Genomic DNA, 72,089 nt, shown 5'->3' with positions numbered 1-72,089 from the left:
GAAAACGCCAGAATTCAGGGACTAGGATGATGACCAGCATTTTTTTTTCTAATAAAATGTCTAAGGTGGGTTTGTGTGGTTTTTTTTCTTCTTTTTTGTAATACATTTTGTTTTCATTCTTTAGATTTTTTTTTTGTACTTTAATTAACAGGCTTATTGGCAGAAGCCTCCTTATGGACGGTTTCCGTAAATAAGCCAGGGCATAGCGGTAACCTCCAAAATCGCTAACAATTGGATGGCTCCTGACTGTGTACAGGATAGAGTATACTGGCTGTATAATGTATAAGGCAGGAGGGGTTAACTAGCAATGCTCAGCTTAGCTAGTTAACCCTACAGTGCTGGGAAGCGCAGGGCCCTCAGCTTAGCAGTGGGGGACACTATCCTGCGATATATATAGACATCACTGGATAGTGTCCCCAAATCGTTAAGGAGCAACAGCATCACTCCCAATGGGGTTATGCAGGTGTAGAAAAAGAGAGACAGTTTCTTCCAAAAACACCACCACACCTGTCCCCAGGTTGTGTGTGGTATTACAACTTAGCTCCATATACGTCAATAACAACTGAGCTGCAAAACCCCACCCAACCGGAGGACACCAGAGTACCTGGAAGAAGCCCACGCAAACACATACAAACTCATTGCAGATGTTGTCCTTGGTTGGATTTGAACCTACGACCTCGGCGCTGCAAGGCAAGAGCACTAACCACTCAGCCATCTTGCCGTATGGAAGCCGGCAACCACCAAAGATCTGGGATATGTGTTGTGCCCTGATCTCACAGTCAGCGCTTCATTCTCTGCCCGGGACATGTCAACATCACATTCATCATCGCTATTACCTGGTTTCAACTGGAGAACAGCACACAACCGCCACCATACGGGTGCCAGCCGGTAAGGTAGTCCTATACAAGTGCTCAGGACTCTACCTAATAGTCTGCACATACAATGTGCTCAGGGTCAGTTATTCACAGTCCTAGCTACCAGAAAGTGTAAAGACTCCTCTAGCCAAACTCTGACTGGACACAGGACACTTTGTCTGCGCTTGCCTTATAGACTCTGCGTATCAGCTGCTACAAGCAGCCATGGCTCACCGCTTATGGCAGACATCAGACATTGCACTGCCATCACACAGACTGTGTGTGCGGTGTCCAGTGGGGCACCGTGTCTCTATCATGGCAGCCTGGAGCCAGGTAAGCGTGACTGTGCATTGCGCAATCTCTGTACGCAGGCCCCTGTCTCCTCCTCTCACCCAGATCAATGTCTATGCCCCTCAGGGTACTATCAGGCCTCCTGCCACATATTAGATTGGATAACACTAAGATGGGTCCAAGATGTGGTTGTGTTAGGCGCTGTCAATCCTACCAGCGAAGCCCAAACTGATAGCACGTAGATGTAATCCCAAAGGGCTGTGCCCTGGTATTTTGTAAACTACCCCCCCCCCCTCCCTCCCTCAACCTGTTGGGTTCCGAAAGCAATAATAATTTTGGTAAGAATTAGGGTGCGAATCCTAAGCTTAAAAAGGTAGGCAACCAATGAGAGTGCAGCTCAGTTTGCCCACAAGGGATGTGAGCATTGTTTGTCCACCAGCAAAGAGGCTCTGTGGCTCATAGATGACTGTCAGCATCTCACCTACCGTACTATACTATAACCGCCACTCTATTTATGGGCCCATGGGGGTGAGACCTTGAACTTGGGGAGAGGTGTATATGACAAGTGAATGGAAAAGGACCTGGCAAAAGAATGACCCCCTCTGCCCGCCCCTTCTCCGCCCTCTCCCGGACTAAACATCTTCCCTCTTTTGAAAAACAGGACAGAAAGGGGGCGGTTACGTCACCTGTGGCAGCTCATTTGCATATTGCACTGGCCCAGCACTCTGATTGGCTGATGCTTTAGTCAGTTAATGCAGTCTGCTATGTGCTTGGTGCATATGTGAGACAGGGAAAGTAGTGTACACAGAGAGCGCCCCCTATGGATACCAACTGATGAAGGGAATTCAGTCTATAGACAGCGCTGCAGAGCAGACAAACAATGGCTAAAAGGCTTGGAGAGGGGAATCAGTCTCTGTACATTGTCCTCTACATGAGGGGAAGGGGGGGTGGTGACATTATTTTTTGGGGGTTACTGAAGAAGCTGTTAGATGCGGACAGTGCTGTATGGACAATGTCCTCTACTGGGGAACTGAGAGGAATTGCAGTTTAAAACTGACAAACTGATGGCAACCCAATATGGGAATGGTCTCTCTCACTGTCAGCTCTACATGAAGTGGCCCCAAGCGGGCACAGACATCTACGTCTTGGCTCCTGCAGCCGTGTTACTACTAGCCCTGCAGGACCTACCTGGGTATGCAGATTAAAATGTTACAGATCCAGAAGTTTACAGTATATGGCTGGTCCACAAGTATAAAGTCCCATAAACAGTGTGACTGCTTACAGCAGCATTCAGCTGTGCGGGCATGCTGGGAGTTGTAGTTTTGCAACAGTTGAAGGCACCATGGTTGGGAAACCCTGACTTATAGACTAGATAGGCAGCTAAAAGGGCTTAGGGTCTCCTCACTGTAGGTAAGTACAGTGATAGGTTTATAAGGCCCCATTCACCTCTTGGCTTTGGTCTGTGTCCCGGTGTACACTGTATACTGGGCCACGTATACTGCGGTGGGATCATCCGCCTTTACTGGCTGCACGTGACCCACTAATGTCTCCATTCAGTAGATATCCTAAGCAGTGAACACCTTTCCCAGGGGCCCGGACTCCAGGCTGTCCGGAGCCCCCGCTCTGAGCTGGAGGCGGGCCGGTTTACAGCAGTGGCTTTGGCTCTGTGTTCCAAAAAGAAAACCCTTTCCTCTGTCGTATACAGACCCTAAAAAGTACTGGAAAGATTAAGATTTTTCTGGCACCAGTTGATTTAAACAAATCTGTTTAACTTTCTGGCACCAGTTGATTGAAAAGAAAAAAAAGTTTTCCACGGGAGTACCCCTTTAAGGACCAAGGTTAATTTTTCAATTCTGACCTGTCCCACTTTATGTTGTAATAACTGCGGGGCACGTTAAATTATCAAAGTGAATCTGAGATTGTTTTTCCGTGACATATTGTACCTAATGTTAATGGTAAATTTTGGTCCATAAATTCTGCATTTTTATGTGAAAAACACCAAAATTTCATAAAAAATTGAACATTTAGCATTTTTTTTGAATTCCAGATTCTCTACTTGTAAAGTAGATCGCCACCCCCGCTGCTGATCACCGCTCGCACACCCGTGGCGCTGTGATTGTGACTGGACGTGATTGTACGTCCATTTGCGGGAACGCACAGAAAAAAATGAACGTACAATTACGTCCATTTGTGGGAAGGGGTTAAGGAGCGATGATTGCTCCTTCACTCTTTGGGAAACTATCCTGAGATGTCGGTAGATTGCTGGGTAGCGGCCAACCACTGCTGGGCCGAGGTTTTTGGGTTAGGCAACCATTGAAGAGGTTAACTTGCAATGCTGCGCATCACTAGTTAATCCCTCCTGGGATATACAGTATACGGCCATCTATATAGATGGCTGCGTAGTGTAAGGAGTTGTGCGTTTACTTATCTGGGTTCCTGTACAGCGTCTTGTTTCTACTCTAGCTCCGCCTCTAATGACATCATGTCACTAGAGGCAGAACTACAGAGGGAAGAAGACTGTACACAAGACTTGATCTGTTAGTGATGCAGTGTTCACGCATAGCTTTAGCAACAATCTTTTTTTTTATTTACGTAGTTTAAAAAGGCATGTTAAAAAAAGTTGCCCCTATTTGGGAAAAATGTACTAACCATCTGTTTAGTCCTCTATTCATTGTTTTAGATACGTGTTTGCTGAAGAAAACGCCAGAATTCAGGGACTAGGATGATGACCAGCATTTTTTTTTCTAATAAAATGTCTAAGGTGGGTTTGTGTGGTTTTTTTTCTTCTTTTCTGTAATACATTTTGTTTTCATTCTTTAGATTTTTTTTTTGTACTTTAATTAACAGGCTTATTGGCAGAAGCCTCCTTATGGACGGTATCCGTAAATAAGCCAGGGCATAGCAGTAACCTCCAAAATCGCTAACAATTGGATGGCTCCTGACTGTGTACAGGATAGAGTATACTGGCTGTATAATGTATAAGGCAGGAGGGGTTAACTAGCAATGCTCAGCTTAGCTAGTTAACCCTACAGTGCTGGGAAGCGCAGGGCCCTCAGCTTAGCAGTGGGGGACACTATCCTGCGATATATATAGACATCACTGGATAGTGTCCCCAAATCGTTAAGGAGCAACAGCATCACTCCCAATGGGGTTATGCAGGTGTAGAAAAAGAGAGACGGTTTCTTCCAAAAACACCACCACACCTGTCCCCAGGTTGTGTGTGGTATTACAACTTAGCTCCATATACGTCAATAACAACTGAGCTGCAAAACCCCACCCAACCGGAGGACACCAGAGTACCTGGAAGAAGCCCACGCAAACACATACAAACTCATTGCAGATGTTGTCCTTGGTTGGATTTGAACCTACGACCTCGGCGCTGCAAGGCAAGAGCACTAACCACTCAGCCATCTTGCCGTATGGAAGCCGGCAACCACCAAAGATCTGGGATATGTGTTGTGCCCTGATCTCACAGTCAGCGCTTCATTCTCTGCCCGGGACATGTCAACATCACATTCATCATCGCTATTACCTGGTTTCAACTGGAGAACTGCACGCAACCGCCACCATACGGGTGCCAGCCGGTAAGGTAGTCCTATACAAGTGCTCAGGACTCTACCTAATAGTCTGCACATAAAATGTGCTCAGGGTCAGTTATTCACAGTCCTAGCTACCAGAAAGTGTAAAGACTCCTCTAGCCAAACTCTGACTGGACACCGGACACTTTGTCTGCGCTTGCCTTATAGACTCTGCGTATCAGCTGCTACAAGCAGCCATGGCTCACCGCTTATGGCAGACATCAGACATTGCACTGCCATCACACAGACTGTGTGTGCGGTGTCCAGTGGGGCACCGTGTCTCTATCATGGCAGCCTGGAGCCAGGTAAGCGTGACTGTGCATTGCGCAATCTCTGTACGCAGGCCCCTGTCTCCTCCTCTCACCCAGATCAATGTCTATGCCCCTCAGGGTACTATCAGGCCTCCTGCCACATATTAGATTGGATAACACTAAGATGGGTCCAAGATGTGGTTGTGTTAGGCGCTGTCAATCCTACCAGCGAAGCCCAAACTGATAGCACGTAGATGTAATCCCAAAGGGCTGTGCCCTGGTATTTTGTAAACTAGCCCCCCCCCCCCCCCTCCCTCAACCTGTTGGGTTCCGAAAGCAATAATAATTTTGGTAAGAATTAGGGTGCGAATCCTAAGCTTAAAAAGGTAGGCAACCAATGAGAGTGCAGCTCAGTTTGCCCACAAGGGATGTGAGCATTGTTTGTCCACCAGCAAAGAGGCTCTGTGGCTCATAGATGACTGTCAGCATCTCACCTACCGTACTATACTATAACCGCCACTCTATTTATGGGCCCATGGGGGTGAGACCTTGAACTTGGGGAGAGGTGTATATGACAAGTGAATGGAAAAGGACCTGGCAAAAGAATGACCCCCTCTGCCCGCCCCTTCTCCGTCCTCTCCCGAACTAAACATCTTCCCTCTTTTGAAAAACAGGACAGAAAGGGGGCGGTTACGTCACCTGTGGCAGCTCATTTGCATATTACACTGGCCCAGCACTCTGATTGGCTGATGCTTTAGTCAGTTAATGCAGTCTGCTATGTGCTTGGTGCATATGTGAGACAGGGAAAGTAGTGTACACAGAGAGTGCCCCCTATGGATACCAACTGATGAAGGGAATTCAGTCTATAGACAGCGCTGCAGAGCAGACAAACAATGGCTAAAAGGCTTGGAGAGGGGAATCCGTCTCTGTACATTGTCCTCTACATGAGGGGAAGGGGGGGGGGTGACATTATTTTTTGGGGGTTACTGAAGAAGCTGTTAGATGCGGACAGTGCTGTATGGACAATGTCCTCTACTGGGGAACTGAGAGGAATTGCAGTTTAAAACTGGCAAACTGATGGCAACCCAATATGGGAATGGTCTCTCTCACTGTCAGCTCTACATGAAGTGGCCCCAAGCGGGCACAGACATCTACGTCTTGGCTCCTGCAGCAGTGTTACTACTAGCCCTGCAGGACCTACCTGGGTATGCAGATTAAAATGTTACAGATCCAGAAGTTTACAGTATATGGCTGGTCCACAAGTATAAAGTCCCATAAACAGTGTGACTGCTTACAGCAGCATTCAGCTGTGCGGGCATGCTGGGAGTTGTAGTTTTGCAACAGTTGAAGGCACCATGGTTGGGAAACCCTGACTTATAGACTAGATAGGCAGCTAAAAGGGCTTAGGGTCTCCTCACTGTAGGTAAGTACAGTGATAGGTTTATAAGGCCCCATTCACCTCTTGGCTTTGGTCTGTGTCCCGGTGTACACTGTATACTGGGCCACGTATACTGCGGTGGGATCATCCGCCTTTACTGGCTGCACGTGACCCACTAATGTCTCCATTCAGTAGATATCCTAAGCAGTGAACACCTTTCCCAGGGGCCCGGACTCCAGGCTGTCCGGAGCCCCCGCTCTGAGCTGGAGGCGGGCCGGTTTACAGCAGTGGCTTTGGCTCTGTGTTCCAAAAAGAAAACCCTTTCCTCTGTCGTATACAGACCCTAAAAAGTACTGGAAAGATTAAGATTTTTCTGGCACCAGTTGATTTAAACAAATCTGTTTAACTTTCTGGCACCAGTTGATTGAAAAGAAAAAAAAGTTTTCCACGGGAGTACCCCTTTAAGGACCAAGGTTAATTTTTCAATTCTGACCTGTCCCACTTTATGTTGTAATAACTGCGGGGCACGTTAAATTATCAAAGTGAATCTGAGATTGTTTTTCCGTGACATATTGTACCTAATGTTAATGGTAAATTTTGGTCCATAAATTCTGCATTTTTATGTGAAAAACACCAAAATTTCATAAAAAATTGAACATTTAGCATTTTTTTTGAATTCCAGATTCTCTACTTGTAAAGTAGATCGCCACCCCCGCTGATCACCGCTCGCACACCCGTGGCGCTGTGATTGTGACTGGACGTGATTGTACGTCCATTTGCGGGAACGCACAGAAAAAAATGAACGTACAATTACGTCCATTTGTGGGAAGGGGTTAAGGAGCGATGATTGCTCCTTCACTCTTTGGGAAACTATCCTGAGATGTCGGTAGATTGCTGGGTAGCGGCCAACCACTGCTGGGCCGAGGTTTTTGGGTTAGGCAACCATTGAAGAGGTTAACTTGCAATGCTGCGCATCACTAGTTAATCCCTCCTGGGATATACAGTATACGGCCATCTATATAGATGGCTGCGTAGTGTAAGGAGTTGTGCGTTTACTTATCTGGGTTCCTGTACAGCGTCTTGTTTCTACTCTAGCTCCGCCTCTAATGACATCATGTCACTAGAGGCAGAACTACAGAGGGAAGAAGACTGTACACAAGACTTGATCTGTTAGTGATGCAGTGTTCACGCATAGCTTTAGCAACAATCTTTTTTTTTATTTACGTAGTTTAAAAAGGCATGTTAAAAAAAGTTGCCCCTATTTGGGAAAAATGTACTAACCATCTGTTTAGTCCTCTATTCATTGTTTTAGATACGTGTTTGCTGAAGAAAACGCCAGAATTCAGGGACTAGGATGATGGCCAGCATTTTTTTTTCTAATAAAATGTCTAAGGTGGGTTTGTGTGGTTTTTTTTCTTCTTTTTTGTAATAAATTTTTTTTTCATTCTTTAGATTTTTTTTTTGTACTTTAATTAACAGGCTTATTGGCAGAAGCCTCCTTATGGACGGTTTCCGTAAATAAGCCAGGGCATAGCAGTAACCTCCAAAATCGCTAACAATTGGATGGCTCCTGACTGTGTACAGGATAGAGTATACTGGCTGTATAATGTATAAGGCAGGAGGGGTTAACTAGCAATGCTCAGCTTAGCTAGTTAACCCTACAGTGCTGGGAAGCGCAGGGCCCTCAGCTTAGCAGTGGGGGACACTATCCTGCGATATATATAGACATCACTGGATAGTGTCCCCAAATCGTTAAGGAGCAACAGCATCACTCCCAATGGGGTTATGCAGGTGTAGAAAAAGAGAGACGGTTTCTTCCAAAAACACCACCACACCTGTCCCCAGGTTGTGTGTGGTATTACAACTTAGCTCCATATAAGTCAATAACAACTGAGCTGCAAAACCCCACCCAACCGGAGGACACCAGAGTACCTGGAAGAAGCCCACGCAAACACATACAAACTCATTGCAGATGTTGTCCTTGGTTGGATTTGAACCTACGACCTCGGCGCTGCAAGGCAAGAGCACTAACCACTCAGCCATCTTGCCGTATGGAAGCCGGCAACCACCAAAGATCTGGGATATGTGTTGTGCCCTGATCTCACAGTCAGCGCTTCATTCTCTGCCCGGGACATGTCAACATCACATTCATCATCGCTATTACCTGGTTTCAACTGGAGAACTGCACGCAACCGCCACCATACGGGTGCCAGCCGGTAAGGTAGTCCTATACAAGTGCTCAGGACTCTACCTAATAGTCTGCACATAAAATGTGCTCAGGGTCAGTTATTCACAGTCCTAGCTACCAGAAAGTGTAAAGACTCCTCTAGCCAAACTCTGACTGGACACCGGACACTTTGTCTGCGCTTGCCTTATAGACTCTGCGTATCAGCTGCTACAAGCAGCCGTGGCTCACCGCTTATGGCAGACATCAGACATTGCACTGCCATCACACAGACTGTGTGTGCGGTGTCCAGTGGGGCACCGTGTCTCTATCATGGCAGCCTGGAGCCAGGTAAGCGTGACTGTGCATTGCGCAATCTCTGTACGCAGGCCCCTGTCTCCTCCTCTCACCCAGATCAATGTCTATGCCCCTCAGGGTACTATCAGGCCTCCTGCCACATATTAGATTGGATAACACTAAGATGGGTCCAAGATGTGGTTGTGTTAGGCGCTGTCAATCCTACCAGCGAAGCCCAAACTGATAGCACGTAGATGTAATCCCAAAGGGCTGTGCCCTGGTATTTTGTAAACTAGCCCCCCCCCCCCCTCCCTCAACCTGTTGGGTTCCGAAAGCAATAATAATTTTGGTAAGAATTAGGGTGCGAATCCTAAGCTTAAAAAGGTAGGCAACCAATGAGAGTGCAGCTCAGTTTGCCCACAAGGGATGTGAGCATTGTTTGTCCACCAGCAAAGAGGCTCTGTGGCTCATAGATGACTGTCAGCATCTCACCTACCGTACTATACTATAACCGCCACTCTATTTATGGGCCCATGGGGGTGAGACCTTGAACTTGGGGAGAGGTGTATATGACAAGTGAATGGAAAAGGACCTGGCAAAAGAATGACCCCCTCTGCCCGCCCCTTCTCCGTCCTCTCCCGAACTAAACATCTTCCCTCTTTTGAAAAACAGGACAGAAAGGGGGCGGTTACGTCACCTGTGGCAGCTCATTTGCATATTACACTGGCCCAGCACTCTGATTGGCTGATGCTTTAGTCAGTTAATGCAGTCTGCTATGTGCTTGGTGCATATGTGAGACAGGGAAAGTAGTGTACACAGAGAGTGCCCCCTATGGATACCAACTGATGAAGGGAATTCAGTCTATAGACAGCGCTGCAGAGCAGACAAACAATGGCTAAAAGGCTTGGAGAGGGGAATCCGTCTCTGTACATTGTCCTCTACATGAGGGGAAGGGGGGGGGGTGACATTATTTTTTGGGGGTTACTGAAGAAGCTGTTAGATGCGGACAGTGCTGTATGGACAATGTCCTCTACTGGGGAACTGAGAGGAATTGCAGTTTAAAACTGGCAAACTGATGGCAACCCAATATGGGAATGGTCTCTCTCACTGTCAGCTCTACATGAAGTGGCCCCAAGCGGGCACAGACATCTACGTCTTGGCTCCTGCAGCAGTGTTACTACTAGCCCTGCAGGACCTACCTGGGTATGCAGATTAAAATGTTACAGATCCAGAAGTTTACAGTATATGGCTGGTCCACAAGTATAAAGTCCCATAAACAGTGTGACTGCTTACAGCAGCATTCAGCTGTGCGGGCATGCTGGGAGTTGTAGTTTTGCAACAGTTGAAGGCACCATGGTTGGGAAACCCTGACTTATAGACTAGATAGGCAGCTAAAAGGGCTTAGGGTCTCCTCACTGTAGGTAAGTACAGTGATAGGTTTATAAGGCCCCATTCACCTCTTGGCTTTGGTCTGTGTCCCGGTGTACACTGTATACTGGGCCACGTATACTGCGGTGGGATCATCCGCCTTTACTGGCTGCACGTGACCCACTAATGTCTCCATTCAGTAGATATCCTAAGCAGTGAACACCTTTCCCAGGGGCCCGGACTCCAGGCTGTCCGGAGCCCCCGCTCTGAGCTGGAGGCGGGCCGGTTTACAGCAGTGGCTTTGGCTCTGTGTTCCAAAAAGAAAACCCTTTCCTCTGTCGTATACAGACCCTAAAAAGTACTGGAAAGATTAAGATTTTTCTGGCACCAGTTGATTTAAACAAATCTGTTTAACTTTCTGGCACCAGTTGATTGAAAAGAAAAAAAAGTTTTCCACGGGAGTACCCCTTTAAGGACCAAGGTTAATTTTTCAATTCTGACCTGTCCCACTTTATGTTGTAATAACTGCGGGGCACGTTAAATTATCAAAGTGAATCTGAGATTGTTTTTCCGTGACATATTGTACCTAATGTTAATGGTAAATTTTGGTCCATAAATTCTGCATTTTTATGTGAAAAACACCAAAATTTCATAAAAAATTGAACATTTAGCATTTTTTTTGAATTCCAGATTCTCTACTTGTAAAGTAGATCGCCACCCCCGCTGCTGATCACCGCTCGCACACCCGTGGCGCTGTGATTGTGACTGGACGTGATTGTACGTCCATTTGCGGGAACGCACAGAAAAAAATGAATGTACAATTACGTCCATTTGTGGGAAGGGGTTAAGGAGCGATGATTGCTCCTTCACTCTTTGGGAAACTATCCTGAGATGTCGGTAGATTGCTGGGTAGCGGCCAACCACTGCTGGGCCGAGGTTTTTGGGTTAGGCAACCATTGAAGAGGTTAACGTGCAATGCTGCGCATCACTAGTTAATCCCTCCTGGGATATACAGTATACGGCCATTTATATAGATGGCTGCGTAGTGTAAGGAGTTGTGCGTTTACTTATCTGGGTTCCTGTACAGCGTCTTGTTTCTACTCTAGCTCCGCCTCTAATGACATCATGTCACTAGAGGCAGAACTACAGAGGGAAGAAGACTGTACACAAGACTTGATCTGTTAGTGATGCAGTGTTCACGCATAGCTTTAGCAACAATCTTTTTTTTTATTTACGTAGTTTAAAAAGGCATGTTAAAAAAAGTTGCCCCTTTTTGGGAAAAATGTACTAACCATCTGTTTAGTCCTCTATTCATTGTTTTAGATACGTGTTTGCTGAAGAAAACGCCAGAATTCAGGGACTAGGATGATGACCAGCATTTTTTTTTCTAATAAAATGTCTAAGGTGGGTTTGTGTGGTTTTTTTTCTTCTTTTTTGTAATACATTTTGTTTTCATTCTTTAGATTTTTTTTTGTACTTTAATTAACAGGCTTATTGGCAGAAGCCTCCTTATGGACGGTTTCCGTAAATAAGCCAGGGCATAGCGGTAACCTCCAAAATCGCTAACAATTGGATGGCTCCTGACTGTGTACAGGATAGAGTATACTGGCTGTAGAATGTATAAGGCAGGAGGGGTTAACTAGCAATGCTCAGCTTAGCTAGTTAACCCTACAGTGCTGGGAAGCGCAGGGCCCTCAGCTTAGCAGTGGGGGACACTATCCTGCGATATATATAGACATCACTGGATAGTGTCCCCAAATCGTTAAGGAGCAACAGCATCACTCCCAATGGGGTTATGCAGGTGTAGAAAAAGAGAGACAGTTTCTTCCAAAAACACCACCACACCTGTCCCCAGGTTGTGTGTGGTATTACAACTTAGCTCCATATACGTCAATAACAACTGAGCTGCAAAACCCCACCCAACCGGAGGACACCAGAGTACCTGGAAGAAGCCCACGCAAACACATACAAACTCATTGCAGATGTTGTCCTTGGTTGGATTTGAACCTACGACCTCGGCGCTGCAAGGCAAGAGCACTAACCACTCAGCCATCTTGCCGTATGGAAGCCGGCAACCACCAAAGATCTGGGATATGTGTTGTGCCCTGATCTCATAGTCAGCGCTTCATTCTCTGCCCGGGACATGTCAACATCACATTCATCATCGCTATTACCTGGTTTCAACTGGAGAACAGCACACAACCGCCACCATACGGGTGCCAGCCGGTAAGGTAGTCCTATACAAGTGCTCAGGACTCTACCTAATAGTCTGCACATACAATGTGCTCAGGGTCAGTTATTCACAGTCCTAGCTACCAGAAAGTGTAAAGACTCCTCTAGCCAAACTCTGACTGGACACTGGACACTTTGTCTGCGCTTGCCTTATAGACTCTGCGTATCAGCTGCTACAAGCAGCCATGGCTCACCGCTTATGGCAGACATCAGACATTGCACTGCCATCACACAGACTGTGTGTGCGGTGTCCAGTGGGGCACCGTGTCTCTATCATGGCAGCCTGGAGCCAGGTAAGCGTGACTGTGCATTGCGCAATCTCTGTACGCAGGCCCCTGTCTCCTCCTCTCACCCAGATCAATGTCTATGCCCCTCAGGGTACTATCAGGCCTCCTGCCACATATTAGATTGGATAACACTAAGATGGGTCCAAGATGTGGTTGTGTTAGGCGCTGTCAATCCTACCAGCGAAGCACAAACTGATAGCACGTAGATGTAATCCCAAAGGGCTGTGCCCTGGTATTTTGTAAACTAGCCCCCCCCCCCCCCCCCCTCAACCTGTTGGGTTCCGAAAGCAATAATAATTTTGGTAAGAATTAGGGTGCGAATCCTAAGCTTAAAAAGGTAGGCAACCAATGAGAGTGCAGCTCAGTTTGCCCACAAGGGATGTGAGCATTGTTTGTCCACCAGCAAAGAGGCTCTGTGGCTCATAGATGACTGTCAGCATCTCACCTACCGTACTATACTATAACCGCCACTCTATTTATGGGCCCATGGGGGTGAGACCTTGAACTTGGGGAGAGGTGTATATGACAAGTGAATGGAAAAGGACCTGGCAAAAGAATGACCCCCTCTGCCCGCCCCTTCTCCGTCCTCTCCCGAACTAAACATCTTCCCTCTTTTGAAAAACAGGACAGAAAGGGGCGGTTACGTCACCTGTGGCAGCTCATTTGCATATTACACTGGCCCAGCACTCTGATTGGCTGATGCTTTAGTCAGTTAATGCAGTCTGCTATGTGCTTGGTGCATATGTGAGACAGGGAAAGTAGTGTACACAGAGAGTGCCCCCTATGGATACCAACTGATGAAGGGAATTCAGTCTATAGACAGCGCTGCAGAGCAGACAAACAATGGCTAAAAGGCTTGGAGAGGGGAATCCGTCTCTGTACATTGTCCTCTACATGAGGGGAAGGGGGGGGGGGGTGACATTATTTTTTGGGGGTTACTGAAGAAGCTGTTAGATGCGGACAGTGCTGTATGGACAATGTCCTCTACTGGGGAACTGAGAGGAATTGCAGTTTAAAACTGGCAAACTGATGGCAACCCAATATGGGAATGGTCTCTCTCACTGTCAGCTCTACATGAAGTGGCCCCAAGCGGGCACAGACATCTACGTCTTGGCTCCTGCAGCCGTGTTACTACTAGCCCTGCAGGACCTACCTGGGTATGCAGATTAAAATGTTACAGATCCAGAAGTTTACAGTATATGGCTGGTCCACAAGTATAAAGTCCCATAAACAGTGTGACTGCTTACAGCAGCATTCAGCTGTGCGGGCATGCTGGGAGTTGTAGTTTTGCAACAGTTGAAGGCACCATGGTTGGGAAACCCTGACTTATAGACTAGATAGGCAGCTAAAAGGGCTTAGGGTCTCCTCACTGTAGGTAAGTACAGTGATAGGTTTATAAGGCCCCATTCACCTCTTGGCTTTGGTCTGTGTCCCGGTGTACACTGTATACTGGGCCACGTATACTGCGGTGGGATCATCCGCCTTTACTGGCTGCACGTGACCCACTAATGTCTCCATTCAGTAGATATCCTAAGCAGTGAACACCTTTCCCAGGGGCCCGGACTCCAGGCTGTCCGGAGCCCCCGCTCTGAGCTGGAGGCGGGCCGGTTTACAGCAGTGGCTTTGGCTCTGTGTTCCAAAAAGAAAACCCTTTCCTCTGTCGTATACAGACCCTAAAAAGTACTGGAAAGATTAAGATTTTTCTGGCACCAGTTGATTTAAACAAATCTGTTTAACTTTCTGGCACCAGTTGATTGAAAAGAAAAAAAAGTTTTCCACGGGAGTACCCCTTTAAGGACCAAGGTTAATTTTTCAATTCTGACCTGTCCCACTTTATGTTGTAATAACTGCGGGGCACGTTAAATTATCAAAGTGAATCTGAGATTGTTTTTCCGTGACATATTGTACCTAATGTTAATGGTAAATTTTGGTCCATAAATTCTGCATTTTTATGTGAAAAACACCAAAATTTCATAAAAAATTGAACATTTAGCATTTTTTTTGAATTCCAGATTCTCTACTTGTAAAGTAGATCGCCACCCCCGCTGCTGATCACCGCTCGCACACCCGTGGCGCTGTGATTGTGACTGGACTTGATTGTACGTCCATTTGCGGGAACGCACAGAAAAAAATGAACGTACAATTACGTCCATTTGTGGGAAGGGGTTAAGGAGCGATGATTGCTCCTTCACTCTTTGGGAAACTATCCTGAGATGTCGGTAGATTGCTGGGTAGCGGCCAACCACTGCTGGGCCGAGGTTTTTGGGTTAGGCAACCATTGAAGAGGTTAACTTGCAATGCTGCGCATCACTAGTTAATCCCTCCTGGGATATACAGTATACGGCCATCTATATAGATGGCTGCGTAGTGTAAGGAGTTGTGCGTTTACTTATCTGGGTTCCTGTACAGCGTCTTGTTTCTACTCTAGCTCCGCCTCTAATGACATCATGTCACTAGAGGCAGAACTACAGAGGGAAGAAGACTGTACACAAGACTTGATCTGTTAGTGATGCAGTGTTCACGCATAGCTTTAGCAACAATCTTTTTTTTTATTTACGTAGTTTAAAAAGGCATGTTAAAAAAAGTTGCCCCTATTTGGGAAAAATGTACTAACCATCTGTTTAGTCCTCTATTCATTGTTTTAGATACGTGTTTGCTGAAGAAAACGCCAGAATTCAGGGACTAGGATGATGACCAGCATTTTTTTTTCTAATAAAATGTCTAAGGTGGGTTTGTGTGGTTTTTTTCTTCTTTTTTGTAATACATTTTGTTTTCATTCTTTAGATTTTTTTTTTGTACTTTAATTAACAGGCTTATTGGCAGAAGCCTCCTTATGGACGGTATCCGTAAATAAGCCAGGGCATAGCGGTAACCTCCAAAATCGCTAACAATTGGATGGCTCCTGACTGTGTACAGGATAGAGTATACTGGCTGTATAATGTATAAGGCAGGAGGGGTTAACTAGCAATGCTCAGCTTAGCTAGTTAACCCTACAGTGCTGGGAAGCGCAGGGCCCTCAGCTTAGCAGTGGGGGACACTATCCTGCGATATATATAGACATCACTGGATAGTGTCCCCAAATCGTTAAGGAGCAACAGCATCACTCCCAATGGGGTTATGCAGGTGTAGAAAAAGAGAGACGGTTTCTTCCAAAAACACCACCACACCTGTCCCCAGCTTGTGTGTGGTATTACAACTTAGCTCCATATACGTCAATAACAACTGAGCTGCAAAACCCCACCCAACCGGAGGACACCAGAGTACCTGGAAGAAGCCCACGCAAACACATACAAACTCATTGCAGATGTTGTCCTTGGTTGGATTTGAACCTACGACCTCGGCGCTGCAAGGCAAGAGCACTAACCACTCAGCCATCTTGCCGTACGGAAGCCGGCAACCACCAAAGATCTGGGATATGTGTTGTGCCCTGATCTCACAGTCAGCGCTTCATTCTCTGCCCGGGACATGTCAACATCACATTCATCATCGCTATTACCTGGTTTCAACTGGAGAACAGCACACAACCGCCACCATACGGGTGCCAGCCGGTAAGGTAGTCCTATACAAGTGCTCAGGACTCTACCTAATAGTCTGCACATACAATGTGCTCAGGGTCAGTTATTCACAGTCCTAGCTACCAGAAAGTGTAAAGACTCCTCTAGCCAAACTCTGACTGGACACTGGACACTTTGTCTGCGCTTGCCTTATAGACTCTGCGTATCAGCTGCTACAAGCAGCCATGGCTCACCGCTTATGGCAGACATCAGACATTGCACTGCCATCACACAGACTGTGTGTGCGGTGTCCAGTGGGGCACCGTGTCTCTATCATGGCAGCCTGGAGCCAGGTAAGCGTGACTGTGCATTGCGCAATCTCTGTACGCAGGCCCCTGTCTCCTCCTCTCACCCAGATCAATGTCTATGCCCCTCAGGGTACTATCAGGCCCCCTGCCACATATTAGATTGGATAACACTAAGATGGGTCCAAGATGTGGTTGTGTTAGGCGCTGTCAATCCTACCAGCGAAGCCCAAACTGATAGCACGTAGATGTAATCCCAAAGGGCTGTGCCCTGGTATTTTGTAAACTAGCCCCCCCCCCCCCCCCCCTCAACCTGTTGGGTTCCGAAAGCAATAATAATTTTGGTAAGAATTAGGGTGCGAATCCTAAGCTTAAAAAGGTAGGCAACCAATGAGAGTGCAGCTCAGTTTGCCCACAAGGGATGTGAGCATTGTTTGTCCACCAGCAAAGAGGCTCTGTGGCTCATAGATGACTGTCAGCATCTCACCTACCGTACTATACTATAACCGCCACTCTATTTATGGGCCCATGGGGGTGAGACCTTGAACTTGGGGAGAGTTGTATATGACAAGTGAATGGAAAAGGACCTGGCAAAAGAATGACCCCCTCTGCCCGCCCCTTCTCCGTCCTCTCCCGAACTAAACATCTTCCCTCTTTTGAAAAACAGGACAGAAAGGGGCGGTTACGTCACCTGTGGCAGCTCATTTGCATATTACACTGGCCCAGCACTCTGATTGGCTGATGCTTTAGTCAGTTAATGCAGTCTGCTATGTGCTTGGTGCATATGTGAGACAGGGAAAGTAGTGTACACAGAGAGCACCCCCTATGGATACCAACTGATGAAGGGAATTCAGTCTATAGACAGCGCTGCAGAGCAGACAAACAATGGCTAAAAGGCTTGGAGAGGGGAATCAGTCTCTGTACATTGTCCTCTACATGAGGGGAAGGGGGGGGTGACATTATTTTTTGGGGGTTACTGAAGAAGCTGTTAGATGCGGACAGTGCTGTATGGACAATGTCCTCTACTGGGGAACTGAGAGGAATTGCAGTTTAAAACTGACAAACTGATGGCAACCCAATATGGGAATGGTCTCTCTCACTGTCAGCTCTACATGAAGTGGCCCCAAGCGGGCACAGACATCTACGTCTTGGCTCCTGCAGCCGTGTTACTACTAGCCCTGCAGGACCTACCTGGGTATGCAGATTAAAATGTTACAGATCCAGAAGTTTACAGTATATGGCTGGTCCACAAGTATAAAGTCCCATAAACAGTGTGACTGCTTACAGCAGCATTCAGCTGTGCGGGCATGCTGGGAGTTGTAGTTTTGCAACAGTTGAAGGCACCATGGTTGGGAAACCCTGACTTATAGACTAGATAGGCAGCTAAAAGGGCTTAGGGTCTCCTCACTGTAGGTAAGTACAGTGATAGGTTTATAAGGCCCCATTCACCTCTTGGCTTTGGTCTGTGTCCCGGTGTACACTGTATACTGGGCCACGTATACTGCGGTGGGATCATCCGCCTTTACTGGCTGCACGTGACCCACTAATGTCTCCATTCAGTAGATATCCTAAGCAGTGAACACCTTTCCCAGGGGCCCGGACTCCAGGCTGTCCGGAGTCCCCGCTCTGAGCTGGAGGCGGGCCATCTCACACCAGTGGCTTTGGCACTCGGCTGGCAGGCATGGAGATATACAAAGTATACCTCCTGTCCAGCAAGGAAAGCATTAATTCCTTCAGGACCGGGCCAATTTTGGCCTCAAAGGGGTATTCCCGTGGAAAACTTATTGGCAGAAGCCTCCTTATGGACGGTATCCGTAAATAAGCCAGGGCATAGCGGTAACCTCTAAAATCACTAACAATTGGATGGCTCCTGACTGTGTACAGGATACAGTATACTGACTGTATAATGTATAGGGCAGGAGGGGTTAACTAGCAATGCTCAGCTTAGCTAGTTAACCCTACAGTGTTGTGAAGCGCAGGGCACTCAGCTTAGCAGTGGGGGACACTGTCCTGCGATATATATAGACATCACTGGATAGTGTCCCCAAATGGTTAAGGAGCAACAGCATCACTCCCAATGGGGTAATGCAGGAATAGAAAAAGAGAGACGAAGTCGGCACCCACCAAAGATCTGGGATTTGTGTTTTGCCCTGATCTCACAGTCAGCGCTTCATTCTCTGCCCGGGACATGTCAACATCACATTCATCATCGCTATTACCTGGATTCAACTGGAGAACTGCACACATTCGCCACCATACGGGTGCCAGCCGGTAAGGTAGTCATATACAAGTGTTCAGGACTCTACCTAATAGTCTGCACATACAATGTGCTCAGGGTCAGTTATTCACAGTCCTAGCTACCAGAAATATGAGATAGATATGAGAGAGAGAGAGAGAGATAGATATGAGAGAGAGAGAGAGAGAGATATAGATATGAGAGAGAGAGAGAGAGAGATATAGATATGAGAGAGAGAGAGAGAGATATAGATATGAGCGAGAGAGAGAGAGAGAGATGAGCGAGAGAGAGAGAGATATGAGCGATATGAGAGAGAGAGAGCGATATGAGAGAGAGAGAGCGATATGAGAGAGAGAGAGCGATATGAGAGAGAGAGAGCGATATGAGAGAGAGAGAGCGAGAGCGAGAGAGCGATATGAGAGAGAGAGAGCGAGAGAGAGAGAGCGATATGAGAGAGAGAGAGCGAGAGAGAGAGAGCGATATGAGAGAGAGAGAGCGAGAGAGAGAGAGCGATATGAGAGAGAGAGAGCGAGAGAGAGAGAGCGATATGAGAGAGAGAGAGCGAGAGAGAGAGAGCGATATGAGAGAGAGAGAGCGAGAGAGAGAGAGCGATATGAGAGAGAGAGAGCGAGAGAGAGAGAGAGAGCGATATGAGAGAGAGAGAGAGAGAGCGAGAGCGAGCGAGAGAGCGAGAGCGAGCGAGAGAGCGAGAGAGCGAGAGAGAGCGAGAGAGCGAGAGAGAGAGAGAGAGCGAGCGAGAGCGAGAGAGCGAGCGAGAGAGAGAGCGAGCGAGCGAGAGAGCGAGCGAGAGAGCGAGCGAGAGAGAGAGCGAGCGCGCGAGCGCGCGAGCGCGAGAGCGCGAGAGCGCGAGAGCGCGAGAGAGCGAGAGCGCGAGAGAGCGAGAGCGCGAGAGCGCGAGAGCGCGAGAGCGCGAGAGCGCGAGAGCGCGAGAGCGCGAGAGCGCGAGAGCGCGAGAGCGCGAGAGAGCGAGAGCGCGAGAGAGCGAGAGAGCGAGAGCGCGAGAGACCGAGAGAGAGAGAGATATGAGAGAGAGCGATAGAGAGAGATGAGAGAGAGATATGAGAGATATGAAAAGAGAGATATGAATTATGAGAGATATAGATATGAGATATAAGAGAGCTAGAGATATGAGAGATATAGATATGAGAGAGAGATATGAGATAAAGATATGAGATAGATAGATATAAGATATGAGATAGATAGATATAAGATATGAGATAGATAGATATAAGATATGAGATAGATAGATATAAGATATGAGATAGATAGATATGAGATAGATAGATAGATAGATATGAGATAGATAGATAGATAGATATGAGATAGATAGATAGATAGATATGAGATAGATAGATAGATATGAGATAGATAGATAGATATGAGATAGATAGATAGATATGAGATAGATAGATAGATATGAGATAGATAGATAGATATGAGATAGATAGATAGATATGAGATAGATAGATAGATATGAGATAGATAGATAGATATGAGATAGATAGATAGATATGAGATAGATAGATAGATATGAGATAGATAGATAGATATGAGATAGATAGATAGATATGAGATAGATAGATAGATATGAGATAGATAGATAGATATGAGATAGATAGATAGATATGAGATAGATAGATAGATATGAGATAGATAGATAGATATGAGATAGATAGATATGAGATAGATAGATATGAGATAGATAGATATGAGATAGATAGATATCCCCAGCAATGGTGCAGCACTCCAATATGGCAAACAAGTGAATACTTTATTCTCTTATGACAAAATACAAATAGCAAAGTTTTAGCTCCTCCATGGAGTCTTTTTCAAGCATAGTGATACACAAGGGGGAGGGGGGTTCATACCCAGTCATGTGATTAATAATAATTAAATGATATTGCCAAATAAGTACACAATTGTGTCATAAAATCTGAAAAAGTGCAAATCAAGTGCTCATATATCAGTGCATACAGTACATTATAAAATGCATAGCTAGTGTTTATATATCAATAAAACATATAAGGCTTAAACTGTATCTCCATATCAATTATCAATAATGAATTATAAATTACAGCAATAAACATCAGTCATAATACAAGAGGACACTCACCCCTCTGTACTGAAGATGGCGCTGCCTGTTTGTATATAATGTTACTGCACATGTGCAGGACTAAACCATCACCTGATCTTAACAGAGCAGATCACATGGTAGATCACGTGACAGACCACATGACCTGAAAATGATCATATGGTCCATCATCCTGGGAACCATAGATGCCTGTAACAAGTGAACATGAACCCAGGGAGGCTGAGCAATATCTATCACATTCTACCGCACTACACCGGCATGTTAGAAAAAGCAACAGAAATACTTACAATATAATCTCAGTATCTTTAATGTACTAGATCTGATCATACTCATTGAATCACTCTATTAACCCCTTGGGGACGGAGCCCATTATGACCCTAAGGACGGGAGCATTTTTTGCAAATCTGACCACTGTCACTTTAAGCATTAATAACTCTGGGATGCTTTTACTTATAAATTTGATTCCGAGATAGTTTTTTCGTGACATATTCTACTTTATGTTAGTGGTAAATTTTCGTCGATACTTGCAAAAATTTCATGAAAAATGTGAAAATTTAGCATTTTTCGAACTTTTAAGCTCTCTGCTTATAAGGAATATGGATATTCCAAATAAATTATATATTGATTCACATATACAATATGTCTACTTTATGTTTGCATCATAAAATTGATGAGTTTTTACTTTTGGAAGACACCAGAGGGCTTCAAAGTTCCGCAGCAATTTTACAATTTTTTGCAAAATTTTCAAAATCAGAATTTTTCAGGGACCAGTTCAGATTTGAAGTGGATTTGAAGGGTCTTCTGGTTAGAAATACCCCATAAATGACCCCATTATAAAAACTGCACCCCTCAAAGTATTCAAAATGACATTCAGTAAGTGTGTTAACCCTTTAGGTGTTTCACAGGAATAGCAGCAAAGTGAAGGAGAAAATTCTAAATCTTAATTTTTTACACTCGCATGTTCTTGTAGACCCAGTTTTTGAATTTTTACAAGGGGTAAAAGGAAAAAAAATCCTTTATATTTCTCTCGAGTAAGAAAATACCTCATATGTGTATGTCAAGTGTTCGGCGGGCGCAGTAGAGGGCTCAGAAGCGAAGGAGCAACAATGGGATTTAGGAGAGTGAGTTTTTCTGAAATGGTTTTTGGGGGGCATGTCCTATTTAGGAAGCCCCTATGGTGCCAGGACAGCAAAAAAAAACACATCGCACACTATTATGGAAACGACACCCCTCAAGGAACGTAACAAGGGGTACGGTGAGCCTTAACACCCCACAGGTGTTTGACAACTTTTTGTTAAAGTCGGATGTGTAAATGAAAAAAAAAGGGTAATAGGAGAAAATGCCCCCCAAAATTTGTAACCCCATTTCTTCTGAGTATGGAAATACCCCATATTTGGACGTCAAGTGCACTGTGAGCGAACTACAATGCTCAGAAGAGAAGGAGCACCATTGAGCTTTTAGAGAGATCATTTGTTTGGAATGGAAGTCGGGGGCCATGTGCATTTACAAAGCCCCCCGTGGTGCCAGAACAGTGGACCCCCCCACATGTGACCCCATTTTGGAAACTACACCCCTCACGGAACGTAATAAGGGGTACAGTGAGCATTTACACCCTACTGGCGTAGGATCTTTGGAACAGTGGGCTGTGCAAACAAAAAAATTAAATTTTTCATTTTCACGGATCACTGTTCCAAAAATCTGCCAGACCCCTGTGGGGCGTAAATGCTCACTATACCCCTTATTACATTACGTGAGGGGTGTAGTTTACAAAATGAGGTCACATGTGGGTATTTTTTTTTTTTTGCGTTTATGGCAGAACCGCTGTAAAATCAGCCACCCCTGTGCAAATAACAATTTCGGCCTCAAATGTACATAGTGCGCTCTCACTCCTGAGCCTTGTTGTGCGCCCGCAGAGCATTTTACGCCCACATATGAGGTATTTCCGTACTCAGGAGAAATTGCGTTACAAATTTTGGGGGTCTTTTTTTGCATTTGCCTCTTGTGAAAATAAAAAGTAAAGGGCAACACCAGCATGTTAGTGTAAAAAAATTTTTTTTTACACTAACAGGCTGGTGTAGACCCCAACTTTTCCTTTTCATAAGGGGTAAAAGGAGAAAAAGCCCCCAAAATTAGTAGTGCAATTTCTCCTGAGTACGGTGATACCCCAAATGTGGCCCTAAACTGTTTCCTTGAAATACGACAGGGCTCCGAAGTGAGAGAGCGCCATGCGCATTTGAGGACTAAATTAGGGATTACATAGGGGTATTCTATGCCAGTGATTCCCAAACAGGGTGCCTCCAGCTGTTGCTAAACTCCCAGCATGCCTGGACAGTCAGTGGCTGTCCGGAAATGCAGGGAGTTGTTTGTTTGCAACAGCTGGAGGCTCAGTTTTGGAAACACTGCCGTACAATATGTTTTTCATTTTTATTGGGGGGGGGGGGGGGGGCAGTGTAAGGGGGTGTATATGTAGTGTTTTACTCTTTATTAGGTGTTAGTGTAGTGTAGTGTTTTTAGGGTACATTCACACTGGCGGGTTACGGTGAGTTTCCCGCTAGGAATTTGAGCTGCGGCAAAAAATTTGCTGCAGCTCATACTTGAAGCAGGAAACTTGCTGTAAACCCGCCCGTGTGAATGTACCCTGTACGTTCACATGGGGGGGGGGCAAACCTCCAGCTGTTTCAAAACTACAACTCCCAGCCTGTACTGACAGACCGTGCATGCTGGGAGTTGTAGTTTTGCAACAGCTGGAGGCACACTGGTTGGAAAACCTTCAGTTGGGTTCTGTTGCCTAACTCAGTATTTTCCAACCAGTGAGCCTCCAGCTGTTGCAAAACTACAACTCCCAGCATGCACGGTCTGTCAGTACATGTTGGGAGTTGTAGTTTTGCAACAGCTGGAGGCACACTGGTTGGAAAACCTTCAGTTAAGTTCTGTTACCTAACTCAGTATTTTCCAACCAGTGTGCCTCCAGTTGTTGCAAAACTACAATTCCCAGCATGTACTGATCACAGAAGGGCATGCTGGGAGATGTAGTTATGCAACAGCTGGAGGTACGCAACTACAACTCCCAGCATGCCGAGACAGCTGTTTTCTGTGTGGGCATGCTGGAATTTGTAGTTTTGCAACAGCTGGAGGTCTACAATTTAGAGACCACTGAACAGTGATCTCCAAACTGTGGACCTCCAGATGTTGCAAAACTACAACTCCCAGCATGCCCAGACAGCAAACAGCTGTGTGGGCATGCTAGGAGTTGTAGTTTTGCAAGATCTAGAGGGCAGTATAGAGATCACTGTGCAGTGGTCTCTAAACTGTAGACCTCCAGCTGTTGCAAAACTACAAATTCCAGCATGCCCACACAGCAAACATACAGTACAGACCAAAAGTTTGGACACCTTCTCATTCAGAGTTTTCTTTATTTTCATGACTATGAATATTGTAGATTCACACTGAAGGCATCAAAACTATGAATTAAAGGGGTACTCCGGTGAAAACCTTTTTTCTTTTAAATCAACTGGTGGCAGAAAGTTAAACATATTTGTAAATTACTTCTATTAAAAAATCTTAATCCTTCCAGTACTTATTAGCTGCTGAATGCTACAGAGGAAATTCCTTTCTTTTTGGAACACTGATGACATCACAAGCACAGTGCTCTCTGCTGACATCTCTGTCCATTTTAGCAACCATGCATAGCAGATGTATGCTAAGGGTAGCGTGGTGGCTCAGTGGTTAGCACTGCTGCCTTGCAGTGCTGGGGACTTGGGTGCAAATCCCACTAAGGACAACAATAAATAAAGTGTTATTATTATTATAATAACGTCAGCAGAGAGAATTGTGCTCGTGATGTCATCAGAGAGCATTCCAAAAAGAAAAGAATTTCCTCTGTAGTATTCAGCAGCTAATAAGTACAGGAAGGATTAAGATTTTTTAATAGAAGTAATTTACAAATATGTTTAACTTTCTGCCACCAGTTGATTTAAAAGAGAAAAGGTTTTCACCGGAGTACCCCTTTAACACATGTGGAATTATATACATAACAAAAAAGTGTGAAACAACTGAAAATATATTCTAGGTTCTTCAAAGTAGCCACCTTTTGCTTTGATTACTGCTTTGCACACTCTTGGCATTCTCTTGTTGAGCTTCAAGAGGTAGTCACCTGAAATGGTTTTCACTTCACAGGTGTGATGGTGTGGAGGAGGAGGTGTGATGGTGTGGGGGGTGCTTTGCTGGTGACACTGTTGGGGATTTATTCAAAATTGAAGGCATACTGAACCAGCATGGCTACCACAGCATCTTGCAGCGGCTGCTATTCCATCCGGTTTGCGTTTAGCTGGACCATCATTTATTTTTCACCAGGACAATGACCCCAAACACACCTCCAGGCTGTATAAGGGCTATTTGACCAAGAAGGCCTCCACTGTCACCGGACCTGAACCCATTCGAGATGGTTTGGGGTGAGCTGGACCGCAGAGTGAAGGAAAAAAGGGCCAACAAGTGCTAAGCATCTCTGGGAACTCCTTCAAGACTGTTGGAAGACCATTTCAGGTGACTACAGCTCATCAAGAGAATGCCAAGAGTGTGCAAAGCAGTAATCAAAGCAAAAGGTGGCTAGAACCTAAATATGACAGATTTTCACACTTTTTTGTTATGTATATAATTCCACGTGTGTTAATTCATAGTTTTGATGCCTTCAGTGTGAATCTACAATTTTCATAGTCATGAAAATAAAGAAAATAAAGAAGGTGTGTCCAAACTTTTGGTCTGTACTGTATATATATATATATATATATATATATATATATCAAATAATGCCAAAGAGAATACCGTATTTATCGGCGTATAACACGCACTTTTTAGGCTAAAATTTTTAGCCTAAAGTCTGTGTGCGTGTTATACGCCGATACACCCCCAGGAAAGGCAGGGGGAGAGAGGCCGTCGCTGCCCGCTTCTCTCCCCCTGCCTTTCCTGGGGTCTAGAGCGCTGCTGTCGGCCCTTTTCACCCCCTGGTTATCGGCGCCGCTGCCTGTTCTGTTCCCCTGACTATCGGTGCCGGCGCCGATATCCAGGGGGAGAGAAGCGGCGCCAACAGCCAGGGGGAGAGAAGGGGCAGCGGCACCCATTGCCGGCGCCGCTGCCCCGTTGCCTCCCCCCATCCCCGGTGGCATAATTACCTGAGGCGCTGCTCCAGGCCTCCGTCGTGCGTCCCCGGCGTCATTGCTATGCGCTGAACGCCGCGGCGCATGACGTCAGAGCGCCGCGCCGTGCATAGCAACAACGCTGGGGACGCACGACGGAGGCCTGGAGCAGCGCGGACCGGACTCAGGTAATTATGCCACCGGGGATGGGGGGAGGCAACGGGGCAGCGGCGCCGGCAATGGGTGCCGCTGCCCCTTCTCTCCCCCTGGCTGTCGGCGCCGCTTCTCTCCCCCTGGCTATCGGCGCCGGCACCGATAGTCAGGGGGACAGAACGGGCAGCGGCGCCGATAACCAGGGGGTGAGAAGGGCCGACAGCAGCGCTCTAGACCCCAGGAAAGGAAGGGGGAGAGAAGCGGGCAGCGACGCCCTCTCTCCCTCTGCCTTTCCTGGGGGTATATCGGGGTATACACGCGCACACACGCACCCTCATTTTTTCATGGATATTTGGGTAAAAAACTTTTTTTACCCAAATATCCGTGGTAAAATGAGGGTGCGTGTTATAGGCCGGTGCGTGGTATACCCCGATAAATACGGTATATATATATATATATATATATATATATATATATATATATATATATATTTATCTCACAACAAATTAAAATCCAGTATAAAGGGTCAAACCACCAGTATAGTAACCATCTGAAAAACCTTTAGGGAGATGTATCAAATCCTGTTCAGAGGAAAAGTTGCTGAGTTGCTCATAGCAACCAATCCGATTCTTTCATTTTTGAAAAGGCCTCTAAAAAATGAAAGAAGCGATCTGATTGGTTGCTATTGGCAACTCAGAAACTTTTCCTCTGGACAGGATTTGATAAATCTCCCCCTATATATATATTTTCTGTAGCTAAATCAACTGATACTGATCAGGCTATTCACAGAAGAGATAGGGTCCGCAGTCAACGGGGGGACTCTGACCCTAGGAACAGTTACGTCCCGCAGAACAGAAAGGGGTATTCGGGGAATTTTTTTATTTGACTATGCTACAGTGGCTGTAAAGTTAGTGTAGTTCATAATATAGTGTCTGTACCTGTGTGTGTGTGTGACGGTTTTCTCACAATTCTTCTGTGATTTTCACCCCACTATTTATTTTTACCAGCATACAAAATGACTGTTGTCTCAGATTTTTCCCAGCTTGCAATGTGGCCGAGACCTGACATCACTAGTCAGCTGATGACAGGGAGCCTGTCTGCTTCAATGGGTGGAGGGATCAATGTGCAACTAATGCAACAGCTGGAGGCACCCTGATTGAAAACCACAGGTCTGCAGCTCATTAATGTTTCAATGGGTGGGGTGGCTGATGTGTGGGAAGGAGGAAAATTGAATTGTGGGATTTGTAGTCAAAAAAAGAAAAATCAAACAGGAAATACAAGTTCGCAAAAAATCTAGCCACAGTGTTATGGTAATCTCACAACATAGCCATTTAGCCCCAAGACAAGCGCAGATCCTTCCTAATCATGTCCATTACTGTCTGCCAGGTACGTACTAAAATCACCTTATGGTGGAGAACCCCTTTAAAATCCACCACATTTTATGTGTAAACCTTAGCAAATATGTTGGGATTTTTTGAGAATGTCAGGAACACAACCCCTTTTCCCGGCGGCAAATAAGTAAAATGGAGAGTTGATCGGGATTTTGGAATTATGGCGCAAATTCTGGTGCAGACACAATGTGTGGCGTAATGACACACTTTTTGGCGCACAACCCCCACAAAACAGGTCGGATTTACAATAATAAATCAGGGCCATTGTGTAAGCTTTAACATATAGCACTGCGTAGAAACGAACCCCCCCCCCTAGAGTTGCAAAATTTAGTTTTTCTTCCAATTTTACCTCAAAAATAGGGTTTCATCATAGATTTTGTCACGCATAAAACGACTCCTTATATGGATCTGTAGGTAAAAAAATTTAAATTAAGGACTTAAAAATGTTTACATAGTGAAGATAAATTTTAAAGTAAATTTTAAAGTACCCCTTTAATGTGGTAACCCCTCCCAATTCTGATTGGCCCCGAGGCGGTTTTTACCGCCATTTCTGTCATAAATCCCTGCCATTTGTTACGTCCTGTTAGACCTATATCCATTTGAGGTAGATGCCACATTGCCGCGTAACACCTGATAATATTTTGTTTTACAATAAAGTTGGATTCATTTTACACCCCTCTACAGAATGGTCTGCCCCGACTATCCATGTTTTGTTTCGCTATGGCGCTCAGTTCTCATCACGTGACTTTCTGGGGATTTCCCATTGCTCACCAGCAGGAGGGGGCGCAGGGCTGTTTCATACCTAATAAAGGTATTTTTTTTAAAGCGTTGAGATAGTAATGTGTATAGTATGTTGAAAGATTTCTACTATAGAAACATTGTATGAGATGGGCACTAGAGTATTTAAAATTTAAATTAATCTGTTTAGAAATAACAAAGTAACAAGTTCACCCCTCTTTCTTTCGTGTATTCGCTGGTAGCGGATAATAGTGGTACGGTCCGTTGCTATAGCAGCGAGTGTTGGTGCTGAGGACTCTCCAGGACTTGCAGGTCTGTGCCGGCTCCATAGATCCGTAGTATAAATGAATACAGGAGATTTCCTTTACTGAAACCAGTGTTTCCCAACTAGGGTGCCTCCAGCTGTTGCAAAACTACAACTCCCAGCATGCCCGGACAGCCTTTGGCTGTCCGGGCATGCTGGGAGTTGTAGTTTTGCAACAGCTGGAGGCACCTTGGTTGGGAAACACTGACTTACACATAGGGAATGATGGAGCTGAGGGTGATATATTAAAAGTGGGGTAGACATGCTGAGGCTTGTAGTTCCTCAGGTGTGGGGTAGGTTTGCTGAGACTTGTAGTTCCTCATCAGGTGTGGAGTAGGTTTGCTGAGGCTTGTAGTTCCTCATCAGGTGTGGAATAGGCATGCTGAGGCTTGTAGTTCCTCCTCAGGTGTGGAGTAGGTATGCTGAGGCTTGTAGTTCCTCATCAGGTGTGGAGTAGGTATGCTGAGGCTTGTAGTTCCTCATCAGGTGTGGAATAGATTTGCTGAGACTTGTAGTTCCTCCTGAGGTGTGGGGTAGGTATGCTGAGGCTTGTAGTTCCTCATCAGGTGTGGAGTAGGTATGCTGAGGCTTGTAGTTCCTCCTCAGGTGTGGAGTAGGTTTGCTGAGGCTTGTAGTTCCTCCTCAGGTGTGGAGTAGGTTTGCTGAGGCTTGTAGTTCCTCATCAGGTGTGGAGTAGGTTTGCTGAGGCTTGTAGTTCCTCATCAGGTGTGGAATAGGTATGCTTAGGCTTGTAGTTCCTCATCAGGTGTGGGGTAGGTTTGCTGTGCTGAGGCTTGTAGTTCCGCATCAGGTGTGGGGTAGACATGCTGAGACTTGTAGTTCCTCATTAGGTGTGGGGTAGACATGCTGAGACTTGTAGTTCCTCATCAGGTGTGGGGTAGGTTTGCTGAGGCTTGTGGTTACACATTGTTTAACCCCTTCCCCTGGCATGCCTTTTAAGCTTAAAGGAGTAGTCCATTATTGAAATAAGTTTCAGATCACTGGGGGTCTGACCGCTAGCACCCCCGCAATTTCTCGTAGGGGGCGCCGGCTCTCGGGCCACTTACCGCGCGTGTCGACCACAGCACGAAGTGGCGGCCAACACGCCCCCTCAATACAGCGCTATGGCAAAGCTGGAGATTGCCAAAGGCAGCGCTCCGGCTCTCCCACAGAATTGTATTGAGGGGGGGGGGGGGGTGTCGGCCGCCGCTTCGTGCAGTGGTCGACATGTGCTAACTGGCCGGAGAGCTGGGGCCCCGTACGGGAGATCGCGGGGTCCCAGCAGTCGGACCCCCAGCGATCTGAAACTTATCCCCTATAGTTTGGATGGGGGATACGTTTTCTAATACTGAAGATCTCATTTAATGCCCAACCAAGTTTTTTAAAGTTTTTATATTGTCGCCTTCCAAGTGCCGTAACAATTTTTTTACTGTTTTTTTATTTTTCCATTGACAATGCCATATGAGGGCTTGTTTTTTGCAGGACAATTGTCCTTTTTCGTGCTACTACCATTTTTTCTATTACATTTTATTTTATGTACACATTTTATTTTACTTCACTAGTTCTCTATTGCAGTGTATTCAGCATAATGCACATCAGGGCCGCGTACACAAACATCCATGGCAAGCCTGGGGGGCCTTCACAAGACCCCCGGCTGCCATGGAAATATAGGAAAAGGATCGCAGGAGTCGGGGCCAATGCCGTAGGTAAGTGGCATTCTTCATATGCTGCAGTCATAATTTGACCACAGCATGTGATGGGTTAAACGACCCCTAGCGGAGTTCTATCTACAGGGTGGGCCATTTAAATGGATCCACCTTAATAAAATGGGAATGGTTGGTGATATTACCTTCCTGTTTGTGACACATTAGTATATGTCAGGGGGGAAACTTTTCAAGATGGGTGGTGACCATGGCGGCCATTTTGAAGTCGGCCATTTTGAATCCAACTTTTGTTTTTCCAATAGGAAGAGGGTCATGTGACACATCAAACTTATTGGGAATTTCACAAGAAAAACAATGATGTGCTTGGTTTTAACGTAACTTTATTCTTTCATGAGTTATTTACAAGTTTATGACCACTTATAAAATGTGTTCAATGTGCTGCCCATTGTGTTGGATTGTCAATGCAACCCTCTTCTCTATATACTGCTATATACTACTATATACACCGCAGGAGAAATGCTCGCACAGGCTTCCAGTATCCGTATACACTGCTATATACTACTATATACACCACAGGAGAAATGCTAGCACAGGCTTCCAGTATCCGTATATACTACTATATACACCGCATGAGAAATGCTCGCACAGGCTTCCAGTATCCGTATACACTGCTATAAACTACTATATACACCGCAGGAGAAATGCTAGCACAGGCTTCCAGTATCCGTATATACTGCTATATACTACTATATACACCGCAGGAGAAATGCTAGCACAGGCTTCCAGTATCCATATACACTGCTATATACTACTATATACACCACAGGAGAAATGCTAGCACAGGCTTCCAGTATCTGTATACACTGCTATATACTACTATATACACCACAGGAGAAATGCTAGCACAGGCTTCCAGTATCCGTATACACTGCTATATACTACTATATACACCGCAGGAGAAATGCTAGCACAGGCTTCCAGTATCCGTATATACTACTATATACTACTATATACACCGCAGGAGAAATGCTAGCACAGGCTTCCAGTATCTGTATAACCTGCTATATACTACTAAATACACCACAGGAGAAATGCTAGCACAGGCTTCCAGTATCCGTATACACTGCTATATACTACTATATACACTGTAGGAGAAATGCTAGCACAGGCTTCCAGTATCCGTATATACTACTATATACTACTATATACACCGCAGGAGAAATGCTAGCACAGGCTTCCAGTATCCGTATACACTGCTATATACTACTATATACACCGCAGGAGAAATGCTAGCACAGGCTTCCAGTATCCGTAGTTTCAGGTGCTGCACATCTCGTATCTTCACAGCATAGACAATTGCCTTCAGATGACCCCAAAGATAAAAGTCTAAGGGGGTCAGATCGGGAGACCTTGGGGGCCATTAAACTGGCCCAGGACGACCAATCCACTTTCCAGGAAACTGTTCATCTAGGAATGCTCGGACCTGACACCCATAATGTGGTGATCACCATCTTGCTGGAAAAACTCAGGGAACGTTCCAGCTTCAGTGCATAAAGAGGGAAACGCATCATCATGTAGTAATTTTGCATATATCCAGTGGCCTTGAGGTTTCCATTGATGAAGAATGGCCCCACTATCTTTGTACCCCATATACCACACCCTACCATCAATTGTTGTGTTCCAACAGTCTTGGAGGGATCTATCCAATGTGGGTTAGTGTCAGACCAATAGCGCTGGTTTTGTTAACTTCACCATTCACATAAAAGTTTCCTCATCACTGAACAAAATCTTCTGCGTAAACTGAGGGTCCTGTTCACATTTTTGTTTTGCCCATTCTGCAGCCCCTGAAACTATGGATACTGGAAGCCTGTGCTAGCATTTCTCCTGCGGTGTATATAGTAGTATATAGCAGTGTATACGGATACTGGAAGCCTGTGCTAGCATTTCTCCTGCAGTGTATATAGTAGTATATAGCAGTGTATACGGATACTGGAAGCCTGTGCTAGCATTTCTCCTGCGTTGTATATAGTAGTATATAGCAGTGTATACGGATACTGGAAGCCTGTGCTAGCATTTCTCCTGCGGTGTATATAGTAGTATATAGAAGTATATACAGATACTTGAAGCCTGTGCTAGCATTTCTCCTGTGGTGTATATAGTAGTATATAGCAGTGTATACGGATACTGGAAGCCTGTGCTACCATTTCTCCTGCGGTGTATATAGTAGTATATAGCAGTGTATACAGATACTGGAAGCCTGTGCTAGCATTTCTCCTGCAGTGTATATAGTAGTATATAGCAGTGTATATGGATACTGGAAGCCTGTGCTACCATTTCTCCTGCGGTGTATATAGTAGTATATAGCAGTGTATACAGATACTGGAAGCCTGTGCTAGCATTTCTCCTTCGGTGTATATAGTAGTATATAGCAGTGTATATGGATACTGGAAGCCTGTGCTAGCATTTCTCCTGTGGTGTATATAGTAGTATATAGCAGTGTATACGGATACTGGAAGCCTGTGCTAGCATTTCTCCTGTGGTGTATATAGTAGTATATAGCAGTATATACGGATACTGGAAGCCTGTGCTAGCATTTCTCCTGCAGTGTATATAGTAGTATATAGCAGTGTATATGGATACTGGAAGCCTGTGCTAGCATTTCTCCTGTGGTGTATATAGTAGTATATAGCAGTGTATACGGATACTGGAAGCCTGTGCTAGCATTTCTCCTGTGGTGTATATAGTAGTATATAGCAGTATATACGGATACTGGAAGCCTGTGCTAGCATTTCTCCTGCGGTGTATATAGTAGTATATAGCAGTGTATATGGATACTGGAAGCCTGTGCTGGCATTTCTCCTGTGGTGTATATAGCAGTGTATACAGATACTGGAAGCCTGTGCTAGCATTTCTCCTGCGGTGTATATAGTAGTATATAGCAGTATATAGAGAAGAGGGTTGCATTGACAATCCAACACAATGGGCAGCACATTGAACACATTTTATAAGTGGTCAGAAACTTGTAAATAACTCATGAAAGAATAAAGTTATGTTAAAACCAAGCACATCATTGTTTTTCTTGTGAAATTCCCAATAAGTTTGATGTGTCACATGACCCTCTTCCTATTGAAAAAACAAAAGTTGGATCCAAAATGGCCGACTTCAAAATGGCCGCCATGGTCCCCACTCATCTTGAAAAGTTTCCCCCCTCACATATACTAATGGGCCACAAATAGGAAGTTAATATCACCAACCATTCCCATTTTATTAGGTGGATCCATATAAATGGCGCACCCTGTACTCGTGGTAGTTATAACAGGAGCCCAGATATAATACGGACGCTGAGCTCCCATGATCCCTGCACTGGCGAGCCGCGCTGCCTTATTCTAGCACCTCCGTAAAAACACTGCCGGCTAGACTAAGCCATAATAAGGTGTAACATATCTTATATTATTATGTTATGTCATCTCTTATAACTGCTGTAATGTTTTCTGCAGCCATGTATAAGCTGGACCTCCCCATAGATCCCAAAGAAGTCGCTGCTATTGAAAGGCGAAGAAACAGAGAGCAACAAAGACAGAGCCAAATCTTCAATGCCAAGGCTCGGACAATTGGGGTGAGTGTGGAATGTACGGCGGCTCCTGGCTAGTCCTCCGGTCACTGTGCGCCATTTTATAACAATGTCCTCCTTGTGTAGGTGGATGTGGCCGTACTGGAGAAGCAAGTGGAAGAAAGGAGGATGATGGAGAGAACGGAGAAGGCTCGGGAGGAGGCATTTGGTAAATATCACTGAGCCTAAAGCTATAGGAGCGATACAGGACCCGCCGCATCAGGGGGCTCGGCTACCTAGTCCTGCAATGACCTTCACCCTGACACTGGGGTGGGCTCAGCGCACCGACAATGAGACTCATTTGTAATACTTATATTTGTTCTCTACGGCTATTTTAATCTATATGCAGGAGAAGCGAGCATGTATTGTAGCATTGTGGTAATATCACACTTTATATTTTAATCTTTTTGACATTTCTGCCTGAGGCAATAATAAAAGCATAGATAATTTTTTTGTTTTAAATATGGGAAAAGGGGGTGTTTTGAATTTTTAATATAGAGCATTTAAAAAAAAAATAAAAAAATAAAATAAAATGATATATAACCAAAAATATACTTCAGCACTCACTACTCAGTCTTAAAGGGGTACTCCGGTGGAAATTTTTATTTATTTATTTATTTTCATTTTTTAATCAACTGGTGCCAGAAAGTTAAACATATTTGTAAATAACTTCTATTGAAAAAAAAATCTTAATCCTTCCAGTACTTATTAGCTGCTGAATACTACAGAGGAGATTTATTTTCTTTTTGGAACACAGAGCTCTCTGCTGACATCATGACCACAGTGCTCTCTGCGGACATCTCTGTCCATTTTAAGAACTGTCCAGAGTAGGAGAAAATCCCCATAGCAAACATATGCTGCTCTGGACAGTTCCTAAAATGGACAGAGATGTCAGCAGAGAGCTCTGTGTTCCAAAAAGAAAATAATTTCCTATGTAGTATTCAGCAGCTAATAAGTACTAGAAGGATTAAGATTTTTTAATAGAAGTAATTTACAAATCTGTTTAACTTTCTGGCAACCAGTTCATTTAAAAAAAAAAAAAAAAAAAAAAGTCATTGTGATGGACCTCTGCATCCACTGCTTGGTCTTGTATGAGAAAATATGGCAGCTTATAGTTCAGAAACAGTGCCACTCTCGTCTGTAGGCTGTGTGAAGTATTGCAGCTCAGTTAGAGGGAATATGGCTGAGCTGTAATACCAGACACAACCCATGGACAAGAGTGGCGCTGTTGTTAGGACAATCCTTTTAACTGCTTTCTCTTCATAAACCCACAGATGCAGACAGAGAACAATATGATAAAGTTGCTCTGATGCTGGAAGAGAGAGAGCAGCAAATGTCTCACGATCTAGACCGAGCCGTCCAGAATTACAGGCAACAACATCAGAAGCCTGAGACCCGGAGAGAATATGACCTTTATGATCCAGACGCACTAAAGAAGGACAGGCCCGCCAGAGTGAGCGACCATGACCCCAGGTGTGGACCTGCCACCTTGCAGATGTTTGCTGGAGAAGATCTGAATGAGAAGAAGCGCAGAGAACTGCAGACAGATATGACCAAAAAATGGCTGACTGAGCAGATAGATGAAAGGAAGAGGAAAGAAACACAGCAAATGTATGCAGGTTGGTCACAACAAGAATTGGTGTTCCCGTTATTGAATTATTTTGACATTTGTGTCATCCAGTGCTTGTTTAGTGCCCTGACCACTCACTATGCAGGGACCGGCAGTACATTGCTACTCAAGGGAATAGGGCTGAGCTGCAGTTCAGGACAGGAACCCAGGAGCACTCTTGAGCTGTGACAAAGGTCACAGTGCTGGTCAAGATTGGCAGGGGTTCCAATCAACTCTTATTGACCTAGTGATATCCCATCATTATCCACAATGGGAAGACCTTAAAGGGGTACTCTGGTGGAAATTATTATAATTATTATTTTTTTTTTTAAATCAACTGGTGCCAGAAAGTTAAACAGATTTGTAAATTACTTCTATTAAAAAATCTTAATCCTTCCAGTACTTATTAGCTGCTTAATACTACAGAGGAAACTCTTTTCTTTTTGGAACACAGAGCTCTCTGCTGACATCACGAGGACAGTGCTCTCTGCTGACATCTCTGTCCATTTTAGGAACTGTCCAGAGCAGCATATGTTTGCTATGGGGATTTTCTCCTACTCTGGACAGTTCTTAAAATGGACAGAGATGTCAGCAGACAGCTCTGTGTTCGAAAAAGAAAATAATTCCTCTGTAGTATTCAGCAGCTAATAAGTACTGGAAGGATTAAGATTTTTTTTCAATAGAAGTCATTAACAAATCTGTTTAACTTTCTGGCACCAGTTGATTAAAAAAATAAATTAAAAAAAGTCACACGTATAGTATTCTGTGCAGATTTGATGTGCAGGATTTTCTGCTGCAGATTTCAATGTAAACTGAACACAGCTTGAAATCCTGCGCATCAAATCTGCGCAGAATACTGTACGTGTGAATAGACCCTAAAGGGGTTCTGTAGTGCAATATAACTTATCCCCTATCTGAAAGATAGGGGATAAGTTATAGATCACCGGGGGGTCCGAGCCCTGGGGCCCCCCGTGATCTCCTTGACGGGGCCGCAGCAGTCTGCAGGAAGTGCAGTGTCGTCCCCAGCAGAAAGCCGCAGCAGACACGGGCTTCATGTATCTCTATGGGGAACATGGAGGGGGCATATCAGCCACCACGTCATGCAGGGACGAAATGCCCCCTTTCCGAAGATCACAGGGGGCCCCAGTGCTCAGACCCCCCTGGATCTATCTCCTTCGGATAGGGAATAAGTTATATTGCATTACAGATGTCCTTTTAAAGGAGTAGTCCAGCGCAAACTTTTCTCATTTTATCCCATCCGGGCGGCAAAAAAAAAAAAAACTTTCTCTTACCTGCCAACGGGCCCCCGGAGCTCTGGTACAGGTGTTCGGTCCCAAGGCTGTATTCTTCTTACTTCCTGTTAGCCCGGCACGTCACACGGAGCTTCAGCCTATCACCAGCCGAGGCGGGACATCGCTGTGGCCGGTGATAGGCTAAAGCTCCGTGTGACGTGCTGGGCTAACAGGAAGTAGGAAGCAAACAGCCCGGGGACCGAACACCTGTACCGGAGTGTACCGGAGCTCCGGGGGCTCGTTGGCAGGTAAGAGAAAGTTTGTTTTCCTTTATTTTGCAGCCTGGACGGGAAATGAGAAAAGTGCGCGCCGGACTACTCCTTTAAGACTCTTAGTGATCCCCCATACCCCATTTTTTACAGTGGTCATAAAGGGGCTTTATCCTTGCACATATGATATATATAAGGAAGGGAAGGTGTATCTTGGCATGGTGTCCTGTACCTCCAGGTCTTCCATGTTTGCATTCCTATTAGGGGCTGCAGTAAAAAGGACCAAATAGGAGGCCTGTCAGCATTACACTGTACATAAGTGTCCTGATGGGTGGATACCCTCTATTAGCTCACATTTCTCTAATTCTTGATAACATCTGTGTATTTTGGAATTGCTACTTTTTTTATATAACATTTTTCTATATTTTATGTAGATTTTTCAAAACTGACCCTTTTGTAGGCTAACAATTTTTTAATGAATGTGAATATTAGATAGTTTTTCTTTTCTGGGGCATAATATATTATAGAAATGTTTTCTATACAAATTTATACTATAGTAAAATCCCTTTAAATTGGTACTCCGCTGCTCAGCATTTTGAACAAACTGTTCCGAACGCTGGAGCCGGCGCCGGGAACTAGTGACGTCATAGCTCCGCCCCCTCAATGCAAGTCTATGGGAGGGGGCGTGACGGCTCTCACGCCCCCTTCCATAGACTTGCATTGAGGGGGCGGGGCTATGACATCACAAGCTCCCGCGTTCGGAACAATTTGTTCCAAACGCTGAGCTATGGAGTACCCCTTTAATTCGCTGCAGAGTTTTTATGACAGTCTGATCATTCAAAAAATGCATGAAATATTGGAATATACATTTTCACAACCAGATTTTATTTCTTGCGGCTGCAGATAATTTATACGACAGAAAGAGAGTGGAGCTGGATGAGAGAGCTCAACACCTGAGCAAGATGGAAGAAGAGTGCCGCAGAGCAGTGAACATGGCCACCACTAATTTTAATCAAGCCTCGGTAATTCCCCCGGATACTCCTTATGGATAGTGACAGCATAGATGTTTTGTGGTTTGTCCATGACCGTAATCTCTTCTCTTGGTACAGGCCATGGAGGTGGTGGAGCGCAGGAGACTGCAGAAACAGCAAGAAGAAGATAATAATTTTGCAGAGATTTATAACCACCTGACAGGAGACATATTAACAGAGAATCCTGCGGTGGCAGTCAGCGCCTTTGGTCCACAACGTGTTGTGCCAGATCGATGGAAGGGCATGAGCCCAGAGCAGCTGAAAGCCATCTTAGACATACAGAAGGAGCAATGCCAAGAGAATCAGGTAGTGTGTCCAAAATACTATATACCAGGGGTACTCAACTGGCGGACCATGGTACAGATCCGGACCGCGGCCGCCAGTCATCTAGACCGCCTGCCGGATCTCCCCTCATTCATTTGTATCGGTGTCTTTAGACACCGATACAAATGAATAGCCGCAGCCAAACGCTGTGTCCCTGCCCGCCCACCGCTTCTCTTGTGATGCAGGCTGCATGATTAGCGATTCTGCATAATCTGCTCTGGCCAGGCCACCGTTATTGCCACCACTGCTTTATACAGCGGTGGCTTTTGGGAAGTAGCGCGGCGCAGCGTAACGTGCCGCGCGGACTGAATACACACACAAAGCTCTCCACAATGCTGCACCTCCCTACATTTCCTCTCTCATCTCGGTCTACCATCCTACACGTTGTCTCCGATCTGCTAATGATCTCACACGAACATCTTCTATAATCCGAACTTCTCACTCCCGTCTCCAAGACTTCACTCGTGCTGCACCGGTTCTCTGGAATCCTCTCCCTCAATCCCTCAGACTCAACAACAACATCCATAGTTTCAAACGTGGCCTGAAAACACATCTCTTCAGACAGGCCTATAACATTCTCTAATTGGCCTCAACATATCCCCCAACATATCCCCCAACATATCCCCGAACATATCCCCGAACATATCCCCAACATATCCCCCAACATATCCCCACACGTCTTGTTTGAATAGTTATTGTGTAATATTATGTCTGATACTTGTCTTTGTTTGTACCCCATAATTGTAAGCGCTGCGGAATCTGTAGGCGCTATATAAATAAATAAAATAAAATAAAATATGCAGGGGTATAGTATATGGCAGTATTGTATTCAGGGGGTACAGTGTGTGGCAGTAATATATTTAGGGGTACAGTGTGAGGCAGTATTTTATTCAGGGGTACAGTGCGGCAGTATTACATTCTGGGGCAGAATTTTATTGTCTGTGGCAGTATTATTTTCAGGGGGTACAGTGTGTGGCAGTATTATATTCAGGGGGTACAGTGTGTGGCAGTAATATATTTAGGGGTACAGTGTGTGGCAGTAATATATTTAGGGGTACAGTGTGAGGCAGTATTATATTCAGGGGTACAGAGCGGCAGTATTACATTCTGGGGCAGAATTTTATTGTCTGTGGCAGTATTATTTTCAGGGGTACAGTAGGCAGCTGTATATTCAGGGGTACAGTATGCAGCAGTATTACTTTTAGGGGTCCAGTATGCAGGGGTATTTTTTAGAGAGTCTGTGACAGTGTTATTTTCATGGGCACAGTAGGCAGCGGTATTATTTTCATGGGCACAGTAGGCAGCTGTATTTTTAGGGGTACAGTATGTGGCAGTATTCAGAAAATACGGGAAACAGTACATTTACATCCTCCAGAGTTCAGTCATTTTACCTATATCCTTCCTGGCATTGCAGCCACTAGGTGTGAACCAGGCCTTAGCGCTTATCTCAGACCTTTACCAGGGATGGACCTGGATGAGCGGACCCTCACTAAAAATAGTTGAGTACCCCTGCTATATACTGTAGTTAATCTTCCAATGAAGCAGCTCTACAATCCTCTAACGTTTATTTATTGCCGAAATACAACCTCCAGCTAACTTTTAAATCCACGGGCAAAACTTACCTCTTGTAAAAGGGTCAGAGAGTGGGCATTGCCTGCAATATTCCAGACCTTGGGCATATTTCAGCTCAGAATATCTCTAGGTGGAAATTCCATAGTGTGATTGGGCTCTAAGGGATTCCACATCTGTATGTTACAGCTTAAAGGGGTACTCCACCCCTAGACATCTTATGCCCTATACTTTGGAAAGGGAATAAGATGTCTCAGGTTGGAGTAACCCTTTAAGGTCTGTGCTCCTAGGACTAAAGAATAATAGCACTGCCTTTTGGATAGTAGAAGTGACCAAAAATAGAGCAGACTCTTGATTATCAGTCTGCTATATCCATAAAGGGAGGGCTCCCTTGTCCCCCCTCTCTATGGTGTATGCACGTATTCACATCAGCGTGTCAGTCACTGCCATGAGAGTCAGGAGGAGCGCTCCTCACATGACTACAGGGGACTCATAACTATTCTTCTACATTGTTTCATCAATACTTTATCCAAAAGGCATAACATTTTGGAGCTGTAATGTTCTACCCTTACATAAGGCTTCCTAATAATCAGATAATTTGCAATAAATTAAGTCACAAAAGGTGAGGACACTCTCTCATGTCACCTGACTAGCAGTAACACAGGTTCAAATCTCCATTGGAGGTTCCGATAGGAATTAAGTTGCAGATTCTGCCTAAAATGACTAACAAAACAACACAACATGCTTCTCTATTTTGTATAGTAAAATATCAGGCACTGTGAGGTAAATCTGACATACCCCATTAATGGGATACTTTGCCCCTAGACTTGCATTGAGGGGGCGGGATGTGACATCATGAGGGGCGGGGCCATGAAGTCACAATACTCTGGCCCCTGTATCGCCCATCATCTGGCACGGAGCAAAGTTCGCTCCGTGCAGCAGATGACACTAGGTGCTGCAGGATCTCCATGCTTCACCCGGCATTCGTTTAGGGCATCGGGTGCAGTGCCGGAGGCTCGTGACGTCACGGCCACGCCCCCCTCAATGCAAGTCTATAGGAGGGGGCATGACCCGTCACACCCCCTCCCATAGACTTGCATTGAGGGGACATGAGTCAGAAGCCTCCGCCCCGCATCACCAGTCATCTGGCGCGGAGCAAAGTTCACTCCATGCACCAGATGTCTGGGGTGCGGCAGCCGAGATCGTGAGGGTCCCCTGTGATCAGACATCTTATCCCCTATCCTTTGGATAGGAGATAAGATGTCTAGGGGCAGAGTACCCCTTTAAGGTCAGTGATGTCTGTCAGGAGCACTTGCTGTCTGGGGTGCAAAGAGAAATTCTGCTTGGAAATTCCGATGCAGCAGCCTCCTATTTTTTTAAATTTTTGACCCCTTTGCTTTTACCTTAGGACAGCGAAGAACCATAGCAAAACAAATACTGAACTGTTTTGTGTCCTAGGTGTATGAAGAGGAAGCATCTTCCATAGGAGGGATACAAGGCAGGAGGTTCTTTACAGGATTTATAATAAACAATTATTACTTATTGATGTTCTCAGAGACTGAAGGAAGAGGAGAAGCGGCAGAACATGGAGTGGGACAGGCAGAGAATCCTGGCTACACGTGCCGCAATGAACTTGGAACAACAAGAACAGGAATACAACAAAGAAATAAGGAAGAGGCTGGACGGGTACAACCAGCAGCTGAGCCGAGAGCAGAAGGCACAGTGAGTATCTCCTCCAGTTTAGGATGTGCCATTGTATTCAGATGGTAAAAGCAGAGGTATGCTTCTCTAGGGTAGTGCCATCAGTGAATGTATCAATGGCTGGTTATGGTACTACCGTATATACTCGAGTATAAGCCGAGTTTTTCAGCACGATTTTTCGTGCTGAAAACGCCCCCCCTTGGCTTATATTCGAGTGAACTCTCCGCCTGTCAATCCCTTCTCAGTGGTCTTCAACCTGCGGACCTCCAGATGTTGCAAAACTACAACTCCCAGCATGCCCGGACAGCCGATGGCTGGCAGTTGTAGTTTTGAAACATCTGGAGGTCCGCAGGTTGAAATCCACTGCGGCCTTCGTCATCATCCAGACCCCCCTTTAGTTTTTTACTCACCTCCCCTCCGTGGGAAGGAAGGGTGAGTTGGTCCAGGCCATCTATGCTGCAGGGACTGTCCGGTGGGGAGGGTTAGTCGTTCAGGGCTGTCCATCTTCACCGGGAGGCCCTCTCCTCCGCTCCGGGCCGGCCCTGGACTAGTGACGTTGCCTTGACGACGACGCACAGGGACGTCTGTGAGCAGCAAACGTCTGTGATGTCCCTGCACATGAACGTCCCGGTGCGTCGTCGTCAAGGCAATGTCACTATTCCGGGGCCGGCCCGGAGCGGAGAAGAGGGCCTCCCGGTGAAGATGGACAGCCCTGAACGACTAACCCTCCCCACTGGACGGTCCCTGCAGCATAGATGGCCCGGACCAGCTCACCCTTCCTTCCCATTGAGGGGAGGGGAGTAGAAAACTAAAGGGGGGTCTGGATGATGACAAAGGCCGCAGTGGTCTTCAACATGCTGGGAGTTGTAGTTTTGCAACATCTGGAGGTCCGCAGGTTGAAGACCATTTATGAAGGGGGAGGATGATGATGAGGGGCATGATGACAGGGTGATGATGATGAGGGTGTTAATGACGGGGGTCTGGATGATGACAGGGGGGGTGGGATGATGTATTTCCCACCCTAGGCTAATAGTCGAGTCAATAACTTTTCCTGGGTTTTTGGGGTGAAATTAGGGGCCTCTGCTTATATTGGGGTCAGCTTATACTCGAGTATATACGGTAATCTTTTGTGGTTGCACTTTTGTAGAGAAAAAACCCTTCTGTTATTCTTCTTTAGTAGTATAACATCACAAACCAGCGCTGTTCCTTCCTTGGACATTAGGTCGTTTTTGGAGACAAACAGAACTACTGGAAGGGCGCAGGACAGTGGCCCATGTACTTTCATGCCGTAACGCGTACTGCGTCTTACTCTATGTGATGTTGCAAATATACAATAAATAAGAAGAAAAGAAAGATTCATTTGAGTGCTGGGACTCGTACTTTATTAAGTTCCTACATTTTCCTCGTGCACCTGTTTTTTGGTAGTACCGACCACTTGCCTTGGACCATGTACAAAATGACTGGGATTGCATATGGACCAGTGTCCTGAGCCCTTCCAGTAGCTGCATCCTGATAAAATCACTGCAGATATTTGAGGAGCAGACGCTGCTTGTCCTGTAAGGAACCCCACTAGATGTCACCTATTTAGGGACTGCCCACTTCCCCTCCCCCCCCCCCCCTCTCCATCACAGCGCTCTGCGTATACTGAATTACAATGAACCTATGAATTACTCTGCACATTTTAATCACATAATAAAAAGCATAAAAATCATTACGTGTGTTACTGATGTTATTGATTGTCGTTTCTTATTACTTTCTAGTCTAGAGTACCTGGAAAAAGTGATCTACACCAACAACCCGACTGCTCACTACCACAGTCAGTTCAACACTACCAGCCGCTGAACAACTCCTGACCTCAGTGGTCCGACCAGGAATCGGGGTGAGATCTATAAGTGAAAGATCCTTTCTATGGTGGTAGTCCATGATCACATATCAATAAAGATGTCCCCAATGTAAACAGAGTCTTATTTTTGCATTCATATTAAGTCGACTCTTCGGCTGGGTTCACACACGTAGTATTTTGCTCTGTATTTTTAGCAGGAGTAGAACAGACACAGAGGAAAAACTATAGACAAAAAGATTTGCATGTTTCCCTGGCTGTTTTTTGTAAAAAATACAGATGAAATTGAGAACCAAATACTGTGTATATAAAAAGTCTGCGATTTGAAGGGGTCGATACCTAGATCTGGTACAACCCAGATCTATCTTGCAGTACGACTGGAACCTTAATATATTGTCATAAAATTACATAACATTATAAAACATTTTAACATTATTTGAACATGGTTTTAAGATTTTATAATTTTTTTTATTATTAGTTAATTTTTATGAATGTCATTTTCTATATTTAAAACTACCGTAAGTCTGAAATTCTCACAATGGGACATACTGTATTGAGCCCATTGGCCATTCCCCTAAACTGCTAAAATAGTTCGGCCCCTTCACTATTTCGTCACTCCCCTCTGCACTGATCACCTCCTCTACCCCGATGACTGCCACTATAATTATCACCTCTCCTTAATCTAGAGGCCTGGGAAATAAAGCCCAGTGGGCCCCTTAGCCTATTTTGCCTATCTTTTAAACTCTGATATCTAGGTGCTGAATGGGGTTAATTAACTAAAGAGTGGGGTGTAAGGTTTCAGGGTAACAAGCTCTATACAGCCAAATCCTCAAAAACCTGCTACCAGGTCTGCTTTAAAGGGGTTCTCCGGTGCTTAGTAATCAGTCCCCAGAGCGTGTTCGCTCCGGGGACTGATTACAAACGGGGTGCCGCATGCAAGATCATGGGGTCCCCAGCAGCGGGACTCCCGCGATCAGGCATCTTATCCCCCTATCCTTTGGATAGGGGATAAGATGTCTAAGCACCGGAGAACCCCTTTAAGCCTATGTATATATGAAATAGTCTTAAATGATTAGAGAATAGACCATAGTTTTTATTATGTAAAAGTACAATATTAACTGTGATAATGCTGTACAGTAGGTAAAAGATGACAGGTATGAACTTTGTTTGTTGCAGAGGTGGATTTCATACCAATTCTACTGCGTTAGTTTAATTGGGCCCATATACCCTCCTTATACCTCAGAATATTACAACCATGTATAGTTTAATCCTCAATAACACAATTACATAAGACAGAACATTGCCCCAAGCAAAATGATGTTACAGTGGTCCCCCGACATACCATGGACTCGACATACGATCATTTCAACATACGATGGCCTATCAGAGGCCATCATATGTTGAAGTCAGCATCAACATACGATGCTTCTGTCTGTCGGGGCCATCGCTGCTTCAGCTGCCGCCGGTTAGCTCTTTAATGTGCCCCATGTGCCTCGCTGAATGATACTTACATCTTCCCGCCGCTCCAGCCCGTCATTTCACTGCTCCTCTGCTGCCGCTGCTCCGTCGCTCTCCGTCGCCGCTCAGTCTTCCAATACGGATGGCGTTAGCGGCGACGTGATGACGGCGACAGAGAGCAACGGTACAGGGCGGTGGCGACTTAGTGATATGGCATCAGAGGAGCGGCAAACTGATGGGTCGGAGCGGCGCGGACATGTCAGTATGATTGAGCATCCATGGTACGAATCCCTTAGCATATGATGGTTTCAACAAACGATGGTCCACCTGGAACCAATTACCGTCGTATGTTGAGGGACCACTTTACTCATCTCCTGCTGCTGTGACCTCTGATATCATCAGTTATATGGTGTTTCATCTTTACCCACTTCTATACAGAATGATAAGCCCCTAAGGCTTTAGTACAGTTTATTTATCCGTATGGGCCCTTGAAATAATAATCATCGTCTAATCATGGTGGGATTCCAATGGTTGAATCTTTTGACGTGTCTCTGACAGAAGGGTTTTTACATGGTTGTCCTATAGAACTTTGAAAGATGGTCCAATAAGTTTACAGCGATAAGTAGGAAACACTAATTAGCTCCACCCACTGAACAATTAGGTCCACCCATGAGCAGCTAAATAGTGTTTTATCCCAGTTCAAGATTTTTCCATTCCTTGATTTTTGAACTTCACACATATAGATTCTGGTGGCTTTTGGGTTTCCCACATTGTGTGGAATTTCCTCTTTAATAGAAAGCTTTCAGCACTGATGTTCTGTTTATGCAGCGATGCTGAAGATAAAACAGGACGTCCTGGGTTCGATTATCTTTCTGTACTCGTGACCTTCAGAACAAAGAATTCCAGGTGAACCAGTGTCAATTTCATGTTAAGTCCTTTGTTGAATGAAGGTGTTCAGCTGATAGGTGGTGGTGGGCTCTGGGCATCTCGTGTTGTGGATTTCCGAAGGTTCTGTCTGACTAGTAGAAACTCGTGGACGTCTGGACCATCACTTTTGGTAGATTTTTGCTCTCTCTGCAGTATTAAGTGGGTTAAAAAGGCAAAACACTTGTTTACTGACCATTAAAAACTGAGGTTAGTAGGTACGACGAGAGATGAGGTTAGGAGGTGTAATGAGAGTAAATGGTATTCCATGAAAACATTAATTTATTTTCATATCAACTGGCTCCAGAAAGTTAAACAGATTTGTAAATTATTTCTATAAAAAAAAAAAAAAAGCTTAATCCTTTTAGTACTTATCAGCTGCTGAAGTTGAGTTGTTCTTTTCAGTCTGACCACAGTGTTCTCTGCTGACACCTCTGTCTGTGTCAGGAACTGTCCAGAGTAGGAGAGATTTGCTATATGGATTTGCTGCTACTCTAGATAGTTCCTGAGACAGACAGCGGTGTCAGCAGAGAGCACTGTTGTCAGACAGAAAATAACTCCACTTCAGCAGCTGATAAGTACTGGAAGGATTAAGATTTTTTAATAGAAGTCATTTACAAATCTTACAATGGAAAAGGGTAGCATGCACTCACCTCGGGTAAACAGCTACAGGCCCGAGGTCCGGGATCACCACGGCATAGACGAGGACGGTAAGGGGCGCTCAGAGGCTACGCCGGCAGTTTCGGACATAGGAACGTCCTTCTTCCGGCCTCTACGAGTGCACGCTACCCTTTTCCATTGTATTGTTTGATACTTTATCTAGTGTGTGCACCCCGCAGGTGCTGCGTATGTTATATATCGGGTCCGGAGGCTGCCAGTGTTCACCAGTGGTATCGTATATTTGCATGCTTAAGCTATACAGTGTGCTCTCTCCTTCTTTAGTGGCTTAAGGTCATTTACAAATCTGTTTAACTTTCTGGGACCAGTTGATATGAAAACAAATGTTTTTTCATGGAATACCCCTTTAAGGTTAGGAGGTATGAATAGAGCTGAAGTCAGAAAGTACCGTGAGAGCTGAGGTTAGGAGATATTATGAGAGTTAAGGTTAGGGAGTACAATGAGAGATGAGGTTAGGAGGTACGGTATGATGAGAACTGAGGTTGGGAGGTGTGAGGACTGAGGTTAGGAGGTGTAGTGAGAGTTGAGGTTAGGAGGTAGGATGAGAGTTGAGGTTAGGAGGTAGGATGAGAGCTGAGGTTAGGAGGTACCGTGAGAGCTGAGGTTAGGAGGTACCGTGAGAGCTGAGGTTAGGAGGCACCGTGAGAGCTGAAGTTAAGAGGTACCGTGAGAGCTGAGGTTAGGAGGTACCGTGACAGCTGAGGTTAGGAGGCACCGTGAGAGCTGAGGTTAGGAGGTACCGTGAGAGCTGAGGTTAGGAGGCACCGTGAGAGCTGAGGTTAGGAGGCACCGTGAGAGCTGAGGTTAGGAGGTACCGTGAGAGCTGAGGTTAGGAGGTACCGTGAGAGCTGAGGTTAGGAGGTACCGTGAGAGCTGAGGTTAGGAGGTACCGTGAGAGCTGAGATTCGGAGGTACCGTGAGAGCTGAGGTTAGGAGGTACCGTGAGAGCTGAGGTTAGGAGGTACCGTGAGAGCTGAGGTTAGGAGGTACCGTGAGAGCTGAGGTTAGGAGGTACCGTGAGAGCTGAGGTTAGGAGGTACCGTGAGAGCTGAGGTTAGGAGGTACCGTGAGAGCTGAGGTTAGGAGGTACCGTGAGAGCTGAGATTCGGAAGGTACCGTGAGAGCTGAGATTCGGAGGTACCGTGAGAGCTGAGATTCGGAGGTACCGTGAGAGCTGAGATTCGGAGGTACCGTGAGAGCTGAGGATCTGCTGCAGGGATTATTATAAGGTATACTGAGTTGTATCAGCATCACCTGCACTATTTAGGCTAGGTTCACATTACGATTTAACCATCCGATTATCGGACTGTAAAATCGAATGAAATTGAATTGCAAAAAATCGTACACAATCGTATGTGAAAATTTCTTTGCTATCCGATTTTAAAATCGTATCCAAAAATTGTACAGATGAAAATTCCATGCGATTTTCAATAAAAATCTGAACCCCGAACGAATCCGCACCGATCTTGGAAAAAAAAACTTGCCAGGAGCACACAACGTCTCCACAGATACAGGTACCCTAAATATCATTGTGAAACAGTACAAACAGTACTGAACATCCCTTGGATTTATATGCAAGCAATCTTTACCTTTTCAGTGCATAACAGCCGCATATATACTGTACCCACGTACATATAGAAAGAAGCAAGGGATCTGTAACCATCAGCACCTTACCTCCAGGAGAATCGAGCAACTAGCAAACAGGGTGAGACACTGCACAAAACGCCCAATTACACCCTTCCTCAGCAGTTGCCACTAGTAACCGCTTCTCTCTCGTTTTCATCCAGATGTATTTTACCTGATACACACTACCTCAGTCTCCGACTCCCTTGTGGACACACAGTATACTCCTATCAATACACCTAGAGATGAGCGAACTTACAGTAAATTCGATTCGTCACGAACTTCTCGGCTCGGCAGTTGATGGCTTATCATGCATAAATTAGTTCAGCTTTCCAGTGCTCTCGTGGGCTGGAAAAGGTGGAAAAGCCATCAACTGCTGAGCTGAGATGTTTGTGACGAATCGAATTTACTGTAAGTCCACTCATCTCTAAATACACCCAAAGAGGTGCGTATAATATACTGTTAGTCATACAGTTACAAGCCTATACTTCTGCATTTATTCATCCACTAAAGTAATTATTATATATTTTTGGACACATGGGGTTCAGATTGACTGATTGACCCATCTATTTACCACTGAAGGGTGATCTTCACATCGGGTCTTGTGCAATATTTTTACTTCCCTATATTTTATTCGAAACATTTTTTATATTCATAATTGTAAATAAATTAGTGTATTTTACCGCGCCAGTATATATTCATTTATTTATATAAAAAATCTGATCCTGTTTTTAAAATTAATATGTATGACATTGGCAATAAAGTTAAGTTTGTGTTTTGAAGTCTACTGCGCATGCGTACTAAAAAACCGTGTGCGATTAATCCGATCGCACAGTCACACGATTCCATCAGACACGATTTCGATCAGATTTAGAATCTGGATGAAAAATCGTGGTCAACCACCTTAAATCGTGCAAAATCGGATGCGGATCAAAACTGATGCATTTGTTGTCTATCATTAATGAATGGAAGTCAATGGAGACGACTTGGCGCACAGATTTGTACGATTTCAAAGTAAAAAATCGGGAGAAGAAGTAGGATGGTAAAATCGTGATGTGAATGCGCCCTAACCAGTGTATTCATGTTAGTACAGGTGACCCTTTCTTCATTATCTTAAAATTGTTGTACTGTAAATATTTTTGCTGTTTTAGATATGATATCTGAGAGTTAGACGTGCGCATAGTATAATAGCGTATGATGTCTCGTGTCGGATGCCATATTTGATGTTTTCTACAATGTTTGTGTATATTTACCTCTTCTCTTCGCAGCTGCCATTTGTGTAGTTCCTGCTGTAGGGGACAATGAGACGTCTTGGTGTTCAGACCTTCCTGCCGTTCAGTCCTCCTCTTCTCCAATACACGGAGTAGTTCAGGCTTACTGTGTAGGGCCAGGCCCCTGCATGGAGAAAAAGAGATCAGACTGAGTGAAAGAAAGCCACTGACCAGTGTTTCCCAAACAGGGTGCCTCCAGCTGTTGCAAAACTACAACTTCCAGCATGCCCAGACAGCCGAAGGGAGTTGTAGTTCTACAACAGCTGGAGGCACCTTGGTTGGGAAACCCTGCCGTAGACAAGTGGATTATGAAGGATTATGTTTGATATGATAGTATTCCAAAAAACAGGACCCGTTAGAGAACATCATCTCCAGATCAACACAGAAGGACATGAGACATATTGGTACTGAGGAGTAATGTTTCTCCTTGGGGAGAGCACCAAATCTGTATGTAGACTTTTAGGTCGTTCATGCTCCACTGGGAATTATGGGAAAAAGGATATGCAAAGTAGCTCCCAGCCTGCTCTCTGGTGCCACCTATTGGAGCCCCAGGATTCAGCCACTTTATGTGTATGGTGAGTGTGAATGATGCCAAGGTGCAATACCAGACACAGCCCATGGATAAAAGTGGTGCTGTTGTATTAAAGGGGTACTCCGCCCCTAGACATCTTATCCCCTATCCAAAGGATAGGGGATAAGATGTCAGATCGCCGCGGTCCCGCTGCTGGGGAGCCCCGGGATCCCCGCTGCGGCACTGCGCTATCATTACTGCACAGAGCGAGTTCGCCCTGTGCGTAATGACGGGCGATACAGGGGCCGGAGCTGCGTGACGTCATGGCTCCGCCCCTCGTGACATCACGGCCCGTCCCCTTAATGCAAGTCTATGGCAGGGGGCGTGACGACCGCCGCGCCCCCTCCCATAGACTTGTATTGAAAGGGGCGGGCCGTGACGTAACGATGCTACGGCCCCTGTATTGCGCGTTATTACGTGCAGAGCGAACTCGCTCTGTGCTGTAATGAGAACGCGGTGCCGCAGCGGGGATCCCAGGGCTCCCCAGCAGCGGGACCGCGGCGATCTGACATCTTATCCCCTATCCTTTGGATAGGGGATAAGATGTCTAGGGGCAGAGTACCCCTTTTACTTCTATTAAAAAAATCTTAATCCTTCCTGTACTTATTAGCTGCTGAATACTACAGTGGAAATTATTTTCCATTTGAAACACAGAGCTCTCTGCTGAATCACGAGCACAGTGCTCTCTGCTGACATCTCTGTCCATTTTTAGGAACTGTCCAGAGTAAAAGGAAATCCCCATAGCAAACATATGCTGTTCTGGACAGTTCATAAAATGGACAGAGATGTCAGCAGAGAGCACTGTGCTCATGATGTCAGCAGAGAGCTCTGTGTTTCAAAAAGAAAAGAATTTCTGCTGTAGTATTCAGCAGCTAATAAGTACAGGAAGGATTAAGATTATTTAATGGAAGTAATTTACAAATCTGTTTAACTTTCTGGCACCAGTTGATTAAAAAAAAAGTTTTTCACCAGAGTACCCCTTTAAAGGGGTACTCTGCCCCTAGAAATCTTATCACCCTATCCAAAGGATAGGGGGATAAGATGTCTGATCACAGGGGACCCTCACAATCTCGGCTGCGGCACCCCAGACATCCGGTGCACAGAGCAAACTTCGCACCGTGTCGGATGACTGGTGATGCGCGCCGGAGGCTCGTGACGTCACGGCCACGCCACCTCAATGCAAGTCTATGGGAGGGGGCGTGACGGCAGTCACGCCCCCTCCCATAGACTTGCATTGAGGGGGCGTGGCCGTGACGTCACGAGCCTCCGGCGCTGCACCCGATGCTCTAAACGAACGCTGAGTGCAGCAGGGAGATCAGTGGGAACCCCGCCATCAGACATCTTATCCTTTGGATAGGGGATACGATGTCAAGGGGCGGAGTACCCCTTTAAGGAAAAGTAACACTTTGCCGGCTGAACGTCAGTGCCAGTATGCACAAATATCCTGTGTTTTTTACAGATGTGTTCTCTGGATTTGTTCACCCAGCTTTACGCACTTCTTGCATGTGAGCAGCAGTTCTCGATGCAGCTCCTGGTGGGTCCGTGAAGATTTCATAGGATTGTCAGACTTGTAGGGAGGGAAGGTCTTGGGAAGCATGGACTCACAGGAATCCTCTTTCCCTGCAGCTAAAGACATTGAAAAAGCAGAAGTCAGTAAAACTAGCAGTGCCAGCCGTCCTTATCCTGTCAGCCATATTGGGACATACTAGGTCCTGGGGATTCAAGCTGTGAGCCGGACAGCCGAAACAGCGCCACCATTGACTGAGCGGCAGTGCAAGATGTCACCCACAAATAAGAGTGGAGCTGTTTCTGAATGAAGGCAGCCATATTCTTCTGTTCTCTAATACAGGGACTCCCTCAACTTACAATGGCCGCAGGTTGCAATATTTTCTGTCTTTTCTGGAGCATTGTAACTTGAAACCAGACTCAACATACAATATACAGACAGTCCAGATCTGTGATACTTGTCAATGGCCGGAAGAACCGACCAATCAGAATGGGCAATCACTGGTAAAACCCCTGTATTACTGAAGTGTATGCACTGACTGGTGTCTGGTAGCGCGCCCCTACAGTACAGGGAGGTATTACATGTTCTGTACTACTCTTTACCTGTATTACTGAAGTGTATGCACTGACTGGTGTCTGGTAGCGCCCCCTACAGTACAGGGAGGTATTACATGTTCTGTACTCTTTACCTGTATTCAGAAGTGCATGCACTGACTGGTGTCTGGTAGCGCTCCCTACAGTACAGAGAGGTATTACATGTTCTATATTACTCTTTACCTGTATTACTGAAGTGTATGCACTGACTGGTGTCTGGTAGCGCTCCCTACAGTACAGGGAGGTACTACATGTTCTGTACTACTCTTTACCTGTATTACTGAAGTGCATGCACTGACTGGTGTCTGGTAGCGCCTCCTACAGTACAGGGAGGTATTACATGTTCTGTACTACTCTTTACCTGTATTACTGAAGTGTATGCACTGACTGGTGTCTGGTAGCGCCCCCTACAGTACAGGGAGGTATTACATGTTCTGTACTACTCTTTACCTGTATTACTGAAGTGTATGCACTGACTGGTGTCTGGTAGCGCCTCCCTACAGTACAGGGATGTATTACATGTTCTGTACTACTCTTTACCTGTATTACTGTAGTGCATGCACTGACTGGTGTCTGGTAGCGCTCCCTACAGTACAGGGAGGTATTACATGTTCTGTACTACACTTAAAGGGGAACTCCGGTGGAAGCAAGTGGAAAACAAATGTTTTCAAATCAACTAGTGCCAGAAAGTTAAACAAATTTGTAAATCACTTCTATAAAAAAATACTTCCAATCCTTCCAGTACTTATCAGCTGCTGAAAACTACAGAGGAAGTTGTGTAGTTCTTTTCAGTCTGTTCACAGTGCTCTCTGCTGACACCTCTGTACCTGTCAGGATCTGTGCAGATTAGAAGCAAATTCCCATCACAAACCTGGACAGTTCCTGACACGGACAGAGGTGTCAGCAGAGAGCACTGTGGTCAGACTGGAAAGAGCTTCACTAATTTCTCTGCAGTATATCTGTAGTACACAGCAGCTGATAAGTACTGGAAGGATTAAGATTTTTAATAGAAGTAATTTACAAATTTGTTTAACTTTCTGGCACCAGTTGATTTGAAAAAAAAAAATTCCCTCCGGAGTACCCCTTTAACCTATGCCACAGTTAGCTGCTCCTTAGGACACCAGATGAGGACGGCTCCATTTAACTTTTTAGGAAATTTTTTCTTTCATTCTAACTTTGTCCTATTTTTGGATGACATGTTGGGGACTTCAGAACCAATTACCAGGTTTCCATATAGTTATGGTCTCAACATACAATGGTTTCAACATACAATGATCTTCCATTATGCATTTCCAGGAGGAACAGCAGAGGAGTTCTAAGAAAAGATGCACTAAATACACATAATAAAGGAACATTTTGAAAAACCCAATAGAAAATCCTAATGATCCAAATTATTGTATCCTATAAAGACTATTATTATTATCATTAGGTTTATGACATAAAAGTTCATGACTTCCCTAGAAATGTTGTAAAATGGGATAAATTGGATAATCTTGCAGCTTCACCCACCTTTTTTAAGAACTGGCAGACTGGCGGCAATTGCAAAGGGCATCCGCAGTGTAGACAGGACCTGACATTTGGCCCACATCCATAACTCCTGGGATATCCTGCCAACATACATAGAGGATAAGTTAGTGATCTCTGGGGGTCCAACCAGTGCTCAAGTCCTGCAGGAACGCGTGGGAACTGAGTTCCTGCACTTTTTGCACATCAGGAACACCGTTCCCAATAGCAGTAGTTCTGCAGGACTGGCCCTTGAGTGTAAATCTTGGGTGAGTTCCTGCACTTTTTCTTTCCAGAACTTGACCCCTGGGTCCAACCATTGGGACCCCCACAATCTCCGGAGTGGGACCCCGACACTCTCAGTGAACGTGTGTCATCTAGTGGTAGACGGCACGGACTCCATTCATTTCTATGGGAGCGCTGATGATGCCCGAGAGCGCGTGCTGTCTGCTCCTCACTGAGAGTTGGGTCCCATTCCGGAGATCGCATGGGGTCCCGGCTGTCCGGGCATGCTGGGAGTTGTAATGAATGTGCAATATTTCACTAGAACAGTATTTCCCAACCAGGGTGCTTCCAGTTGTTGCAAAACTACAACTCCCAGCATGCCTGGACAGGCGAAGGCTGTCCGGGCATGCTGGGAGTTGTAGTTTTGCAGGAGCTGGAGGCACCCTGGTTGGGATAGACTGGATTAGAGCAATAATCCCCAACCTTTGGCTGTCTGGGCATGCTGGGAGTGGTAGCTTTGCAACAGCTGGAGGCTCACTGATTGGGAAAGACTGCATTAGAGCAATAGTCCCCAACCTTTGGCTGTCCGGGCATGCTGGGAGTTGTAGTTTTGCAACAGCTGGAGGCACACTGATTGGGATAGACTGCATTAGATCAATAATCCCCAACCTTTGGCTGTCCGGGCATGCTGGGAGTTGTAGTTTTGCAACAGCTGGAGGCACAATGATTGAGAAAGACTGCATTACAGCAATAGTCCCCAACCTTTGGTCATCCAGGCATGCTGGGAGTTGTATTTTTGCAACAGCTGGAGGCACACTGATTGGGATAGACTGCATTAGAGCAATAATCCCCAACCTTTGGCTGTCTGGGCATGCTGGGAGTTGTAGTTTTGAAACAGCTGGAGACACACTGTTGGGAAAACACTGCTATAGGGCCCCCTCTCTTCTATGTACGCTACTTGTAGGGTGGTATAAACCCTGTTTAGTGGAGGCTCCAGGACAAGTTTAGGCTAAAATGTTAAATACATATTTAAAAACCTTTATATATTTGTTACCTGCACTGCGGTGGGATGGGCGGACTCAGTCCCCACTGCCGGTCACTGTATGGGACACAAAAGGAATGGTTACAAAAGATGAATATGGCGGGGGGAAAAAAATCCAAGACATAGGGTAGGTGTGTATAGGTGTTGGGCACCTTCTGTCTGGGACATCACAATACCCACATACATACCCACAATACCCACATACACACCCACAATACCCACATACACACCCACATACCCACAATACCGTCATACACACCCACAATACCCACATACATACCCACAATACCCACATACATACCCACATACATACCCACAATACCGTCATACACACCCACAATACCCACATACATACCCACAATACCCACATACATACCCACAATACCAACATACATACCCACATACACACCCAGAATACCCACATACATACCCACATACACACCCACATACATACCCACATACACACCCACAATACCCAGATACATACCCACAATACCCAGATACATACCCACATACACACCCACAATACCCACATACACACCCACATACACACCCACAATACCCACATACATACCTACATACACACCCACAATATACCCACATACATACCCACATACATACCCACATACATACCCACATTATACCCACATGAAATACATTCCCCTACTACGGGGTTTGCATCTAGGAAACCTCATCCAGATGTTTAATAATGGATTGGCAGCTGCCCTCTCCGGTTTCATGGCTATGGATTGACTATGTCTGTGCAGAAAGTAACCAACCGAGCAAGACACTAGATATACAACACGTATACACCCATAACAATAAACACCGCCACCAACACTGAATCTTTATCCTGGGGGAATGATCCCCAATGTGGGTGCTGGGGCGATCAGCTGATCAGCAGGAGCGCCGGTCCCCACTGGTCAGATATTGATGGCCAATAGGCTGTCAGTGACAAGTCCTGGAAATTCCTTTAAATTATTTTGCCCATATTTGAGGATTGTGTCCTCTCTCTTTATATACACAGGGTGGGCCATTTATATGTATACACCTTAATAAAATGGGAATGGTTGGTGATATTACCTTCCTGTTTGTGGCACATTAGTATATGTGAGGGGGGAAACTTTTCAAGATGGGTGGTGACCATGGCGGCCATTTTGAAGTTGGCCATTTTGAATCCAACTTTTGTTTTTTCAATAGGAAGAGGGTCATGTGACACATCAAACTTATTGGGAATTTTACACGAAAAACAATGATGTGCTTGGTTTTAACATAACTTTATTCTTTCATGAGTTATTTACAAGTTTCTGACCACTTATAAAATGTGTTCAATGTGCTGCCCATTGTGTTAGATTGTCAATGCAACCCTCTTCTCTATATACTGCTATATACTACTATATACACCGCAGGAGAAATGCTAGCACAGGCTTCCAGTATCCGTATACACTGCTATATACTACTATATACACCGCAGGAGAAATGCTAGCACAGGCTTCCAGTATCTGCATACACTGCTATATACTACTATATACACTGCAGGAGAAATTCTAGCACAGGCTTCCAGTGTCCGTATATACTACTATATACACGGCAGGAGAAATGCTAGCACAGGCTTCCAGTATCCGTATACACTGCTATATACTACTATATACACCGCAGGAGAAATTCTAGCACAGGCTTCCAGTATCCGTATACACTGCTATATACTACTATATACACTGCAGGAGAAATGATAGCACAGGCTTCCAGTATCCGTATACACTGCTATATACACCGCAGGAGAAATGCTAGCACAGGCTTCCAGTATCCGTATACACTGCTATATACTACTATATACACCGCAGGAGAAATGCTAGCACAGGCTTCCAGTATCCGTATACACTACTATATACACCACAGGAGAAATGCTAGCACAGGCTTCCAGTGTCCGTATATACTACTATATACTCCAGAGGAAGTTGTGTAGTTCTTTTCAGTCTGACCACAGTGCTCTCTACTGACACCTCTGTCTGTGTCAGGAAATGTCCAGAGCAAGAGCAAATCCCAACAGCAAACCTCTCCTGCTCTGGACAGTCAACCTGAGGACAGGAGTGGCACTGTTTTTGGAAGAAAGCAGCTATATGGAATAACCCCTTTATTAGTAACTACCTAATAGTCTGGAGGTGAAGTATAACTATAACATCTTCTTTTGGGTTAGACTTATGTCATCTGGCACAAGGGAACATCTAATACTAATACTGAAGAAACAAGCCATGGCGATGTGAAGGAAAACGTGCCCCATGTGACCTGAACTGCTGACCAAAATGCTGAGTCAGCACAGGCACTGTGAGTGCGGAGGTGCGCATACCTGCCCCCTACTATTGAATGTTGGGTGCAGCAGTTCTCTGGACACATTCCGGTACATTCCCCGCTACTCTGCCCCGATCTCTGCGCTCTCACAGCGGGGATACAGTTTGCTACATTACCACGGGCAGAGCGCGGAGATCGGGGCAGAGCAGCGGGAAATGTAGCCGAATGTGTCCAGAGATCTGCCGCACACCTCCCCCAACATCCAATAGTAGGGGTGGGCGAGAGGCCGCAGCACTCACAGTCCCTGTGCTGACTCATTTGGATCAGTTGTTCAGGACCCATTCGGCTACGGGGCACGGATTTCCCATCGCCGGCCTACGCCGCTTTATCACACAGTCCCAGTATACCACTTATAAAAAAAAAACATATTGCAAGGATTAAAAAAAATAAGAGATAAAAGCTTCAGCAGAAAATAATACGCTGAGGATTGTGTTTCGGGAAGACGCAGATCAGCAAGTAATTCCTATGTAAAAAAGCTGATGTCCGTAAAAATATCTGCCTGGAGAACATCTAGGCACAGCACAGCTGCAAGAAGAAGTATGTGAACCCTTTTGGAATGACCTGGATTTCTGCATTGATTTCTATATAAAATGTGGTCTGATTGTTATTAGTTTGGGTGTATTGTGTTTGTCTACATTTGTGACTTAGAGAACAAAGAGCTGTAATGTTCACATCTATTATAGAGCATTGAGTACACATCCACCATGCAGGGAGAAAAAGTATGTGAACCCTTTTGGAATGACCTGGATTTCTGCATTGATTTCTAATAAAATGTGGTCTGATTGTTATTAGTTTGGATGTATTGTGTTTGTCTACATTTGTGACTTAGAGAACAAAGAGCTGTAATGTTCACGTCTATTATAGAGCATTGAGTACACATCCACCATGCAGGGAGAAAAAGTATGTGAGCCCTTTAGAATAACCTGAATTACATAGTCAGTGCGAATGAAAAAAGACATATGCCCATCAATGTCAACCAATTGCTGCATTGTTTTCTAATAAAATGTGGTCTGATTGTTTGTACAAAGTTGAGTTACTTTTAAAGGGGTACTCATGTGGAAAACTTTTTTTTTTTTTTTTTTTAGATCAACTGGTGCCAGAAAGTTAAACAGGTTTGCAAATTACTTCTATTAAAAAAAATCTTAATCCTTCCAGTACTTTTTAGGGGCTATATACTACAGAGGAAATGCTTTTATTTTTGGATTTCTCTCATGTCACAACCACAGTGCTCTCTGCTGACCTCTGCTGTCCATTTTAGGAACTGTCCAGAACAGCATATGTTTGCTATGGGGATTTCTTCCTGCTCTGGACAGCAGAGGTCAGCAGAGAGCACTGTGGTTGTGACATGAGAGAAATTCAAAAAGAAAAGCATTTCTACCATTGTATACAGCAGCAGTCTTCAAACTGTGGCCCTCCAGCTGTTGCAAAACTACAACTCCCAGCATGCCCGGACAGCCAACGGCTGTCCGGGCATGCTGGGAATTGTAGTTTTGCAACATCTGGAGGGCCACAGTTTGAAGACCACTGGTATACAGCCCCTAAAAAGTACTGGAAGGATTATGATTTTCTAATAGAAGTAATTTACAAATCTGTTTAACTTTCTGGCACCAGTTGATTTAAAAAAACTGTTTTCCACGGGAGTACCCCTTTAAGACTTAGCTGTGCTGTTCATGTCTGTTATTGAGTCTTTGGTGTAAATGTCCACTGTGCAGGGAGAAAAAGTAAGTGATCTTGTATTTAATAACTAGTAGCTTGGTAGCAATTGTCTAAGATTTGAGCAAGGTGGAACCATTTGGACCATTTCTCTCTGCAAATGTGTTTTAGTTCATCAATATTTCTGGAAATCCTTGGGTGCGCAGCTCTCTTCAGATCCTGACATAGCATATCAATAGTGTTAAAAGGGTACTCTGTGCCTAGACATCTTATCCACAACCCAAGGGTCGCGGGGTTCGGCTTTTGGGATAACCCCCAAACCGTGATGCTTCCTTTCTTATTCCTCACAGTTAGGAAGGAGATTTAATGTGCAGTGCTCTTTCTTTGTGCCTTTAGATTGTGTTTGTCTTTAAAGAGCACCTGTCATGATCTTGTTAGATTTTATAATGCTCCCAGTCCACTGCCTCCCATCATGATAAATCGGCCCCTGCCTATTTTTTTTTATTATTTTTTAGTTTTCTACCTTTATATTGTTCTGTATTTTCTGCTCAGTCTCAGTCAGATTCAGACTGGGAAGGGGCGTTCCCTGCAGGAGTGACATCATCTGAAGCCATACAGGGGAGAACTTCCTCCCTCACTCCCCTACACACAGCCCAGAGCAGTTCAGTGTGAGATGAAGCTATGATTGGCTAAGGCTGCACCCCCCCCCCCCCCCCAGCACTCCAGACTGCATTTCCTGCCTTTGGACTTCTGCCAGGCCAGCAGGAGTCCAAAGTCTGTGCATGAGATGGAGGGAAATGTGCTCTGGACTAGTAGGGAGACACCTAGTGGCAGCTTTTCTAAACACAAATAAAACATAGAACACTTTAAAACAAAGTACACATGAAAGTGTTTTTATTTACCATAAGGAGTGCAATACCATAAATTAGTGCCCATTTAATTCTGACTTGCATAACAAGTCAGATCACATTTTATTAGTTATCGATGCCGAAATCCTGGTAACTCCCACTTACATGTGTGACTGACATGAATAGGCAGCAGACTTTAGGGTTGGTATTCCTTTACATAGCACATAGATACAGGTTTATCATATTCAGCCTTAATAAACTACATCGTATGACATCTCTCCCACGTCACACTGGCAACCTGACAACTTTCCATATCAGCAGCCATTTATATCTGCCGCTTAATGCCAGTAACTTCTATTTTTCTAGGAAAACGTCCAGTCTTACTCACAATGACCGCCAATCCCAGTCCCAATGGAAAAGCATTCCACGGTTTACTGCTTGTGTGTTAAAGGTCTTTTATTTTAATAGTTTATTTGCGAGGACGACCAATAGCAAAGCTCTGCAAAATATTATTATAGGTCCATTAAAATTTGATTATATAACTGTATAGGGGACAAAACTGTTCCTGTCACATGGGTCATGAAGTTTAAAGATAAAATTCTGTCTGCCTGCAGCCACCTGTAGGGGGAGCTGGCTCGAATGGATGTATACATCTTAATGGGAGCTGTAAAAGTCTACATATAGTAACTTACTATAAGGGCTGTAGAGGTGGCAGTTAGAGATGAGCGAACTTACAGTAAATTCGATTCGTCACAAACTTCTCGGCTCGGCAGTTGATGACTTATCCTGCATAAATTAGTTCAGCTTTCCGGTGCTCCGGTGGGCTGGAAAAGGTGGATACAGTCCTAAGAAAGAGTCTCCTAGGACTGTATCCACCTTTTCCAGCCCACGGGAGCACCTGAAAGCTGAACTAATTTATGCAGGATAAGTCATCAACTGCCGAGCCGAGAAGTTTGTGACGAATCGAATTTACTGTAAGTTCGCTCATCTCTAGTGGCAGTAACTCATGGCCCTTTGGGGGCCCAAAGATACCTCTGCTACGTAAAGAGACACCTTACAGATTCTGCATTAGGGCATATGAGATTTAAAGGAGTACTCTGGCGCTTAGACATCTTATCCCCTATCCAAAGAATAGGGGATAAGATGCCTGATCGCGGGGGTCCCGCCGCTGGGGACCCCCGTGATCTTGCACGCCGCACCCCATTAAAATCAGTCCCCGGAGCGTGTTCGCTCCCGGTCTCATTACTGTCCATCACAGGGCCGGAGCGTTGTGACGTCAATGCAAGCCAATGGGAGGGGGCGTGACAGCTAATAAACAGATTTGTAAATTACTTCTATTTAAAAATCTTAATCCTTCCAGTACTTATCAGCTGCTGTATACTACAGGGCAAGGTGTGTAGTTCTTTTCAGTCTGACCACAGTGCTCTCTGCTGACACCTTTGTCCATGTTAGGAACTGTCCAGAGCAGGAGAGGTTTGCTTTGGGGAGACATGGGCAGAGGTGTCAGCAGAGAGCACTGTGGTCAGACTGGGAAGAAGCACCCAACTTCCTCTGTAATATGCAGCAGCTGATAAGTACTGGAAGGATTAAGATTTTTATATAGAAATAATTTACAAATCTGTTTAACTTTCTGGCACCAATTGATTTAAAATAATAATAATAATAATAATAATGTGTTTCTTCTGACCCTCCCCCACATATCACACACTCTGGTTTGGACGTACCGATTGAACTCCATCAGTACTGCATTTTACCCACATCCGTGTCTTCCCTTGTCCTCGTGTTCTCCCACATCCCTCACCTCTTTTTCTTCTCCCTATTGTGTCCTTCCCCACCCTCATCTCATCCATTACCCTCCTATTGTGGTCACCCTCCTTCCTCCAACTTCTCATCCCACCTCTCTCTTCCATCACTTTCTAATTCCCGACCACTTGCTCCATGTTCTTCACCCCCTACTCTTTCTTTCCATCTCATCTTCTTTCAATGCTACCATGTAAGTTGAATCATCTTGCTTGAGACAGACCATCCATGGTAGTCGGGTGCAGCTGGCCTCGCTCGTGGACAGTGGGTCCTCTCACCCACCCTTACATGTATGTCGTGTCCTCGGCCCACAATGTCTCTCTCATGGGTTTATCAGGGGTCTTGTACATACATAGGACTCATTATGCAGACACCTACCGTTTGTTAGTCTGTCGAATGTCTTAGGCGCTATGTACTTGTGAACTTATATGATTATTGTTGAATTCCTTGGTTGACTCAACTGTTGTGTCTTGAAAATTCATAAATAAAGAATTGATTAAAAAAATAATAATAATAATGTTTTCCACCGGAGTCCCCCTTTAAGAAGCCCAAAACAGCTGTCTACAGATAAAGATGGGTTTGCTTCCTTTCTGGTTTAGCTGATAATCCCCAGTCCACTGGCTGAGTACAATGTCCACTGACGATATGCTAGATTCTAGAATATTTTAGAGGAATTTCATGGGGCCATGTCCAGGAATGCTGGGAGTTGTAGTTTTGCAACAGCAGGAGGCACACCGGTTAGTAAAGACAGGTCTAAGGATTTGGTATTGCAATTCCGCCCATTGAAGTGAATGGGGTAGAACTGCAATACCAGACACAACCTGCGTACAGGAGTGGCGCTGTTTCTGGAAGAAATCAGCCATGTTTTACTAATAAGGTACAAGCATCAACTATTCAAACCATATACCGTACATACCGTACATCCATTCCTCTCCATTACACTTGGCGCTCATCTGCGTATTACTTACTAATATAAGAAAATGTTTAGCACGAAATACTCTTCTTGCTTCACCATCAAGAGGCAAAAGCATCCTAAGCCAATCTGTATTGGCAAATAATTATTTCATCTTATAATGTCCTCGAAATCAAATTATTGTCAAGAAATATGTAAAATGTAATTAAATAATAAAATAAATAATAAAAATTAAAAAAAATAATTAAAAAAGATAAACAAAATAATAATAATAATAATAAAAATAATAAAATAAATAAAAATGGCAAATTCTATTTACAGAAGGTTTTGGAGTCTTACATGGTCTTGGCGAGGCTTTGCTCCTCGGGGGTCCGTGACATCACAGGACGTTTTTTCCGGGACCCTCCACACAGGACGCAGCAGCCACGTAGGGAACTGTTGGTGTGTCGCAGCAGATCCCTGACCTGCTCTGGTTTCTTCCGTTTTCAGTGCTTGTTAAATTATTCAATGACTGCGATTGTTTCTGATCCACACGAGCTCTGACACTGTAGACATTTCGAAAAGTCTCACCCAAAAAGGTCCCTCAGCACAGGAATATATTCTATTGCACTGTTTCCCAACCAGAGTGCCTCCAGCTGTTGCAAAACCACAACTCCCAGCATGCCCCTACAGCCAAAAAGCGTTTCCCTAACCTGTTGCAAAACTAGGTTGGGGATTATTGCTCTAATGCAGACTGTCCCAATCAGTGTGCCTCCAGCTGTTGCAAAACTACAACTCTCAGCATGCCCAGACAGCTGAAGGTTGGGGATTATTGCTCTAATGCAGTCTATCCCAATCAATGGGCCTCCAGCTGTTGCAAAACTACAACTCCTAGCATGCCCGGACAGCCAAAGGTTGGGGATTATTGCTCTAATGCAGTCTATCGCAATCAGTGTGCCTCCAGCTGTTCCAAAACTACAACTCCCAGCATGCCCGGACAGCCAAAGGTTGGGGATTATTGCTCTAATGCAGTCTATCGCAATCAGTGTGCCTCCAGCTGTTCCAAAACTACAACTCCCAGCATGCCCGGACAGCCAAAGGTTGGGGATTATTGCTCTAATGCAGTCTATCCCAATCAATGGGCCTCCAGCTGTTGCAAAACTACAACTCCTAGCATGCCCGGACAGCCAAAGGTTGGGGATTATTGCTCTAATGCAGTCTATCCCAATCAATGGGCCTCCAGCTGTTGCAAAACTACAACTCCCAGCATGCCCGGACAGCCAAAGGTTGGGGATTATTGCTCTAATGCTATCTATCCCAATCAGCGTGCCTCCAGCTGTTGCAAAACTACAACTCCTAGCATGCCCGTACAGCCAAAGGTTGGGGATTATTGCTCTAATGCAGTCTATCCCAATCCGTGTGCCTCCAGCTGTTGCAAAACTACAACTCCCAGCATGCCCGGACAGCCAAAGGTTGGGGATTATTGCTCTAATGCAGTCTATCCCAATCAGCGTGCCTCCAGCTGTTGCAAAACTACAACTCCCAGAATGCCAGTACAGCCAAAGGTTGGGGATTATTGCTCTAATGCAGTCTATCCCAATCAGTGTGCCTCCAGCTGTTGCAAAACTACAACTCCCAGCATGCCCGGACAGCCAAAGGTTGGGGATTATTGCTCTAATGCAGTCTATCCCAATCTGCGTGCCTCCAGCTGTTGCAAAACTACAACTCCCAGAATGCCAGTACAGCCAAAGGTTGGGGATTATTGCTCTAATGCAGTCTATCCCAATCAGTGTGCCTCCAGCTGTTGCAAAACTACAACTCCCAGCATGCCCGGACAGCCAAAGGTTGGGGATTATTGCTCTAATGCAGTCTATCCCAATCCGTGTGCCTACAGCTGTTGCAAAACTACAACTCCCAGCATGCCCGGACAGCCAAAGGTTGGGGATTATTGCTCTAATGCAGTCTATCCCAATCAGCGTGCCTCCAGCTGTTGCAAAACTACAACTCCCAGAATGCCCGTACAGCCAAAGGTTGGGGATTATTGCTCTAATGCATTCTATCCCAATCAGTGTGCCTCCAGCTGTTGTAAAACTACAACTCCCAGCATGCCCGTACAGCCAAAGGTTGGGGATTATTGCTCTAATGCATTCTATCCCAATCAGTGTGCCTCCAGCTGTTGTAAAACTACAACTCCCAGCATGCCCGGACAGCCGTTGGCTGTCCGGGCATGCTGGGAGTTGTAGTTTTGCAACAGCTGGAGGCACCTGGTTGAGAAACACTGTTCTAGTGATATATTGCACATTCATTATCAGTGAATGGAAACATCTGCAACAGGGCCCCAAATGCCAATAATAATACTGGTCTCTTATGGGGCACATTTGCTTTGGGGCCCCCTTAGACACCAGGGCCCGATGCGACTGCTTCTTCTATTGCTACGCCCCTGGGTGCTGTATAGATAGCTGTAAGATTATTTTCAGTAAAACCCAAAAATTTGTCATGTTTAGATCAATATTAGTATCAATGGGGGAGATTTACCAAAACCTGTGCTGAGGAAAAGTTGCCCAGTTGCCCATAGCAACCAATCAGATCACTGCTTTCATTTTTTAAAAGGCCTCTGCAAAATGAAAGAAGCGATCTGATTGGTTGCTATGGGCAACTGGTCAACTTTTCCTCAGCACAGGTTTCGGTAAATCTCCCCCCTCAAAGTATCTAGATTTGTTTCCAAAATAATTTCATTGTTTTGATCAACTTTTTGAAATATGAAATACTGACATAGGACCACTAGATGGCAGCAGCACATCACAGTTTACACACAGCCCAGCCTGTTCATTGATGGGATATATATGTGCAATTAAAGGGGTGTTCCAAGAAAAAACTTTTTTTATTTTTTTATTTCAACTGGCTCCAGAAAGCTGAAACAGATTTTTAAATTACTTCTATTAAAAAAAATCTTAATCCTTCCAATAATTATCAGCTGCTGAAGTGGAGTTGTTCTTTTCTGTCTGACAACAGTGCTCTCTGCTGACATCTCTGCTTGTCTCGGGAACTGCACAGAGTAGAAGAGGCTTGCTATGGGGATTTGCTTCTACTCTGGACAGTTCCTGAGACACGTGTCCTCAGAGAGCACTTAGACAGAAAAGAACAACTCAACTTCAGCAGATCATAAGTACTGAAAGGATTAAGATTTTTTTTAATAGAAGTTTATACAAATCTGTTTAACTTTCTGGAGCCAGTTGATTGATATATATATATATATATCAAAAAGTTTTTTTTCTTGGATAACCCCTTGAAAGGATAGGGGATTCTGAGGACAGGGGATAGGTTTTAGATAGCAGGGGGGGGGGGGGTCTGATTTGCTGGGGCCCCCATGATCTCTTGTATGGAGCCCTGGCTCTCTTCCACAGTGGCGCACCACGCCCCCTTCCATGTAGTTCTATGGGAGAGTTGTTTGGCAATCTTCAGCTCTCCCATAGAGCTATGTAGACTCGGGCTTTGGGTGGGGGTCGTGACGGGCCGCTGTGGAAGAGAACAGGAGATTGCGGGGGTCCCCAGAGCTTTGAACACCCGTGATCTAAAACGTATCTCCTATTTTTCTTTAAACTCTGTGTCATCTGTCAGTGAGTTTTAATATTCTGGGTTCAGGACTGGGTCACAATATTGCAATGAGGGTCCGTATTCATATATCATACGGTCTCCCAACGTCTTTGGTGTTGATGTTTATTTATATCACTTTGTTGTGGCACTTTTTTTTCTCTTCTTAAACCAATCATTATCTTTGTGTTTACTGGAGAAATTTTGAACGACGTATATTTTTAGGTATATCCTATATACGTTTCAATTTAGCAATATTGCTATTGTTCTGTGAGAGATGGAATTACATTGGTCACACCCGTAACCGGTACAAGTTAGGTAATCCCTAACTGCGCAGTTATACTCAAAAGCAATATCCAGGTAATGCAGGTACTGTTCATGTTGGCGAGTCTTCCAAAGCTAAAAACTCCTAATAAGTTAGGGGTCGGAACAGTGTCCCACCGCCTCAGGGTGAATCCATAAAATGGATTCAAACAGTGCTGCATAATTAAATGTGAGATTTTCTAAAAACCGTAATGTCTTACTCAGGTCCCCTGACGAAGCACCTCATACTGAAACACACGTCGGGGTAGATGCACTCTGTTTGTATACAACTACATTTTGTGTCTTTCATGGCTTGTGTTGGTCACTTTTACATACATTCTGGTTTTATGGTATCAATATGCCCATATCTGCACTATAATCCCCCCCCCCCTTTTTCTTTGAACAATGGCATTTCATGATAAGTACAGTCTTACTTTAGTGCACTGTCCATTAATGTGCAAGGTGCTTTTACAATTCAATTTTTTTTTTTTTAACAAATCTGTATTTATTGATTTTGTCATACAACAAACAGGTAAGCAAGACATTGTCACAGAGTACAAACAGTGTAATGTAGCCAGCCTCCAACCAGTGCATGTAATCGCATACTAGGCTAGATATATCTTCAATGAAGTCTGATACATGAAGGCAAAAGGCTATGGCCACAGTGAGAACACGGTATAATACAGAGATAAAAAACACATAACGTTTCAACCAAGTCGGGTTAAGATAGAGTAGGTATAGGACTTTCATAATTAAGTCTAGGTAGGGTACAATTCAATTTTTTTTTAATATGGATATAGTTAATGTTTTTTTAGTTGTCATTTTGGAGTTTGAAACCATAAAATTAGGTTTTCTTTTTATGAAAATCTGTATCAAAGCATCCAGATTTGTTTCCAAAATATTTAATTGTTTTAGTTTTGAAACATGCAGTACTGACATAGGACCACTAGATGGCAGCAGCACATCACAGTTTACACACAGCTCAGCCTGTTCAGTGATGTTATGTTTACATGTAGCAGTGTTTTCCAACCTGGGTCCCTCCAGCTGTTGCAAAACTACAACTCCCGGCATGCCCGGAGGCACCCTGGTTGGAAAACACTGATGTAGCGTATTTGTGCAGTTTTGTCCTCCTCACCTTTAATAGCAACTGCCGAGCCGAGAAGTGCGTGACGAATCGAATTTACTGTAAGTTCGCTCATCTCTAATTAGCGCAACCAACTAAGGTGAGCAGGCTCTTATCTACCTACCATCCGTTATCCTTAGACAGATGCGGCGCTAATAGTGCCGGTTATCCTTCTTTTCTCCCCTACATATCACTTTATTTTACATTTGTCTGTATTAACATGTTTTACTTTTTGGAAGAACAAATGGAAAGTTACATTTTGTCTTTACTTTACTCCAAATCCCAAGCGGTCGGCACCTCACCCCACAGCCAGATACATCCTGTTCCTTCTGTGCAGATTAGGTTTCATTCCGGACAATGATTCTGTGTTTAGCGCAGTGTACTGGGTCCGTCTTAGAACGTTCTGGATCTTCACATAAGACACAAGAGACACAGTTTATTGAAACTTTAGTTGACACTTCCTGCTGCATCAAGTCTGTAAACGCCAAAGTCTCATCACGGACGCCATGAAGGGAAAATACTTTCAGTCCACAAATTCTTTATCTCATAGAAGTAAACAAAAAATTCATAAAATAGACTTTTCCCAGCAAATAGAGAGGGATTAAAAAAAAAAAAAAAAAAAAACATTTTGAAAAATAAACCCAAATAATCCTTGATGTGTTAATACCCTTATACCCAGCAAGCAGGGCATCACTTCCACATGTTGGGGGTTTCTTACCTGACCTTACAGCTCCACTTTAGTCCACTGGCTGAACCTGGTATTGCAGATCATTCAAGTGAATGAGAAAGAGCTGCAATACCAGACCTAGTCTATGGTGGTGCTGTTTTCTCAGCTGCTTTTTTTTTTATTCCTGGATAACCCCTCTAGGAAAATGTTCACACATACTGTATAAACGAGATTTTATCACTGTACAGTGGTCCCTCAACATACGATGTAATCCGTTCCAAATGAACCATCGTATGTTGAGGGATCCGTGCACTGTAAAGTATAGGACAGTGGTCTCCAACCTGCGGACCTCCAGATGTTACAGAACTACAAGCTGTCTGGGCATGCTGGGATTTGTAGTTTTGCAACATCTGGAGGTCCGCAGGTTGAAGACCACTAGTATTGGAGGTTATACTCACGTGTCCCCGCCGCTCCGGACCGTCACCGCTGCCCTGGATGTAGCCACGTTCCCGGGGTGCCCCGACGCTCCGGCAAGGCCTCTGCTTCCCCGGCATCCTCGCTCTCCGTCGCCGCCATCACATCGCTACGCACGCCGCTGCTATTGGATGATGGGACGGCGTGCGCAGCGACATGATGACGACGATGGAGAGCGCCGACGATGCAGGGGATCCTGAAGAGGACGCGCCGGAGCCCCGAGGACAGGTAAGTGATCGTCAGCGGAGCACACGGGGCACTGTAAACGGCTATCCGGTGGCAGCTGAAGCAGTCAGCACTGCCGGATAGCCGTTTATGCGATGGCCCCGACATACAAAAGCATCGAATGTTGATGCTGCCTCTGAGAGACCATCGTATGTTAGGGCCATTATAGGTCGGGGGGGGGGGTGTCACTATATACACTAGATTTTATGCTGGTGAACCTGTGTCATCTACAGGACAAGGAACAACAAGCTAATCGGCAAGGGTCCAAACAGTCGGATTCCTTAGGGTCTATTCACACAGGTGGAATTTCCGCACCAATTTCGCTTCCTTGGGTAGTTTCTGGCTTGTGCAGATTTTGTGAGGGATTTGTGCAGAAATTCAGAAGTGTGGAATCCCATAAAAGTCTATTGGGCTTTCATTTGAGGCAGAATTCCACTAGCGGAAATTCTGCCGTGTGAATAGACCCTTAAGAACTTCAGCACCAATTCCACTTCAGCTTCCTTGGGTGGTCTCTTTTCCGTGCAGATTTTGTGTGGAATTGGTGAAGAATCTGTGCGGAAATTCCACATTTACTGTATAATGCTTAATTACTGTATAATCACCTTCCCCCTGACTTCAGTATATTCATTTTATTCCCCCCATGTGTACATGTAGGATTCCTCCCCCCCGCCTGCTGTCCAGTCATCTTCTAGCACACAGCCTGGACATTCCATGCCATTCCCTGCTGCTCATCTCCGTACTTGACAGATGAGCAGCCGGGAATGGAGGGACCTGTCCCCCCCCCTGTGCGCTGCTTCATTCATTGCCCGCCACTGGTTCCCGACATGTCGCCGCTGCTGCCCTGCTCCAAGCGCAATCACTTTGTCACACTGCACTCTGTCATGTGACCACAGTCCCTTTGCATGTAATGTTAGCGAGTGGTGTAAGGCTGGTGACCTGCAGCTGCAAAAAAAACACAAAAAACACACAAACACACACACAAACACTCCTGCGGAATATTTGAAAACCGCCCAGGAAATAAGGGGAGCAAAATGTGACAGACCGGGGGGAGGGTGCAAAATGTGACCCGGGGGGGAAGAGGGCAAAATGTGACCCGGGGGGGAAGAGGGCAGAATGTGACCGGGGGGGGGGGGGGGGGGGGGGGAGGAAAGAGGGCAGAAGAATGTGACAGGGGGGGAGGAGGGCAGAATGTGACGGTTGGAGGAGGGCAGAATGTGACAGGGGGGGAGGGGGGAATATGTGACAAGTGGGTGGAAGAATGTGACAAGGGGGAATATGTAACAATGGGGGCAGAGGAATGACGAGGGGGAATATGACATAGGGCGGTGGGCATAAAATGGGTGAATAGTTGTAAAATTGAGGAGACTGGACATGATATGGGGGGGGATTTCATTATTATATCACATCGCATATCGAAATCGCAATATTTTGGCCCATAATCGCACATTTTTCCCATATCGTGCAGCCCTAATATACACACACGTATTATTTTATTTTTTTACAAAAAAGGCACCATCTAACCCAGTGTTTCCCAGCCAGGGTGCCTCCAGATGTTGCAAAACTACAACTCAAGATCCTTTTTTCTAATCCAATACAGAACTTCATTCCAGGCATAACATCTTCCACACAGGGGTAAGTTGCCCAACTTTCTCAGACCCCTGAAAGGCAAAAGTGTATACATCAATCTATGAATATGAGGAGAGAATGTATAGTCAGGTTGTCACCCATATTCTTCTGTATAAAGGTAAACAATGCCTTATATTTACTGTTTTTTTTTTTGTTTTTATTTGTTTTTTTAGAGAAATTCTGTTACATTTAAAAAGAAAATTGTGCGTTTTCTGCAACTTTTAAAATTGTTCTGTAGTCCATCATGAAAACAATTCCCTTGTCCCCAAATTACCCCCCTTCACTAAGCTTTTTGCAATATAAAGTTTGTTAAACATCTGCAACATTGCGGCCACGGGCTCTGACCCTCTAATCGATCAGCGTTTGGCAGTCATAGAACTGATGACGAGGCCTCAGAGGTGGCAAACGGAAGAGCAGATGCCGGACGACAGATGGTAGATTCCTAAATACAAAAAAAATGTCACACTTCCCTATGAACATGTGCAGCTCTTCAGTATCAAAGCTCGAATCCAGATGTCTTCAACCTCCACGCTGCGGCATATCGTACGACAGTGTGGCAGTAAAATTAAAAGGAAAAAAAAAAAAAATCCCGCTCCTATTTGACCTAACATTATATCAAGGGCAGCAGCATAATATCCGGACCCTGATGAGCCAGATTAAGATTAAGAAGGAGTAAAGAGCCTTATCGGACTAGAGGAATAGATCTTTCGAAAACCTTAGTACACCCTGTTACCCAGCTTATTTATAAAAGTACTAAGAAAAATGCATCTTCTGCGTTTCCCAGTAGACCCTGTACACTTCTGTGTGCAAACGGCACTGGAAAAAAAAAAGTTAAAAATAAAATAAAATTGTTAGTCTTGAGTTTGCTTAGAATGTCAAGTTCTAGGACTAGTTAGGGCGATGCCGCATCTAGCGGATGTGGGCCATTTCTTCTAGGAAGGGAGTCTTCATGCAGCCAGTGCAGAGCTGGTCCATCCAGAGGGGCGCCTCGTGCTGTAGCGGGGTGCGGCGGGGGAAGAAGGTGTAGTTCAGGTCATAGTTCAGGAGGCAGCTGATCGAGGCCATGTACAAGTCAGAGAAACGGCAGAGACGTCTGGAGAAGTAGGTGGGGTTGTGGCAGGTGCGGAAGATGCTACCGAATTGGGGGTTGAAGAGGTTCTTGGTCACGGCTCTGAAAGTAAAAGTAGAAGACTGTGTAAGCTATTGTTCACTGTTATCAGCTGTTCCAAGTCGGGGAGAGGATCATAAAGTTATTAGCAGCTCTACCGAGTTAGACCCAGCTCACATTAGCATCACACGAACGCATTTTGTAGATAATATAATATAATAAAATATATAAAAAAAATGCATCCGTGTGCTAATGTAATGTGTATGTATGTATATTTGCGTTCATATTACTACCACATCTAAATGATGGACCCAGCTATAAGGAAACACTGTACTAAATTAAAACCAGCCAGTGTGCCTCCAGCTGTGCAAAACTACACCTTCCAGCATGCTGGAAGTTGTAGTATTGCAACAGGTGGAGGCAGCCTAGTTGGGAAGGAACTGACGTGGGCAGAAAAATGCCACAGTCAAGATCTGGACCACTCACTCAAGTTCCCAAGGATATACCGTATTTTTCGCCGTCTAAGACGCACTTTTTCTTCCCCAAAACTGGGGGGGGGGGGAAAGTTGGTGTGTCTTATATGGCGAATACACACCTATCGGGTCGGTCCCTGCGGCCAT

General features: G+C 45.0%; 3 protein-coding genes across 5 annotated transcripts in view; 1 reads left to right on the top strand and 2 right to left on the bottom strand.

The window, feature by feature from the left end:
- Nucleotides 1-21,023: 21,023 nt before the first annotated feature.
- On the top strand, nt 21,024-43,546 carry LOC130290701 (RIB43A-like with coiled-coils protein 2). Of its 2 annotated transcripts, none has more exons than XM_056538689.1 (8): nt 21,024-21,104; nt 33,728-33,846; nt 33,928-34,009; nt 35,115-35,459; nt 37,854-37,972; nt 38,060-38,287; nt 41,430-41,596; nt 43,336-43,546. In XM_056538689.1, exons 1-8 carry the CDS (start codon nt 21,053-21,055, stop codon nt 43,415-43,417), a joined length of 1,194 nt encoding a protein of 397 aa, XP_056394664.1. In that variant the 5' UTR covers nt 21,024-21,052; the 3' UTR covers nt 43,418-43,546. The 2 variants fall into 2 exon arrangements, with proteins under 2 accessions (XP_056394664.1, XP_056394665.1); XM_056538690.1 differs by lacking the exon at nt 21,024-21,104 and adding an exon at nt 28,465-28,574.
- A 964-nt stretch (nt 43,547-44,510) lies between these two features.
- LOC130291071 (actin-associated protein FAM107A-like) lies at nt 44,511-63,171 on the bottom strand. 2 transcript variants are annotated; one of them, XM_056539441.1, is made up of 6 exons: nt 62,713-63,171; nt 54,823-54,867; nt 53,550-53,647; nt 51,437-51,566; nt 49,352-49,493; nt 44,511-45,947 (listed from the first exon to the last, which is right to left on the bottom strand). In XM_056539441.1, exons 1-6 carry the CDS (start codon nt 62,751-62,753, stop codon nt 45,828-45,830), a joined length of 576 nt encoding a protein of 191 aa, XP_056395416.1. In that variant the 5' UTR covers nt 62,754-63,171; the 3' UTR covers nt 44,511-45,827. The 2 variants fall into 2 exon arrangements, with proteins under 2 accessions (XP_056395416.1, XP_056395417.1); XM_056539442.1 differs by lacking the exon at nt 62,713-63,171 and adding an exon at nt 61,839-61,926.
- A 7,328-nt stretch (nt 63,172-70,499) lies between these two features.
- Nucleotides 70,500-72,089, bottom strand: part of LOC130291024 (5'-nucleotidase domain-containing protein 2-like) — a 55,538-nt gene continuing 53,948 nt past the window's right edge. The window contains exon 14 of the mRNA XM_056539351.1: nt 70,500-71,532. Within this exon, the coding sequence (XP_056395326.1) occupies nt 71,271-71,532 (262 nt within the window). The 3' untranslated portion in view covers nt 70,500-71,270. The remainder of the gene's footprint in view (nt 71,533-72,089) is intronic.

This window comes from Hyla sarda, chromosome 9 (genome assembly GCF_029499605.1).
Source record: "Hyla sarda isolate aHylSar1 chromosome 9, aHylSar1.hap1, whole genome shotgun sequence".
NCBI lineage: Eukaryota > Metazoa > Chordata > Amphibia > Anura > Hylidae > Hyla > Hyla sarda.
The sequence above is the reverse complement of the archived record's forward strand: the minus strand, read 5'-3'. Positions and strand labels throughout refer to the sequence as shown.

What these genes read in the sequence shown, in the direction of transcription:
- LOC130291071 (XM_056539441.1), bottom strand. Translation starts at nt 62,753, where the DNA reads ATGTCACGGACCCCCGAGGAGCAAAGCCTCGCCAAGACCAT. An exon ending in CAAAGCCTCGCCAAGACCAT is followed by an intron (nt 54,868 to 62,712) that starts GTAAGACTCCAA and finishes TGTCCCATACAG; the next exon opens with TGACCGGCAGTGGGGACTGA. An exon ending in TCTGCCAGTTCTTAAAAAAG is followed by an intron (nt 51,567 to 53,549) that starts GTGGGTGAAGCT and finishes CAATGTCTTTAG; the next exon opens with CTGCAGGGAAAGAGGATTCC.
- LOC130290701 (XM_056538689.1), top strand. Translation starts at nt 21,053, where the DNA reads ATGAACCCAGGGAGGCTGAGCAATATCTATCACATTCTACCGCACTAC. An exon ending in CTAATTTTAATCAAGCCTCG is followed by an intron (nt 37,973 to 38,059) that starts GTAATTCCCCCG and finishes CTCTTGGTACAG; the next exon opens with GCCATGGAGGTGGTGGAGCG. An exon ending in AGCCGAGAGCAGAAGGCACA is followed by an intron (nt 41,597 to 43,335) that starts GTGAGTATCTCC and finishes ATTACTTTCTAG; the next exon opens with TCTAGAGTACCTGGAAAAAG.